This window comes from Platalea leucorodia (assembly GCF_965183815.1).
Source record: "Platalea leucorodia genome assembly, chromosome: 2".
Taxonomy (NCBI): Eukaryota; Metazoa; Chordata; class Aves; order Pelecaniformes; family Threskiornithidae; genus Platalea; species Platalea leucorodia.
Window position 1 is genome coordinate 125,037,600 of NC_138824.1, and position 72,089 is coordinate 125,109,688.

At 43.4% G+C, this 72,089-nt stretch overlaps 1 protein-coding gene across 1 annotated transcript; it reads right to left on the minus strand.

The window, feature by feature from the left end:
* Window positions 1-35,952: 35,952 nt before the first annotated feature.
* On the minus strand, window positions 35,953-43,608 carry ZBTB20 (zinc finger and BTB domain containing 20). The gene is made up of 2 exons (XM_082303721.1): window positions 42,006-43,608; window positions 35,953-37,456 (listed from the first exon to the last, which is right to left on the minus strand). The coding sequence occupies exons 1-2, from the start codon at window positions 43,591-43,593 to the stop codon at window positions 37,038-37,040; spliced, it is 2,007 nt and encodes a 668-aa protein (XP_082159847.1). The 5' UTR covers window positions 43,594-43,608; the 3' UTR covers window positions 35,953-37,037.
* Window positions 43,609-72,089: the final 28,481 nt, after the last annotated feature.

Below are 72,089 nucleotides of genomic sequence, written 5' to 3' on the forward strand. Positions count from 1 at the left end.
TGTGGGCCGACCGCAGTACAATATTTGGGTAATTAATGCCTTGCCTCAGCCTTCCTTGGGGTACTAAATATTTCCACAAAAGTTCTTGCTGTCTGTATGCTTCCCTCCGGATTCTAAAAGTATTTCAATGTGTTAGAGGGAAAGTTAAATCAGTTCAAGCACTTGCAACAATAAAGGCGTTTGCGATTAAGGAACTCCGTGCTTTGGTGCCTAGGACTGAAGGACGGCCTCGAGTCCTTTGCTGGTGTGGGTTTGTAATGACAGGGAAGGGGAGACATTACTTTGGAGATTTCACCATGAACTTTTAGAAACCACAGGAGTTGTAGTTGATAAAGATATCAAATATAAGAATGGTAGGTGCTAACCTGTTCTTGTGCATTGATCAGGCGGCAGGTAATAATCCATTTTAATCATTTTTTCTCTTTTGAAAAACCAGTACCAGGTAAGGTGCGTTAGCAGTTTGTTCTTTCTAGTTAAGGGTTGTGGATTTGTATTTTCTTTTCAGTTAAGAACTTCAAAACAGTGAAGTATTTGAGCAGTTTGTCGAAAGAGCATTTTAATATCTCTCAACGTACCAGTACTAAATTAGGGAACCTAAATGAAAAAAACAACCCTTTCATTTGAGTCTTTAAGTAGAAACTTCTCTATGCCTGTAGATATTTGATTAGTTTAAACAGTGTATTTCTGATCTGTAGGATTTTACTTGTAGCAAACAAGCAAATATTAATGAACCTTTGAGTTTTAGGGGCTTAGTAACAAATTCAAAGGATAGTAAGAACGTAGGAAAAAATATAACACAACTCAGTGTGGGACCTTACGGAAAGGGAAGACAATTTTTAAACCAGATCTTCAGCAGGCTGATGTTACACACTCACACTCACATACTAACAAGCACCAAGATGTATGGGTTCAGGTGATCTGGCCAGGACCACTTGTGTGCAACATGGAGGAGAAGGGACAGTGGCTAGCAGGACAGTGGCTATCAAGTCCTCACCATGCCTCTTGGGTTTCTCTTGACTGTCACTAACAAAATAAATTTTGGATGGATGCTGAGGGAGGGCTCCCTGAGGAGCTGGCTGGCTGCAGCCATGGGCTGGGCTGCTGGCTGATGTCTGAGCTTCCTTGCTTGGTCCATATATTTGACTTGTAAGACCAGACTCTATTTTTCTGTCAGGCCAACAGGAAAAGGAACAGTACATGCGATACGCTGCAGCCTTGTTGCCATCATTCTGGTGTTTGGATGCCGGGTCTTCTGCGGGTGAGTTGTCTGCGTTGCAGTCGTAGTGGCCTTTTGGCCACGATGTGACCAACTCCTCAGTGTGACCACGGGGAACAGTGTCCTTCATTACTAGTTCAGGCCTCCTGGTGCTTACAGACTTTTCCATTCATGCTGTGTTTGTACAAAATCTCTGTTACAGTGCTGACTCTCCTGTTGTTACGTAGGAGGCGAGACAGAAAAGGCTTGTCTGGCATCCTTCCCCAGGCTTCGATGGTGTCACCAGGTGAGGCAAGCTTACCTCACGTCGGCTGCCTTTCCTTGCCAAGATTTCCATCTCTCTGTGAATTGTGAGGTCAGGGCGATGCTGGTTTCAGTCCTGAGCTACTAATGCACTTGAACAAAAATTTAAGAGTGCCAGTGTCTCCTTTGGGATCACTCACATATTAAGCCAAATGGGTGCACAGGTCTTTTACTGGAATGGGACCCTGCTTACTTGCTCCTTCAGCGTGAGCGGCCATGGGCTTTGGCCGTGATCTGCTGAGGCCCATGTGGATCTTCCCACTTGCACAAACATGGCTGGGATTTTGATATCCCCTCACTGTTGTACTCCTTTTCTGCAATGAAGGCCGGGTGAAGGGCCAGGGAATGATGAGGGTCTGGGGGTAGCGGGTGAAGGAGGGGAAAGCAGAGAGGAAAGATAAATGAAGAAATGTGGTTTGGGTGGTGGGGCAAGAGGAGAAGGTGAAGAAGGATGTAGGTTGTGAGCTTGCCTCTTTAAAGGCATCAATCAAGCATGACAAGTGGAAAAGGAGCAAACAGGCGGGTAGATGAAGCTGTCAGGGGAGAGGCATCTTGAGGGGCTTGTGGTGATGTTCCTCAGGGGGACCAGCGTGGCCCAGAGGGGCATAGCAAGGGCTGGGGAGACGTGGCCAGAGGAGGGAGCTGGGGAGGACTGTGAGGAGACAGGGGACCTCCAACAGGGAAAAGAAGACACAAATGCATGGGGGTAGAGAGGGCTTGAGTGTTGAAAGAAGGCAGAATTTGGGGAAAAGAAGAGCGGAGATGGCACAAAGGGCAAGTATGAGAGGGAAGGGGCTGCAGAAACATCCATCTGACCTGTCCATCAAATTGCATATTCTTTTGAAATAGGTCATACCCACTTTTTCTGGAAGCACTTAGAGCTGGGACACCTGGTACACTTGGTATGGCAAAACACAGTCACTGAACCTCCTCTGAAAACATACCAGGCTGTGTCAGGGCCTGGGTGCAGGGAGGGAGAGGGGGACACCTCTATGCTAGGTTCAGGAGGGGCTCCTCCAAAGAGGGAAGATGCCATGCCACCATGCAGCAGCTGCTGAGCTGTTCCTGTTGCAGTCAGGAAGAGGTGCTGGTGCTTTGGTCCTGTCTGGGATGGGTCTGGATGTGGAGCTGGACTTTGCCACACCGGGTTGGCTGAAGGTGGAGGTTGCCCCTTGGACTGGAACGCAAGGTGCTTTGCTGCTGCCCTGTTGTTTTTTTTCTGGAAGAGAAACCTGCTGGCTCTCACCAGACCCCCAAACAGCACATGCATCATGTGGGCAACTGGGGAATTAAACGTCTGGCTTCAATGTGCATGTCAAACGAATAATCCCCGCTAAAGTTTGGCCATATAGGTCTATAGCTGTTTTGGCTAGAGGACACTTCAAGTGTAGACACAAAAGGAGAGGTGTTTCCTGGTGGCCTTTCCCAAAAAGTCCACTCAAAAGCATGTTCAGATAGTCATATTTTTTGGACACAATGCTTTCAGGATCAGGCCCTATAGGGTCCATGGCTTATAAACCACGTGTGTAGGGGACATACGTGTGCTTGCCATGCTTGGGTCCCTGCAGACGTCCTAACTCCTGGACACTCAAGAGAGAAGATGCAGAGGGCACCGAGGAGCGCAGCTGCTCTGCAGGGCCAGCCTCGCTGCCAGGAACTTAGAAGGATGCCAGCACCTAAATTCCTTTGGCATTTTTTCAAACATCACCCAGGGTTGGTGCAGGATGGTCTGGTAACATGTCTCTGTCTCACATATAATTGCAGGCTAGTGGCCTTATTAAAATACTTGGGTTTATGATCTGTTTTTCTCCTAAGCAGCTGTTTATATACTTTATTAATGGTGACTAATTAAGTCCCTTGGATAAAGTCCTTTGGAGGCTGTCCAAAGACAGAAACCCAAATAAGCCTGGGCACTGCAATGAAACACAGTCACTAAAATATCTTCCCAAAAGCCATGTAAGCAGATTGCAAATGGACCAAAGAAGGGTCTGATGAAAAAAGGTAGGTAGGAAGATATATGGATTCAGGTAGGCGTCATCAAAAAGCTAGGGGAAGAGGGGGAAGGAAACAGGATTAAAATGCCTTGAAGTTCCTTTTGAGCATGAGATCTTAAGCTCAGCAGCTTGTATTTATGGTCAGCTCAGGTCGCTAATGCAGTTCTGAGCCAAGGGGCAATCAGGAGACCCGCAGCCCTGAGCTGTCGCACCGCCGCGCTTGCAAAGGCCACAAAGCATCCTGAAAGCTGCGAGCAGCTGCGAAGTCAAGCTATTGACCTCATTGTGCTGGATGATAAATCCTCTCGGAGGCAGCCTGCTTGGCTTTAAAAGGCATTTGGGCAGGCAAGAGAAAAAAAATGAAGAGCAGGTGAAGTTTTGGTGCACTGTTGAGCTGGGGGAAGGAGGCGGTGAGCGGGGTGAGCGCCACGGCCCGCGTGTGCTGGCAGGGCCAAAGGACCCCCCCATCACGGCTGTGCCCGGCGGCCCCAATCCGACCCACGCTTTGCCCTGCCTGTCCTGCAGCTTGTGGGGCAGGATGGCAGGGGTGAACACATCAGTGGAGACGTAGGTTGAGAGGTGGAGCGAGGAAGAAATGTAATTTGACCAACGTTGGAGAGCTGGCAGCTGGCAAACCCGTCCTTCAAGGCGGCGGTTGCTTTCTGAAAGTTGCTGCAGCTGCTACGCTGGGAACCAGAAATGCATTTGCAGACACATGCAGCTGACTGCAGGTCAGGGACATGTTCATTTATGCTTCTTTCAGAGGATAGGTGAGACGGCTGATGCTTCCAGTTAGCTTTTAAAATAATCTCTTCAATGCCTGCTGGAGTGGGAATTGCAAGAGCTATCGCTTGTTAGCTTTCATGGCTTGGTGGCAGCATGGCCTGGCTGGTCCTGCCAAGGGGGCTGTGCTGGTGTGTGATCAGCAGCCTCATGCTCTGTGGTCCAGGCATGGTCCTAGGAGGGTGCTGGGTTATGATGGCTTTCCTGAGGGAAAAATTCAGGCAGGGAATGAGAAATCTTGGGGTTTGTCTGAAATGCTGGCATTCATCTGCAGTGGGGGCAAGTTTCTTTTATCACTCAGTGCTTCCCCCAGTGCTGCAGGCCTCCAAAATCATGCAAAAAAAAAAAGAAAAGGAGGGTTGTGCTGTTGTCGGGGGAAGTTGGGCTCCTGTTGTTTGTTTGTTTGTTTGTTTGTTTTCTTTCTTTCCTTTGATTGCTTTGTTTTTAGTCCCTTCCAGACAGCTGTCTCTGTCTCATTCATCAGGCTAATTGATGGTGGGCAGTGCGGCTATATGGAAAACAGAACTTGCCTGAATAGCTGGATTCTTCTTTGCTTGCTTATTTTAATGAAACAAGATGAAATAGATGGGATTGCGGTCAGTAATACTGCCAGTGCTGTTATCATGCACTTCTGCCTTGAGCAGAAAAGCCTGGCATGAAACCCCTGTGGTACACAGCCTGCAAATTTAAAACTGGCTAAACGCTTAGCCACGGTATTGGTGTGAGGGTCATCAGTGCTGTGCTATGAGGACAGTCCCTGGGCGAAAGAAGTGCTAAATTGTTGTTGCCTACAATTTGCTGGTGGCACAAGGGCTACCACCGAGGGGGGCGTGAGCTGAGTGCTTTTCTCCAGCCAGGTTTGAGTTTGAAGCCCATCAGTGGGACTAATGTGGGCAAGGAGACCCTTGTCTGCTGGTTCGTAGGCACAGAGGGCTTTGTCGGCACAGCTGAGTTTCCACATACACTAATTCCTTGGATTAATGATATTTATGCCTTCCCTCCCTCCTAATAGAATGACTTGGCCTGCAAGAGGTATTGCACAGTGCCTGTACGAGTGTCGCAGAGATGTCATCAATGATGATGATGATTACTAAAGGAAGCACCTCTGCCAAGGCCGTGAGGCACAGTTGGCCCCGTTTCACCAGGGCTGTGGGGAGTACCTCTGATGATACTCAAAAAGGTGTGCAATGATGGCAGTATTCATCTGGTCTGTCTCCATACAGTTGTGTAAGGGCATCCTCCTGTGTCTCCTGAAGGAAAGCACATTTTTTTGTTCCTTAGGTGAAATGATATTTTCAGCCTCCTATTGTGCTTCAGACTTGGCTTTCAGTGCACAGACCCACCAGTGAATGGGTCAGCCAAGGAAAACTGCAGGAAAGCGAGCTCTCGCCAAGCGAGGCGACGTTTCAAAAGCAGCTACCTCCTGCTTTCAAAGGGGACTGGGGCTCGGCTCTGAGGAGCTGCGGAGATGCTTTGCCTCCTTTGAAACGGAGCCATGTCAGAGACCCAGAACTGTCCCCACGGACCTGGCCTTAAAGCGTTTCATCAATCTGTCTGGGCCTCCGAAATCACAGAGCTACTGTTCACAACTGCTCTGCGTCCCGTGGGCATCCAATTGGGAACATTAGGACTGCAACCCTGCTGAAAAAAACAAGCTATTTTTAATGAAATTTGACTATAATTTAATTTATTATCAGCGCTTACCAAAAGTCACAGTTTTGATAAAAATTACTTGAACTTTGCACATTTTCACTGGAAACGGGGATTATTCATCTTGGTTTTGGCACAAGGAGGCATTTCTAGTTCTATGAGAAAGTGGTCTAAAAAACCTTTGAGGTTCCTGTCTTTCTTAAAAATTATGTTCCATTTTCCATTCTTCAAAATATGTAAATGTGAAGCTTTAAATATGCATTTCCGAAAATCCTGATTTGGGAGTTGTGCTGTAACCTGAGCACTGGGCCACAAATCTCCAGACACGGATCTTCCGTTTCTTTGTTAATGTTGTAAACAATTGTCCATTAATAGGAGTTTTTTTTCCTGTGGGGGCAATTTAGCCATTGACAGTTTTGCAGTTCGGAGAGGGGGGTACACGCAGATTTAGGCTGCTACTTCATCCCAGCAGGTAAGGGAAAACCCTGGCCATGGCCCAGCCCATCTATGATTATTATAGGCATGAACTAACTCAACAAGGCAGGGCTCACTAATATTTGTCACCTGTCTCTGACTAGCGTTGGACCTGTGAATGGTGGAGTGAAGAAACCATGCAGCCACGTGGCTCTTACCATACTGGGGGGGCCACTGGTGCACATCCAGCACCCCATGTTGGGCCAAGGAACCAGCCCAGACCCTGGCTGAACACACTCAAGTCCTGGCTGCTCTCCCTGGGGCGGCACCGTGCCAGCCCAGCTCTTGGCGGGCAGCTGGAGGATCTCCCCAGCCAGCAGAGTTTCGGTGGAGTGTTTCAAACCAAAACAAGTGTCTCCTGGCCAAAAGTTTCTGACCTTAGCAAATCTGAAGCAGGGTCTTGAACCCACCCTAATTCTGTACTTTTGTGTTCAACTGCATCTTCTGGTCCTCTCTGGGGCCTGAGGAGCAAGTCCCCAGGAGGGCTGAGCTGGGGCTCAGGGTGAGGAAACCTCTCTGAGCTGCGTGATGGTAGGAATGAACGTCCGCACGTGCGCACCCATGTGTGTATGTGTGAGATGTCCCCGTGTCCTTCTAAGCGCTTACTGAGGACATCCAGTGGCTCCCCAGAAGCCCATTTCTAGGCAATTTCCCAGCTTTCCCCACTCCCAGCTACCACAGGTGCAATTCTGAGGAGAGGCTCATGTCAGGATCCTCATTTCAGGCTTATCTTGTGTGTCTAAGCGTGCCAGCATATCTTACATCTTCGCCCCTGCCCCATCGAGAAGCCACAGGGGACCCTCCTCTCCCCCACAGACCAAAGGCGAGGGCACAGCTCGGGAGGCTTTATTTCTTCCTTGACTGGGGACAGGTTTCCTTTAGGAGCTTTTCCCTCATTGACTGAGTGTGTGACGCCTTGAAGGAGCGCTCCAGCCTATGGCGTTGGTGTAGGGACGCATTTTGAATCACCTCTATTCCCCGGCTCCTCCTTACTCCTTCACTGAGCTCCCATCCAAAATCTCCTCGTGGGACAGTTTACCCTTGACTGGGTCCATGGAGGGTGCTTTTGAGGGACACCAGGGGACCAGGCACCACGGCAGAGGAAGGGGCAGCATCAGCCTGAAGTACCAGCACGCAGAAGGGCGCCGATAATGAGCATTTCACGTCTTGCGCTACAAAAGCCACGTCAGTAGCGCAAGCAGTGCAATAAAAACGGGCTGATTTGGTGAAGAGGGAGGAAGGGGAGGCCGAGAGGGGAGAGCATGTGGATAGGAGGTCAGCCCTGTTGTTCCTGACCTTAGTTCTATCTTGGGCTCCCGCATTCCTCCCAGGTCTTTAAAAGCAGGTCCAGAGGTTGGGAAAGTGTTGGAGAAGCATGGAAAGGAGCTGTTTGGTGGAAATGAATGAAACTATGGTGGGGCTGGCTGAAAGGTAAGCTGGCGGGGGCCCCACGGGAGGGCTAGCTCTCCTTGCAGGGAGGGTGGGAAGGCAAGTAGCTACCATGCATCATGAATGACGGTTGGCAGTGAGGCCTCTCAACTAAGAGGTCACAGAGGACCAAGCCTGGGTTCTTGTCGTCTCAGCCCACCCCAAGGTGGCCACTGCCAGGGATGCACAGGGGACATCTCTGGGAAGGCTGTGGCTTGGGCCACCCATGGCCCAACAAACCGTGGTGTCCAGAGCTGATCCCTGCATGTTTGTCCTCCTGACTCTGCTGAGGGAAGCGTGAGGTGTTAGACGTGAGACAGATTGGCATTTTTGCTGATGGTGGCTGAGAAATAGGATTTGAGTTCCACGAAAACATCCCTTGGAGCTGTTCATGGAGTGGGTCATCCAACGTGGTTTCTCCCAGGTGGGAGAAGCCCTTCCTTTCTACCACTCATAGGTCAGAGGACTGTGGGGACAACTGTCCTTCATCCCATTATGGAAAATGAAGAGAACTGTTTTGCACACAGTGCATGCAGCTGAAAACAAATGGATAAAATGGTCCTAATTTTCACAAGGAGAAAGTTAAGATAGGGTACCTTGGTCTCGCCTTGGGGCTCTCAGCCTGCTCCAAGCAGAAAGCTGGTTATCCTGAAGTAAACCTAGCTGTTCGTAATATGTGACCTGGAAACAAAATTAGGGGCTTTTCTAGATGGTTTTGGTTAAGTGGGAGCAGTGGTTGGGCAGTGAGCAGGAGCTCAGTGTAGGTCTGCAGCTCCAGTTCTGGTTTGTACAATAATCCTAATTCTCAGGCTTAGCAACCTGAGCTTGGCAACGTCTGTGCTCTGGTTTTACATCACTTCTGCTGTAACTTGCAGGAATGTTTTCTCTATTTTTTTATGGCACTGGTTCAAGCGTGACCTGGGGGTGAGCCTGGTGGGGCTTGACTACTCAATGTTTTTAATGAAAGTCATCGAACTTAGGATATTGCAGCTCAATGGTACTGGAGGCAAAAGCGTAGTTAAGAGTGACATCCACTATGAGAACGGCAGGGCTGAAAGGACAAAGCTGAAGGGCAGGACTGCTTACATCTTCAGTAACTTTTAAAATCTCCTAGTTAACAAAATTTGCTCCATTTAAAAAGTTTGCTTTGAAAAGTTGCTTAAGCGTAGCACTGCCTGCTTCATTCAACAATGTCTCTGTTGCATGCAGTGCCTGGGGGATTTTGACCATTTCAACTTTTCTGCAGAAAAAATCCTTAGTGAACAGCACGAACCTGTATGAACCCTCAGCTGGTGTCCTTTGCTACTGGTCAGCACAGTAATTAGCAGCTTTTAGGGGCCGTCTTTTTAATGTGCTTGTTGTAATGACCGAGGAAACAAAATTTACTGAAACTCGAGGGCCGAGGACGAGGCCTTTTCAAGAAGGGGAACCCCAGGGGAAATGAGACCCTTCAGAGTGCACGCAGATCCCAAGACTCTTTCAGAGTCTGAACCAACAGGCAGAATGTGTTTCTGATATCTGGAGAGGGCTGAGCAAGTGACATGTCTTGCTTTCACAGACTTAGGGCAGAGTTGCTTAAAACTGGAAGAACGGGCAGTCACTCATTTTATCTCAGAGCGAAACCTGAAGACGCCAGTACCCCAGACTTCCAGGCATCTGGCCTCAACATCAGATACTGCTGATGTTCAGACTTGACCGTACGACGACGTGACAAAGTGTTGGGCTGACCTTGCAGACGGCTGCCAGCAGGACCCGCGCCACGCTGCAGCAGAGCTCAGAGGGGCCCGCAGGACGCTCGCCATCCGCCTTCCGTGCCCTCCAGAGAAAAAGAAACGCACAAAGACACCTGCCACGTTCTTTTGTCTTTTTTTTTTTTTTTTTTTTAATTATTCCTTCATATTCAAACTTCACAAACAGTGTGAACTTGTACAATACCTCAGAAAGTGAAACTTACAAAAAAAGTGCTGGTAACATTAAAAAAAAAAACAAAAAACAAACATCATTCTTAGCAACATCAATTACTCTTCCACACAAAACAGAAACCTTGTAAAATTTATTTCCGTATTTTTTTAAGGCGTAATACTTCCGTATAAAGTATATGCAAGAGATAAAACTTCACAGTATTCCAAAATGTCACAATAATAATAATAATAATATAGTATAATGAAGCGCTACAGTTAATTTTCTTTTTTTATTCTTTTTTTCCTGTTTTAAATAACAAATACAAGTCACAGGTAAATATACGTGAGAAAAATACGAGGCTAATATTAAATGGCAGGTAAGGATACTCTCACTGTAAGAAAAAACTGGCAGGATGTGTGTATTTATTCTATATTTTAAAGCACTTGATAGAAAAGGCGTATGCAAGGTATTTTTTTTTTTTTAACAATTTTCTATTTGCTTGTTTTTGATAACTGACATACCATTTACAGAGTATAATGAGAGAAAAAAAAGGAACTTAACCACTCAAAACTTTTGACCTGCTCTTCACATCGTCACAAACCATGTTTCTCGAGAGATGCCTGTACAGCGGTGGGTGGGTGGGTGGGGGTGTGTGTGCAGGCGGCAGCGCGCGCGCGCGGGTGTGCGGATGGGTGTAACGACACGTAAGACCACGGCAACACGCATCGGTACCGGCAGAGACCCGTCTGCTGCGGAGGATCTCCGCCATTCCGGGACCAAATCCTGGAGTCTCTGTGCCGGCAAGATGGCCCCCGCGGTCGGTGGCGGCGGCCGCCTGCAGAAAGACCCCAGGATTTAGGCCTGGGTGCAGGTTCCTACTCACTCAGCATCGATCGACTGTTGGGAATTTCTTTGTCCCCAAGAAGAAAATGTCCCCTTTTTTTTTTTTTACATCGGCACACACGAGTGCGTGCTCTCCCCCCCACCATTTAGCTCCCCTTCCTCCCCTCCATGCAAGAGAGCAAAGAGAGCGACCAAGAGCTTCCCGCCTGGGATCAAGCCAGCGCCGCGAGGAACGGGAACGTGGACGGGCGCTCCCCCTCCGCCGCGGGGCTGCGCGCTCAGGTGTGCGTGTGTAGCGTTTTGCAGCGAGGCCGGCGTCCCTGCGCGCGCGGAGCGCGGCGGCGCGCCGCCGGCCACACCCTCGCCCCCCGCGCGCTCCGTGTCGGTGCCAACGGCCCACGGGTAACAAAAAGACAGCAGATAGCATTAACACATCAGTAAGGTGCTCAAAGAAAAAAAGGCGGCTCCCACTCTTGGAATGGGAAGCCACGTAAGGTGCTTCAAAAAGGTTTTTTTTTTTCGTTTTTTTTTTTTTTTTTTTCTTTTTTTCAGTTTCAGACATTTTAAAAAAAGGACTGATTGAGCATGTGGTACGTGAGAGCAAGGCCGAGAGTTTTGAGACTTCTGACATCCTCCATAAACAAGAGCTTCCTCAGGGCAGGATGCATTTTTGTTTGTTTGCTTCTTTTTTTTGTTGTTGTTGTGGTGGATCAGTTAAGATGCAATTTTTTTTTTCATATAAAACAAAAAAAAAAGTAACAAACCAACCCAATGTGAGAATTAGCGTAAAAGTCAAACTGTGTTATTGGGCTGAGTTTTTGTTTTTGTCTCTTTTTTTTTTTTTTTTGCCCATTCATTCAGTTAGCACCGTTCCTTTTTATTCTGGTTACAACCCAATTCCTTCTGTAATTATTGACCGTACAGAAAGGACCAAGTAGTTGTTTTTATTTTTTGTGATCTGTTTCAAGAGCCCAACCGTAATTCCTCTGCTGCTGCTGTGGTTGTGTAGCATCTGGTTTCATGAGCTTAAGGAGAAAGGTTAGTCTGCTGATATTTAAGGTTGACGTGTGTGTTTGTATGCATACACATTGTTCTATACATACACACTGCATGGAGTACATTTGAACTGGAGATAAAGTGAACTGGGTTCAAACACATATGCACTATCTTCCCCTATGTATTTGAAACAGTCTGGAGCTTTGATTTGATTTTTTTTTTTTTTTTTTTAAAGTGCATTTAAAGCAAAATAACTGGCATTCACATACCCCATGGAAAACACGACAGCAGTGGAAAGCTTGACTATGCTAAACTCCTCGGACTTGACAACGCCAAAAGCAAATGGGGCAGTGACAGGCCTCGGTGTAGGCAGCTATTCTTGGGCAGCACCATTGGCAAGGAGGGAAGGCAGGAGGCGGTGGAAGGGAAATTGCTTTAGAGGTTGAATATTTGAACTGTTTTCAATTCCGACATAGCCGTGTCATTCTCAATACAGCTTCCTTTACGACGATTAATGACCTCTGTCTTACGGATGTACATGTCTGACTCTCCCTAGTTCTGTCTTTCATCGTGTGTGTGTCCCAAGTGCCAGCATCTATTAGGAATAAGGCACTGTTGAAATTACAGTTTTACAAAAGATGCAAAATAATCCAACCCTAACAATCCCAACTGCCCGCACTGCTCTCCTCCCCCTCCCTCCCTTTTTTTGGGGAAATATTGCATGTGATAAAGTTTATTCTTATGTTCTCTAAGTGTGTCAAAAGTAGGCCTTGGACAAATGTCGTAAGTCCATCAGCACCATAGATGGGTAGGAATACACCCTTTCTCTTGTATACACGTGCACACATGCAGATTGTTAACTGGGAGGGGGGAATAACTACGCCGTTCCCCTGCTGCTCCTCCCTGGCTCTAGAGCCCAGCCTAAAGAATAAATTTCCAGTCCCCCGTCCGCAACATTTTCATTTACTGGATCATTTATGGAAGTGATGAAGGGATTTTTCATTCCCATCACCCAGGCGCTACAGGTTTTACGGGTGGATTTCCGAATGGGTAAGCTCCTGGAAAGCCCGCGCGGAGCTTCCCGCTGCGCAGAGGAGCAGGACGCGTGGGCGCCCAGCCTCGCGCTCGCCTGCCAGACGGACACCGCTCGGGGGCTGCTTCGCGCTGATTCTTAAAATCAGAAAAGCCTCTACAGAGCAGCCGGCTCCTGCCTGGAGTCAGGACACTGACTGTGCAGGGGAAAAGCCTGCAGAGAAGCTGGGCGGCAGCTGGGTCCCTGTCTTTGCCCGCGAGCAGCTGTGGATTGCAAACTGCTTTTCCGTTATGCCAACGCGCTCTTTTCTCTCCACGGTTTTGACCTGGGAACAAGCCATGTTCCGGTAACTGGGTGGGGTTTATTGGCCCTAAAAATACTGCAGTCAGCCCACCGTAATATGCATTTGCTGTGGCAGCTGGTATAGCCTTCTCCCGCTAAAATGCTGAAAACGATCCATCAACTCCCTTCCCCGAGCCAGGACGCCACTGGCTCCTCTCACCCTTCACCAAAGGCTCGGGCTGCCTCGTAAAGCAGAGAATACAGTAGAAAGTAAGAAAAGCAAGCAGACAGTAGGGGTTATAGCAAAGAAAGCATGAGACCAGATGGTCTAGCATTTAAGCTCTAGGCTGGTCAGTTTAGCCACCATCGTTAAAATGGACTGAGATTAAAGGAGTCTAAACTGCTATGGACTGGGTTTTTAGAAGTGACACAAACCTTGGGCGGGAAATGAGTTGCCTTTTTTTCTTTTAGTGGTTTAAAAGTCATCTTGATAAGGCCACAAACTGCATTTGTCTTGTCAACGTAACTGCTTGCAAACGGCATGAATTGCGATCGAGTGAGTGCTTCGCTCAGCTAGGACAGGAATGGGAGAGAAGAGCCACCCCATGCCCACTACGACTGCTCTGTCGGAGAGGGGAGCATCTGAGGAGGTGGTGGTGGAGGGTGTCTCCTTGGGAAGACCTGCTACGCGTGGAAAGGGAAAGGAGCTGGTAGCATCTCTCCGCTCCCCTTGCCCTCACCACCACCTTACTGGTTTGCTGGACACCTATAGACAAGTAGCACTTCTGAAGAGCCTCCTCCTGCGTCTCTCACACGTGTAAGTTGGGGAAGGGGAGGAGGTTGGTATAATTACAAAAGGGGAAAAAGAAGGCACATGATTTTACTCAGTCCTGACTGAACCCACATTTTGAAAGCAAGGGCAGTTTAGGTGGAGGGCAAAAAAGTGCTCAGTGGAGCGGGTGCTCACCGAGAAGAAATCTCAGGGCAAAGGAAGAGGGAGAATAAAAAGGAAAGGCAGGAGAAATGAAGGCCACATTCAGCTTTCTGTCTGCTTGACAGTCTCAAGATTTGGCTGCATTATTGTCCAGGAAGGAAAAGAGTCTGGTTGGTCTCAAAATTAGCCCAGTTACATATCTCCAGTTTTTGTTATGGCTGTTGGTGTCTTCCTCCTTCCCTTTTCTCCGGTCCCATGAGTGCCTGGAGCACCGCTTTAGTCTTTTAAAGCCCGTTCTTCAAAAATCGAGAACATGGCACACCTCTTTGGTCGCCCTCAGCCTCTACTTCTCCTCAAATCCAGAACCAGTAGTGCTCCCTGCTGGTCACTCCCACTGTTGGGGTGCCAAAAAGGCTTGGTTAGCGACTGAAAACGCCAGCCACCCTCAGGGTTTCGGTTGGGTTGGTGAGTTGGTCACAAAAGCCACTGGCCGGATGAGGGGCAAACAAGGGGAGCTGTGGACTGAGAAACCGGGATGTCATTTACAGAGGTCACGATGAGCATCGCGGCTCTCAGTCACTTAACCCCTTGCGCATCGCCACGTCTAGGTGCCACGAGTTTTCTTTCTCCACCAGTGACTGTAAGCCTTTCTCATTCCCGTGGCAGATGGGAGAAGAAGTAGAGCTGACAGCCTGGCTTTGGGATTCCAGAACGCTGTTCTGCATTTTCCCCCCGAGTCTCTGCCTCAAAAATGCATTTAGTTTCTCTCTCCCCCTCCCACCATCCCTCCCCAAATTTGCTCAGGAAATCATAAGGCAGAGTAATGAGAAGCAGGATCACCAACAGCTCTATGAAGACACAGGGTGGTAAAATGCTTCCACACAAACTCACAGTCCAGTGTTTGTGACATTTCATAAATAACTTTTTTTTTTTTTTTAAAAAAGAATAACACAAGAACAATCCCTTTACTTACTCATCTGAAACAAAATAAACAGCAGTGGCTACAAACTTCTTCTTGTAACAATTACAAAAAAACTCCCAACAATACAATCCCCCAACTTTTAACACACGCCTTGAATGGTTTTTTTTTTATTTTAAACCTCAAAACTGCAGCATATCCTTAAGGGCAAACTTTTCAATTAGTTTTTTCTTTCTTTTCTTTTTTTTTTTTTTAAATAATGTGTTCACCAAAAAGAAAAAAAAATTCCACAAAACAGTCTTGTACCAAGAAAATGCATTCAAAAATAGAAAATACTACACAACAAAAATATGTACCCTTCCTTTCCAAAAGAGTCTTCACAAAAATGTAGAAAAATGCCAACCATTTTTTTCCTTTCCTGAACACTTAACTTTCAACCTAGGGCACAATTATTTATTGACTTATAATGTCTGTTTTTGCATAAAATATGGAAGATACAAACCAACTATCAGGACTGTGAAGTTACAAACAACACCTCATTATTCTCCCCACCCCACATTCCCTCCTTAGAAAACAAAACAGAGAAAGCCAATGTTTCCACAACTGATTGAAAGCCGTCAGGCTAGGAAAAACCATCAGCTGATATGGGGATTCGAAGATGCTGGCATAACAGGAAAATCATCTGCCTTTTAAAATGTATGCTCTTTGCATTTATCTCAAGGCGAGTCTCTGCCCCGCTGCACTCAAAGGACCAGGCACTATGGAGACAGGACACCGCCGGGCACAGAAAGATCCGGGAAGGATTTGGGGCGACGAGCCCCGGGACCGCACGCGGGTGCGTGCCCGGGTGCGCGCACGTGGCGTTCTACTCGCAAAAGCACTGTTGCCATTTTGAAAGACAGAGAGGATGTTTCCATATGCCTTAAAAGTGCAAGGGCCATTTCTGGATCATAGTAGTTAAATACGCAAAAGTTTTACTATGCTTAATAGTCAAGTCCATTTTTCTGGCAAAGGCAGGCTCTTCAACCAGAGTTAGATCATATCAGTTCACGGCTGGGAGTGGGTAACAGCTGAAAGCTGGTAGGCAAAAAGTGTCACACCAAGGTGCATCCAGAACTGATTTATTCAGTGGGAAAGTGTTTTGCCTACCTTGAACAACGTTCAAGGGGTATTATGCGATTAACACAGCCAAAAGACCAACCGTTTCGACAGCAATAAAATCTAGCAGTGGGGACTTAGGTACTATGGGGAAGGCAGCTGTATCTTGTATGCATGTGGCTAAATCCATCCTTTGTGTACCTCCTTTGACTTCATTGCAATTACATCTGCTTGCAACCAGGGATGAATTTGCCCCATGTGGTTCTGGATTTTATGACTGTTGGCCATTTAGGAGCCCGACCCTGCAAAACACTGTGCTAAAATACTCCAGATTGCAGAGCTAGGATCAAAGAGGCTTCTCTCTTCTTTTGTTTGAGATTGTTTGTTTGTTTTCTTTCTAGCATATCTTTTAGAGGATGCTTCCATAATAAGGAAGAAGAGGGGAGCTTTTTCTTAGCCTTTTCCACTGCGTGGCTGTGTGTTTTCCTTTTTTTCAAATGGCAAAATGTGTTTGTGTTTACTTCCAGTGCATTTTTTTCTCAAAAATTCAAAACAAAAAGGAAAAATTACTTTTCCCATCCTTCAAAAGGAAAACAAAAACAAAACAGACTGATAAAGTACAATACAATAAAAATCAGGCATTATAAAAGACAACATGATGTGCAACAGCAATACCAAAGAAACAAAAATAAAATATATATATATATATTAGGATACAAGTACGAATGAGCCAAGAAAGCTATCTAACCCCACTACCGGATGATTGGTAAGCATTGGTTAAGAAATAGGTAAGGCTATTCTGAGATTTCTAACTTAACACAGTTAACCACTGCTTCTCTCACACCTTCGCTTCCTAAATTTTTCACCTTTCACTCACTGGTCTTTTATGTCTTGAAACTGATTTTTTTTCCTTTTCGTATTTTTTGGTCTACAGTAGAATTACATGTTAATAACAACAGCAAAACAAAACTCAAGCTTGTTGTGAGAGTAAGTTGGTGCCACATCCGTGATGCAGAAGAAAGAAGACAGACAACAGAACAACCGCATTCAGTTTTTCACACACAAAGCGTATTCGAGGGCAACAGCACAGTTGACCAAAACAAGTTTGGAGGGGCAAGCAGCAGAAGCTGTAGGTTTACAACTACATCAGCAACCAGAGCAACCAGCAACCTTGACCGGTGTCCTTGAGGACAACAGTAGCTCGGTTGCCAGGTGGCTTTGCCATTCTCGTCCTCTGGAGCAACAGCTGACCTGCCATCTACTCACCACTAATTGCACTCCTGGTTCGATGGAAAACCAAAAGGAAAAGGAAAGGTAAAAGGCTCCTAGCTGGGGCCAAGGCTGTCTCTTGGTCACCTTGGCTGATGGGACAGATCACCAGCCAGTGGGATACTAGGATCAATGAGGGAGGGCACCTGGCTGGCAGGCCGTTTGGGAGCAGTCTTGAAGCGAATTCAGACTGTCTAAGGGGATGTGACAGATTGTTTAGCCTCCTCCATTAGGGAAAAAGTGATGAACACTGACAGGTTACTCTGGGATTGTTCTATTAGTATAAATTCTCTTAGTTCAGCAGGGATGAGAAAGCATACGCTCTCTATTGCTTTCGAATTGCCTTCGTCAACGTCAGCCTCACCAGCCACCAGAAATGCATTCCCTACAAACTTGGCTATAGCACTGTGACTGAAGCTCCACCGTGATTCCTAGCATTTTCTTTTTTCCGTGGAACTTCTAAAACATAACATTTTCTTCAAGGGTAAGCTCTAAAATTACCATAACGTTGAAAAAATCACTAGCATCTTATTGAACCGTAACTACGCCACATAGTCCCAGCAAAAACTCAAGCTGATCCTCAGTAGTGCTTGTTAATGTCGAGGAAAGGAACGTACAGAAACAAGATGATCGAACAGTACAGGGAAGTTCTGTTTTGGATCTAGCCCACTGGCCAAAGTGATTTTCATTCAAGAGAAAAGGTGCAACAATGAAGCAGGATGACAAATGGAGGAGAACTATGGAAGTTAGTGTTTCTCCATCTGGAGAAAAAAATAGGGCATTAAGTTATGCGGCATCTCTAGTCAGCAACATATGTTTTGGCTTCTTAAAATAAACCTCAAGTTATCCTTGGTTTCTCAGTCAAGCACTGTCTACATGGGGCTTTAGTACCATGCTGAAAAGAAAAAGTGTTTGTGCTATATTTAAATGCAGTTCCAGTTAAACTAGTTTCAAACTGACCATGTAAAAAGGAACAAGTTATTTAAAAGCCATTAAAACTATACAATCACACTTACGCCCAGGAACCGATCTGGTCGAGCACTGTAACTGAGTGGGAGCGCAGGCTGGAATGTGGCTTTTAAAAAATGGTTTGGTTCCTGTTTACACGGACTAGAAGAGTTTTGTTGAAACTGAGTCAGCTGGAATCAGGTTTAAACAGGCTGAATTCAAACCCAGGTTTGGAGCATGGCTCAAAGCCCACTTCTTCAGGTCGCAGTACTTTTTAAAAACTAGTGCAAATGGCATCTTATCACAGCATTGCAAGCATGCAGTGTTCCTCTCCTTGTCCAAATATGGTTGCCATCAGGTCACACCACAAGGGAGGAATATGCAGCAATCAGTCAGCCAGAACAGCTCAAACTACAGAAGTTCTTTATTTTACCACAGCAGGAAAGGCACTCTGGACACAGCAGGCTCAGTAAATCCTCAGCTTCACTTTTTTTCTGGAGCAGTCCACTACTCCTCTTTGACAATGCAAATCCACTCTGACAGTAGCAATATATGCAGCTGCCTTAAACAAGAAAACAAAACAAAAACTCACCTAAACAAAAAAGGGGAGTATTGGCTCATAACCTGAATTAACTTCAGCAGACAGACTTCATTTCTTCCCGTATCATGACTCTGTAGCCGTCACTACTCTTACAGAAGCAAATGCCACTTTACAAATTAAAGGTGCTCTCCTGCCACTGTATGATGCTGGCTCTCTAATGAACTGTGCTTTTGTTGGGCATCCACTGCCTCACTACTGGAAGATGACCTTCCAGTGCTTTTCACCTCATAGGATTCCTGCGGATGGCTCAGAAAGGGACTGCATGTTCTCCTGTCCTGCCTGCTTTCAAGGGAAGAGCCATTCAGTAGTTCATCTAACACTCCATCAGGGGATATCTCCAGTTCTTCTCTTCCAGTCCTTTCAAGCCAGGATGGATGAAACCTAAGAGTGGAAATCTCAGAGCTTGCCAGAAAAACACATCCTTAACCCCAAAGTCTCTCCTGGTTCCAGACAGACTTGTTCCTTCCCACCCAGGACCTGCCTCTTGTATATTATTCCTCCTCTAGTTCTCGATACTTTTTCAAATGAGGCAGCCCAACAGACTGACCAGCAGCTTTGCATTGTGCAGCTCTATGTAAGGTCTGTACTACCCACTCCTTGGTACTAAGGAAGCCAAAATGTCTTAGCTTCCAGTCTGAGGAGAAATTCAGGGCATGACCACCCAATTACCCGAGACCTCCCTTAGCAACTGGATGACTACCTCCTCTTTTTTGTCCATGAAACCTCTCTCTACATGAGACAGGCGGTCCCTCCACTGCAGGACCAAAGCAGATGCACTCATGTTTTACATTCATCTCCCAGTTGCTATACAGAGCATTTTTCATGATGCTGTTTTACCTTCTGGCTGAAGTTGTGATTATAGTCTTACTGAAGAGATTCAACACAAACTTTTGAGAGTTTCTAGACCACAAAGAGCTACAGCACAGATGGATCTTGCTGTACATTACTACTGTTTTCTTTTTTCTCATATTATGCTTGTTAAAAAGTTAATGACCAAGGCATAGGCCAACATGCATCTTGAATGTAAAAATACTTTCCAACTTAGGATTCCATTTGGTTCCAGCCAAAAGCCTTCATAATGCTTGACTATCTGTTCGAGGAGAGAAATCTGACTGAAGATCTTAAAATGCTAACAGCATCTTTGCCTAAGCAGGAATATTCCTTCTTGTACTGAATTCCACGTCACCCTTTCTTGTCCAAATGTTCCTCCTGCTCCCTCTGCCCCAAAGGCTTGACTGGAACACCTTTAATTGAGTGTTCAGGATGACTGTTTATTGCACTGTTCCCATAACAGCCTTGGAAAGAAGTGCTTTTTTTCAGTGACCTTCCCCTTTGGTAAGCCTGCTTTGTGGCTCCACTTCTTGAGCTGAGAGATCATGCTTATACTGAAGGGATGCTAATCACAGTTGAACCTCTCTGAAGAGATCCTATCTGACAATGCAAGTTTTGACATCTCAACTAGGAATTGGTATCTTCATGTTGAAGTCTTATGTTGCTTTTCATGCCGAGCAGTTCTCTTAACTCTCTCATAGCCCTAAAGAACACTCTCTAGGAAAAGGGGGGAAAAAGATCTGTAGCACCCTGAAACCTGTGATGCCTCTTCAGTTTCTATTATAGTGCTTTTTTTACCTTTTTTTTTTTTTTTAATTTTAACAGAAGCTATCCAATACAGCTATCTCAGTGTCTGACTAGTTGCTTAAAGTAAAGGTAACCCCAGTTCTCTTTCAACCTGGTCAGGTTTACGGTACATCCTCTTTTCTGTGCCTATCCCTTTCCTTCCCCCTTCCTGCTTAATTGGCCCCTTCCAATCCCACCACTTGTAAATACATTTCAGTAGTGCAATGCAGTGCAGTGCAGTCATACTTAGTGCAAAAATAAAAAGCCTTATCCAGACCAAAAAAGCACAAACTCCCTCCCCACCCCACCCAGCCCCCAAGAAATCAGCTCTCAGTAAAAGTATACGAATGCCCCAAAACAAAGGGGGATTTGCAGTCTCCCAGCCACACTTTCACATGCCTCATTTTCCCTCCTCCCACTCAACGTAGAGATCTCATTAGCAGATAGGACATTTATCGGAAACATAATTAGTCGAATGACAGAAATTGGAAAGGAGACCAGCCATTGTTTGGGGGCTGCAGAAAGAAGAGAGAACTAAGTGGATACAGCAAAAAGGTCAGTGGTGGTTTTACACAAAGTTGTCAGATGCAAACTTAGCAAGGGCACACCTTGCAAAGGGCATGTGTAAGTGTGGATAAAAAAAACCTAAAAAGCTTCCCTGTTCCCGATATACAGTCCTTATTTTAACAGTGCCCAAGCTAAGGTTCTGTAGTGCAATCAGCTCTTCAAAGTGGCAGCTCTCTGTGGCCACCCGAAAACAAATGGACAGATCAACACTAACTTTAGTTTTCTCCCTCTCACGCAGACACGCACGTGCATGGACAACTCCCTTCCCCCTCCTGCAAGTAACACGAGATACGTATGTAAAGGATTTTTTTCATAGCCCGTCTAGGGCTATGGTGGGAAAAGCAGGAATTTTAATGACAGGCATAGAAGCTCCTAAGTACCTCAAAATGAAAACACGTTAAGAAAAAAAAAAATAAAGCTCACTAATAACAAAGGCAAGCAGGTTACTAAATCCCAATCAGCCCATACCTCCCCTAGCCTCTCTATCTCTTTTAACAAAATAAAATATCTGCCAGGGCTTGTCGCTCATTAAGATATCACTGGGGAAAACACAAGACTTTGGGGTACTCACTGGTTTGGAGATTAATTTCAGTTTGGACAGCCACAAGAGCCTCCAGCTAACCCTCTCGTAACGACTAGGAAGGGGTGTGGGGAACCACTAAAACAGTGTAAGAGGCTGCAGCAGGGAAGGGGGAGCAAGCAAGGGAAACGTATGGAAAGAGGAACACATTAGGGCAATGCTGCTGCTGCTATACTAATCTCACTGTAATTGCTCCATATAGAGAGGAATATTGCATGCTGCTTCACGTAGGCTCAGGCACACGCTCCCTCACGCCTTCTGCCTCTTCTCCCACTCCCAGTCCCTCGTTGAAGACAGCGGCCCGCTCCAGCATGTAAACAAAAGCAAATACCAACAAATAAATCAAACGACAACTGAGAAGCAGGTTCCTCCTTTTTCTTTCTCTTGCAAAGACAGAACTGTGCCCTGGCCTCCAGGCGCACAGATACACTCTGCTTCATCCTAGTACAGAAAAGATGAAGAGCGTTTCACGTGCACAGAAATAAGTAAAGATCCTAAGAGAAAGAATCTAAGTAAGAGTGCAGGGATCCTGAATATCCACCTCCAAAACAGAAAAATGCCAGGCTGTAAGGACTGTTGCTGTTTATCTTTACCAATGAGCCTATCATAAAAAATAAAGAGAGCACAATGGAATGACTAGCCATGGCGAGGGCCCAGCACCTAAACCCAGTCCCTCTGGGTGCAGAGCTACAGTGGCGTGTCCCATGCCAGAGCATACATGAGACACAAACCGGATAATGCTTGCTAGCTCTTCTGTAAAGTCTATAAACATCAATTTAGCCAGTATAATCAGCAGCAATGAATCTTCTTGCTGTTCAGCTGTGTGTACTTTGAGGGTGTCCTACCTATTTGCTGAAATGCTAAGTTCATACTAGACTACATGGGTTCCCATCCATTCTCCTGCATACCCAATGCAGTAGCACTTTTTAAAAAAAAGTCCCCAGAAAAGCCTGATGTATAGTCTGAATTTGGGGTTATATAATCAGATATTACAAAGAAACAACTTTCATTTCACCCACACATATATGTGATCACCATTATAGAAAAGGTATGGCCAGAGCACTTCTGGGTAAAGCAGTCAGAAACCTAGAATCAAGTTAACTCCAAATATCCAAATACCCACATGCTTTTACATTGTTCTGGCAATCGAGAAGTGACACAGCAAGGGTGTAAATTAGGGAAAAGTGATTGCTGTGCATCATAGATCTACACTAGCTGTTGTGGCTCACTATTTAATTATTTAAGATAAACATGCCATTGCCAATCAAACCCAAAGAGGCTACATGCATGTGGAATGAAAGACTCAAGGTTATTTATGACTCTCTGGACAAAAAAAGTCCCCCGCCTTGTTCAAAGGGAAGCAGCTGTCCTGCCCTGTATAGTTCTTTTCAATTAAGCCTCCCAGCAAGAAGGAGAGACTATTTAATCACAGAGCCCTTAACAGAGGCAAAATCTGCCTGGTGGAGTGAAATCAAATCTCGGGTCAGTTTTAAAAAGAATAGAAACTTTGGGTAGAAACATGCTAAATTACGGAGAACAGTCCTGTGACATCTTAAAGGGTGTACATGACACTAGTTTTTAGGACTCTAGCTTTCTGTAGGACTACATATGCTTTCCCTGTCGGAGAAAACGCACTGAAGTCAACAAAAGAGCACGTGGGTCCCGCCTGCAGAATTTGGCCCACAGAGTATTGGTCCAATTGGTTTTCAGGATTAAGTACAGACCTCACTGATGCTGACAAGAAAGGGCACGCAGTCCATCCTGCCTGAACCGAGCAGCCTATTTATCTTCTGTTTGACAACAAAAGCTCATTATGGGTGGAGTTTATGGGAAACCACCAATTTTCTGCTTCATTTCATTTTAAGAATTTCTTTGAATCTGAACTTTGGAGCAAGGATCTAGGGGACTGAATACTCAGCACATATGAAACTGTGAATAAATTCCAGATTTAAAGGATCCCTATGAGTTTCACAGCAGTCCAAGCTACATCCTGGCATTAGGACAAAGGAAACCAGGCACCCCAAAAGACAATTAAACTTGTTGAAGATACTTGTGAACAAGTAGTTCTGACTCCAATAAATGAAAGAGCGACACCTCCTCCACCAATAAATAGGAACTATGAATTTTTAAACAGTTATTCATACATTAAAAAAAAGAGCAGCAGCAGATACTGGAGATTCAGTCTTTTCCTCTAAGTGGCATGGGTGAAGAGCAAGTCCCTTGTATGGAGTTCAAGCATTCCTCTCTCCTGGGAGGACCCCCAATCTTTGGTGCAAGCACCCCCAAGGCGGGGGACTCTCCTCTTATTCAACCTTGCAGCAAAGAGCTTTAAAATCCCTTTCTGTCCCTGCACAGTAGCATAGAGCAACATTCTCTTAGTACAAGGTTCTCCCTCTTGAGGTGACAGTGTTACCTACTTCAACTGTTGTGTTCCTCAAAAGCTGTATAACACAGAAAAGAAGTGCAAAAAGGAGCTGAATATAAACGCTGTCGACCACAGAAAAGTGAGACCATCCGTGGCTTGCATTAGCCCTGGAGGTCTACTTGGTCAACGAGGAGATGGAAAACAAAAGTAATAACGAAAACCATATACTAGAATAAAGCTAATATTTGGACAGTCTTCCCTTGATGTTTATATCGTCCAAGGAAAGTCTCCAATGCAAGAATCTATAAAACTGTAAAGCCGGTATCACCTTCTGTTTTCTCTCTCCTTAGAAAAGCAGAAAATACGCACATATGAAATGAGTTTCTTAGAACATCACAATTCTCAAGATTAGTATTTCTTCAGAGAATGAAAAAGAAAGGATACATGTTCAAAAAAAGCAAGATTTCTGGATTGACAAATGACTGACTGTCTTTTATGTAAAAGATATGTTAAAATAGTGTTCACCAGCTGATTATTTTGTTAGTTTCACTTTCCCTTAGGCAATTGTATCTGTACACACTGCGTTCTAAAAGTACAATCTCTAGTGTGGATAATCTACCTGTTTGGTACCATCCTGTTTGTAAAACCACTTCTTAGCCTAAAAATATAAACTGTAAACTGTATAAGATGCAAAATGAACTGAGGTGTTTAAAAAAGCGTTAGGAAAAATAAAAGGCAACAAAGAAGTTAAATCAAGAAACACATTAAACTAGTAATTACCCTAAATGAATTACTGAACCTTACAAAGGATTAGCAGGGGAAGCGTGGAATGGGTATGCAGCCATTTAAACGATCAGGCGTTCTCAGTGAAGTGAGAACGCTCTCTACGAAAATATGTATGATTCAGCATTCAGTCAAAGGAAAAGGCAAAGACCATGGTCAGAAAACGTGGACCACTGAATCAGCACTCTGTTGCAGCAGCTAACTGGAATTAATTTGGGAAATGGCACCTATTTGGCTTAATGGGACAAAGCCCATCCTTTATGTAATAGGGTAATCTAGTTTTGTTACCTGCGTAATTAATATTGAGAGGACAGTCTCTTCCTTCCCTTACAAATGGGCATACACAGACTAAAGAAAAGCCAGACTTAGAAATCACTGCTGGAAGACCGTAACTTTTAAACTGCAAGTAGAAAGAAAAAGAATGTGGTAGTGGCCTCCACGTAAGTGCAAATGGCAGATAACAGGAGCCTGTAAGGAATGCCGGCACTTGATGATTCCCATGCTTGAAGTTCTCGTTTTATTACCCCAAGACGTGGCATAGGTAACTCTTTCCCTCTCTTCCCACTCCAAAATCACTTTTAAGTTTATTGATTTGCAGTGACACAGATTTCCTCATTCTCAGAGAAAGCACAGTTTGTAATTGATGTGACCATCTCTCATTTCTTCCAGTCTTCACAGTTAGGAGAAATGAGATATAACAAATACCTCCTCCACAACCTTCATCCACTTGATTTTGCACATTTTCATTCAGGAGTGATATGTTATTGACCAAAGGAATGAAGGCCAGCTGAGATGTACCTGAATTAGAAAAGCAAACATAAATTCCCATGCTCTTGTAGGTTTGCAGTCTTACGAATTTGGATCTAGACTTGCTGCCTGGGCCATCTGTTGCAAGATAAGAATACAGAAAGGACGCCCCAGGCCATAAGGCTTGGGTGTCGATCAGCTTCCTCTGGGCTATTTGGATCTAGATGTTGACATATCCCCAGTGAGATTTTTTTCGGCAGTTCTGTGGTGACAATTAAAATTTAGTGGGACTGACCCAAAATTCAGAACCAACAGCAATATGGTGTGAAGATGATAAAGGCAACACTCACCTTGGAAAACTTCTGAACTGAAACTCAAACTTGCAGACGTTGTTTTCATTTGAAAAAGCAGGGATCAAGTGGATAAATAAAGATGCAACGGGAATATGTTAATCGTGGTGGATGGAGGTATTTTTAATCCAATTCCTGGCAAAATCCACTGGCCACATTTAGCATAACTGTACAGAGAATAATATTTCTTCTACCCCATGTTAGTGCAGAGGATAATTTTAGGAAATCTTAAAACTTTAAAGAAACAGAACTTGGAAAGAGTGAAAGACCACTTACGGCATCTTTCTCCAAGGCTAGGAATGGAAGAGGAAAGTCTGACATATACTTTTACCAATGAAATAACAGGACATCTTAGAACAGAGCTAATAGATAACCTTAATTATCTTGATTAATTGTTCTTCGGATATGAAAGAGTAGCAGGGAACAATCTCTAACTTTTTGTAGAGCCTAATACTGTTTTACCTTTTCTTAAAAAACATTACTTTCCTACATCTGGCTACGTAGAGAATTTAAAAAGCCTGAAAAAAATACTTGTAAAGACAATAAAGAAGCCAATAATGCAAAAAAGCACACTAGAACTGTAATAATGATTGTTAAATGCTTCAAATAGCTGCAGCAGTTGATTGGGTTGTGAATGATACATGTGAAAAATAATTTTTCTATGATCATAGGCAGATGCAAAAGTTAAATGATTATACTATGTATATATATTGATATAGAATTGCTATATATATTGTGTACTGTATGTTCTAGCTTTCAGAAATACTGTATTGTAGTGTACTGTACTTAACTAAGCAGATCTAAATAGCAACTTGTCATTTTCCACAAAGTCACTAGTACTGTTAACAAAAACCAAAAAGTCTATTTTCTCCAGTAAAAGAAATACATACTGTTACAGTCACAGACATTTTGACTATAGAGAGACAATGTACATTTAACCAAAGAAAAACCCCAAACCAAAATACAAACCTCACCCCAAAATCAACCAGCCAAAATTGTTGCATTTATCATCTTATTCAAAAGGGGAAGGGAAATGCCACCAATCTAAGAAGAGGAATAACATTTACTCAACTTCATATGAGTGAAAACCAAAGAAAAAAAATCCCCCCCCCCAAATCTCCAGTTACCCTTTCTGGGACAAGGAGAATCCCTCAATCGGGCAAAAGATTTAAAAGAATAAAATGCTACTTTTAGGGCCAACATGATACCAAAATAGGCAGCTGTAGCTAAAGGTACTTATTCATCCCATTAACTAAATGAGTGCAAAATGAGTTCTAGAAATCCTGCAGTTCTCATGGATTACATACTGAATACTCTCACTGACCAATTTATTCTCCTCCTGACAATCTATCGGTCTTCTAGACACACTAACCATGTTCCTGAAAAGATTTTGGCAAAGACCAAGGGAGAGAAAGTTAACTGTTAATTGTTAGTGACTGCATATTTGGAATGGATTACTCGGATTACTTGTAAAGATATTCATAGTCAACATGTTTCAGAGTACATGAGGTGGGGAAAGAGCTGTTTGATACGGTGCTTTGGATACTAGAGACTCCAGACCTGGCGTATTTTAGAGCCTATCAATACACTGCATTGCTAACTGTTTAAAGACTTGATGATTTTTTACTGTTTGTTTTTTTTTTTAAGGGGAGCAAACAGGCAAGTTGGATTATTTTGCTTAGATTTTATTCCTTTGTCAGGTGAACATGCTGAAATTCAATGGAGATGAGTGACTGAACTCAACAGTATCGTTCCAGAGCTGTCACTCCCCATGGATGCCCATCTCTGCTAGTGAAGCCTGCTGCCCTGGACTGTTTGATTTATTTTGTGGCTGAAAGACCACACAAGGCTGTGAGAGGCACACTTCAGCCTTCCCTTCAGAATGGGTACTCACAAAAATACACTGGACCAAATTTGGGTGTCAGGTTTTGAATGAGGGCAACCATCTTATTTGGGCAAACATCCAGTTAAGAGCATTTGGCCAACAGAATGTGTTTTATGAATGTATGTGTGAATACTGTGTAAGTAGCGTACTTATTTTTCATTAGATTCATATAGATTCATGCCAATGCTCCACAGTCAATGTTGTAACCGTTGTTTCACCTAAACCCTTTCCTGAACCATGCATGTCCACACACTCAATTAGCAACCTGTCTGTAAAGCCAGAAAGAGATAGCTAGCTAGCTACCTACACATGCACACATACACACGCGTACTCACGCGTACGTTTGCATGCACACACACACACACAGAGGCCGTATAATTTGGCTTTATTCAAAGATCCCATAGGTACCAACAGAGTAGGTGACAAATGAAACTAAAGGACTTCATGGGAAAGGTGAGAGGAAGAAAGTCGTGATGTATTTCAGGGCAGCTGGGTGAACGTAATGCTGCTTCCTGAATGTGAAGGTCCTCTCTAGTCTAAGAGTATATATGCAATATGGGGGTTGAACTTTTAGGGGACTTTATAAGGTTCAACAATGAACATGGCAACATCCAGGTGGCAAAAAGAAAAGGAGCAAAGTGAAATAGAAAGGGTGCCTAGTTAAATGTATAGATCGCAGAAAGATACCTGTGCCTTTTGTAGGAACAGGACACTGCAGAATCGGAGAGCTGAACACAACAATAAGTATCTAACCAAGCTCTGCACTTTCCTCAAGTGTCATAGGACTATGAACTTGGCAAAAAATCACCAACAAGTCAAGTGTATGAAGTGTGCACGCTGTGGAAGTCTGCAGTTCTGCCTGGAAAATACCTAAAGCAAGAAATGCTTTGCTCCACTGGTACCAGATTTTCCAGCAGGATAAGTCCCGGTGGGGACCTTATGAAAGCATATGGGCTACTGTAACACCTAAGCACTACCTGACATAGAGCATCCACGAGGGATGCTTGGGGTGAGGCTGCATGACCGTGCATGACATTTCACAGCACAAAGAGGGCTCAAGTGCTAATAAAGTTTGCATGAGGAGTGGAAACAAGAGTGTCCCTATGGGCTGCACTGGAGAGAAGTTCTCACACATGATGGGGTACCGGTGGTTCTTTTGTTTGTATAATGATATTGCTGCAGCAAAGGGATATTGTTAGAATACATTTTTCTTAAAAGAAATCACAGCTAAAACAATCAAAGGGCCTACATTTACTTCCAGTGACACTCATGCAATCCCAAAAGTGCCAATACAGGCTGCACTGATAGAAATTAAGAACAGAATTTGTCACTGGGAAGTAGCTTTTCACTAGATTTCTCTCTCATGAATTCCACTGGCATTGGCGAGGCTGCAGTCAGTAGTCAAATCACACAGCCTTACCCCTGTATTATTCATTTGGTTTAGGAAGAGGATTTGCCCTCCAGTGTTTAAGAGGGAGCTGATGCCAACCCAATCAAAAGGAGGAGATCACTTTGGAAGAGGACCAAACCTGGAGCTGTAACTGAAGGTAAGAAACAGCTGAGAAGCACCATCCAACATGAAGAGACCACTACGCCTCACTAATACTTCTTTACCTCTTCCCTACCCTCTCAGACAGGAAAACACAATATAACACATTTCGTATGAAGGGAATGTTTTAAATGAAGCTTTGCTACAGAGACAAAACATAAGTATGCTCCATACTGCTCTGATGTGTTTCTGTTTTAAGGCAGCAATTGTATATGAGGCTGTAGCGTATTCAAGGCTGTAGTGTATTTGCTTCCCGAAGAAATATCTTACTGCTCTTTGCTTTTTGAAAAATAGTTGAGGACAAATGCATAAATTGCGGGGTTAAAATACAGTGAACAGAGTGTTTGGAAGTCCTTCTTGGCCTGCTTACCTCAATGTTACACTCCTTTTCCTAGGGGAAACATTAAGAGTAAGTTTCCTTGGGCATATGCAGTTGTGCACAAAAATCTCAGTTCGCTGACTGCGGGGAAAGGAAGTCAGTTAGTGAAGGAGACTTAGTTCTGGTGGTAGAAACTGTGATCGTGTATAACATGAAGAATCATGTTACAGTAGCAGAGTTCTGCACATCTTGAGTTGGCCTCCTATTATTTTAAAAGCTTTTAATGAACAATTTTGGGGGAAACTGGCATTTAAAAACCATGACTAATTCTTCTCCTGATGTGACTTTGCGAGAATTATGTTTAGAATATGTTTGACTCCTTGTATTTTAAAATAAACCCAGAAACTCTTCAGTTGAGTTACCAATTGCAACGTGAACAGTGATGTAAAGCACATTGTGGGTCCAATTTACTTTTTTACCTTATTCACAGTAGATCAGTCAACTCTGCTTCTCCTACACTTGGACTCTCTCATAACGCCTGGGGATCAAGCACTACTGCAGAGGATAAAATGCAAAAAGAAGCCAGCGCCATTGCTAAATATGTAATGAAAAAAAATCTATTAATATTTAACTTTGTATTTTTTTCACTAAAAACATAATTTTTATACCAAAATTATCTAACAGTATCCTAGTAATTATAAACATTAATTCAGAGTGGTATTTGTCCAGATACTGGGAGACATACACAGGGAAACAATTCTTTCGTTCACCAAAATTTTGCATTTGTATAACTCTCCTGTTTTCATCTTAGTTACTCCTGATCTATAGCGGAAGGGGATCAGAAATAGAACTTTGAATGCATAGCATTTTCTCTGTTCCTAGAGGCACTAATCTAGTTGATTAGTTATCAGCACTGGGAATAATTAGATGGATATACACTATTACCTAACACATCTTGTTTCTCATTTACATATTTTCTTAGAAAAACGAAACAAAGATTCCCCCTTGTGCTTCACAACAATAGGTCTAAGAGAGGAAAGCATTCTTATTTTTCAGACAGGCTGTCTCTCTGTCAGTGTCTCCCTTGTGGACCAAATCTCTCTGTTCTACGCTAAAGAAAACAACCTGCCTTTTTCTTTTGTCTGAGTTAGTTTGAAGGATATGCACATACCTAAAATTCTCTCCAAATTTCCCAGCTTAGTCATCTGTCAGAATCTGGGGACTCCTTTGCTCCTGCTGAAATGAACTGGATCACTGAGTGGCTTTAAAGGAAGTTAGCTGAGACCTTATTACTTCTAGCAGGATAAATAAGAAGGTTAACGGCAGCAAGAACACTGATTTGGCATGGCCAGCAGAAGCCCCTGATGGACAGGAATCAGGCCACCTTCATACACTTGGCTGTCTTACTGGACATGCTGCAGAAACTTGGTACTTCCAGCATCTGTCCCTCCGCAAGGCCTTCCTACCTGATTTTCGTTTCTGTCAGCGGGACACTCAAGCGCTGGGAAAGGTTTTCATTGCATTTACAAACTCAAGACTCCAGATTTAACGTCTTATCTGTAGTTACTCTCATAAGCCTTTCTTCAGCAGAGTTGTGATCACTTAGGGGCCAGATCCTACTGAGTGACAAGCCTGCTGGGAGCCGAGGAGGCTCGAAACCTCTCAGGGCCAAGTTCTCATCACATTACACCTCCTTCATGAATTTTCACAGCCAGCATAAAAACAAATCAGGGAATGTGAAAAGCAGCTATTTTGCTTTAGGCTGATCAGATGCTGCTTCAGTTAGGCTACCTGCTGATTCATTTCTATCAGGTTTATTTCAATAGCTCAGAGAAGCTGGATGCTGAATTGAAAGGGTTGGATTACCAAGGTCTAGTTTTCCTTGACAGAACAGCCACCAGGTGCTAATTTGATATTATATTTCTTCTTGAGTGGCAAGTCATCTTCAGCAGCAAGAGTTGGAGCATTTCCTTAGCATAAGACCGTCAGAAGGGTCACAGATCTACAGTCCTAGGCATACTAAAGGTCTGGTTATGTTTGAAATCGTTTGGGTGCTTCTGATTTTGGATTGGACTCAGGATTCCTGCAAATAGTATGTTTTGTACCTTCTTCCTATGGGATTTGTTTTCATTACTACATGAGGCAGGACATGCTAGCATAATACTCGCTAAAGGCAAGAGATTTGTTCCTCCACCATGTGAACAATCCAGCGTTAATCGAGTAGCTCAAGGCTGACTGAAATCAATCAGTTCGGGGTTGGTAAGAAGTGAGGGGGCTGATGGTATGTGGGTTATTACTCAGCTCTCCTTTGGATGAAAAAGAAATTGAAAGAAGAAAAATGGGTGCCACTTGGCCTCTTTGATCTTAGAGCAAAGGGAAATCTCGTTCTTTTAGAAAGTCAATTCAATGCCACACTTCCCTACTAGCTTACTGTGAATTTGAGCTGGTTTTGAAGGTAACTAAGAGCATGGGGCAGAAGCGGGCCTAGTGGAAGCATGGCAGTCGCTGAGAAAGCGTCCCCAGAGCAGCTCCTGCAGAATACCTATACCTATTTCCCTTATGAGAGCCTATTAATAGGGGTTTGGTGAGAGGAGGGACCAGATTGAAATACCATATTACAGTTTCTAGACTGGTGTACGCTACTGGTGTGTTCCCATTATTTAAGAGTTGTATTTGCTAGTCCTCTGCAAGAGACCACTGTAGGAGAACCTCACCAATGCACGCACCCCAGACACGCACACGCGCACACTCGGTAGCTGTTCTCTCCTCCCTGACCTGCAGGCACCGGCGTTGCGGTCCTGCATTCCTTGTGGATTCAGATTTCCCAGAGAGAGGCAGACTTCAGCGGAATGGGCAAGAGAAGTTAAATTTTAGTTCTCTGATTTATGATTTCACGGAATGCAAGAACAAGGGTGTTTCAATGAACAGCAACAAAATTAACCTGAAAAGGAATAATTTTAACAAGGTGGTAATTAACCTGAGGAACTCACTTCCACAGGATAGCACTGGGGCCACCTAGTAATTAATAAGCTAGATGTTTAAAGGATAATGAGAATTATCTGCCACAATATATAATTTTTATATGGGATAAAAAGTTAAGGCCATAAATTATTATGTCTTTAGGTTATAAGCAGATAAGCTAATGAGGATTATAATAAATCTTCTCTCTTAGGCTTATTACTTTGTAATTATCCAACATGGTCTTTCATCTTCATCCAAATCATTTGTAACTGGCCACGTGTCAGAGACAGAATACTGGGCGAGGTGGACCGCAGGGCAGATCTGCTCTGGCCAATCCTACATTTTCAATTGACTTCATCAGCCTCAGCAGCGGTACGAGAAGGCACTTACCTCTCATTTACTCTAAGGCTTCCTTTATTGCACTTTTGCCTTGCAGAGAGGCCTTGATTTGTATGCTTGAATTTATGTCCTATTTATGCCCTTTTCCATTGCCAAAGCAATATAAAGAGAGCTTTAGGGAAAGCGAGAATCAGGCTCAAGGAATGCAGGATATTGCATGCTTCATCAGAGGGACGGTGCTACACTCTCCTCTTTCTCATCGAGATCATTTTATCAGGTGTTTTGAAGGAAGCCTTTCAAGCATACTGAGATGGATGAGCTCCAACACTCAACAGCAGTTTGTAGATCATTGCGACTCCTGGTTTACCACACATATTCTTTCTGCTAAGGAATATTGTAGCTATACATGAAGATACCTGTGACATTCAGAAATTGTAGTTGTTTCCAAGTAGTAAATAAATATTTCAATGGATGGGAGGAAGCATTATTAAAAAGAATTTAACATTTTAAAAGATAAAGGGGTCTATGTTTGAGCTCCTAAGTTCACAGAAGGGCACTTAAATAAGTGACCTGATGAGCGCTTTCAGCTACATTTGCAGTCATGCTGCAAGTTGCTCCATGTTTTACAAATTCAAGTCACTAATTTTTAAGCCTGGAAGTTCAACGCAATCAGTTTGTATTTCAGGCTGCCATCTGTGAAGACCTTGGCCTAAACTCTTTGACAAGTGATTTAGAATTCAATCTAGTATGCCTTAGCGTTACTTTAACAAGTTTGATTCTTTTTTTAATTGGCACCCTTCATTCATTCACAACTGATCTTTAATTCACTTCAAATTTATTAGGCCCCATAATAAATATGCATTTCAAAGATGATGCTTCTTTGATTTAGGGAAGGTTGATGATTGAGGAATTAAAATTTAGATAGGATTTTTCTCTCTAAACACCACAGTATTCAGATTATGGTGGATGTAAACCCTGATTCTTATTTCCTCTGTACTGGCATATCTCTTCTGGTATCAGAACCACATTCCAGAATATTCTACATCTTGACTATAGTTCACCAGATTTAACAATGGCAGATTAAACAGCTTTTCCCCAGACCTCAGATGACAAATGAGCAGCTACAGATTTTTAAGCTGGGTAAAATTCTTCATTAATTCCTCATATGGGAGAACTCTTCAATACTAACGATCTCAGAAAAAACTCCTTTCCTCAGAGAAAGGCCTTCAATCCTTTTGTATAGGTTCACCTTCCCCATTTTCCTCCACACCCTTGTCTCTAGAACCTTTATTTTCTGTACAGATTCAGTGTGTCCTTACATGGCAGATATTAATTCTCCCTCTCTGTGTCTGAGGCTTTGTCTTTTCACTTCTCCGTTTACAAGCCAGCATTGCTTCTACCAGTGTGGTGATGAGAACAATATTTGTTAACTAGCTTGTGCTCCTTCTCCAGCCCCCCTGAACAAATCGGTAACAAAAAAAGACGTTACCATATATGAGGGACTCATTTGCTCTGGCACTCGCCTCAAAGTCTCTTTATGCTGCCTACTGCAGCTGAGAATCAGGGCTTCAGCGTTTAGGATCTGCTGAACAATACCTTGCAGGGTACAGAAAGATTCTGAGACTGAACCACCTGTCAGTTTTTTTCCCCAAAATAAATCAGTAATGGAACGGGCGTAGAACACAGCAATGAGGTTACCTGTGCTGAATCACAGACATCCGATACAGAAGCCGCAGGTGTAAAGAACACACAAAATTGTATGTGGAGATCTATCAAGTCAACAGTTAGAAAGTTGTCCAGCATAAAAGAATGTCTCATGTGAAATGCTCAGTGTTCACAAGCAAAGTTTTGTAAACTTAAGAAAGCTTCATTTAAATATAGACACAAGTAAAAGCTAGACTAGCAATTTTTCTTTTTTTTTCTTTTTGCATATTTTTGTTAGGTGCTTCTTCTCTGCCTAAAATATAAAGTCCAGAGTGCAGCTGGTGCAAATCCTAGCTATGGATTTCAAGCAAGACAAAGATAGTGTCAGACACTGATCCAACTGAACTAAGGACCCACGTACTTTGGGAGTTGGCTTTGGGGGAAAAATTCTCACACAGATACACAGAAGACGACTAGGGAGAACACCAGCCCAAACACAATAAAACAAATTACAAAACACCAACATATATATGCAGATCAGGAATCAATCTTTCACACTGATCCTACATTCCTTGCATAGCTTTGCATATGCAGAGAATGCGGGATGTGGCCCTTCAGTTAGATGTTTTTGCAAATGAAGAAGGGAAGATTATTTGCAATGGTAACATTTTAAGTTATTTTGGCATCAGCACAAATTACCAGGGGCAGGATCAGATTCCCACACAAATATGGAAGCTCTCTAGCGAGCAAGGCAGGGATGAGAGAACAATACAGCAGATTAATTCTTGTCCAGTGACCAAAAAGAAGGGAAATCCTAGTTATTACACACTTCCAAAACTTTCATTACTTTTTCAAATAAGAAGAAAGAAAAGACTACAAACTCTATCATCCTCAAAACCAAGGAAACATTGCTAGAAAAATCTCTTTCTCGAAAGGAACCGCCCTTCAGCAGAAATAAATTCTGAGATGGAACCGAAAAAAGAAACAATAGGACCTTGGTAAGAGCCAAAAAAGAGAACCACGTAATTCAAAAACAAAGTAGCAGTTCAAATGATACTGCAGGATGCACAAACTCTAGCAGATAATCTCACAGATGACTTCACAGAGCCCCTCATCGACCCAGGTAATTCTTGATTCCATTAGAAAAGAGAGAGAGAGAGAGAGAGAATAATACTAGAAAAGAAAATTAAGAAACATCCTTCCTCTTTTTTAAAATAAAAATCAAGATCATCTCCCCTCCCCCCCTCTATCTGGAAGCAGGTTAGCTAACCTTAACAGTCTCAATTTAAAATAAAATATATATTTATATATATATTCATATATATAATAAAAGAGAAGATATTAGTGGCAGTGTACGCAAAACAAAAAAGAAAACAAAGAAAAATTACTTTTAACAATCTCACTTTTTTTGTTTTTTTTTACACAAATACTGTTGTAAATATATTAAAAAAATCAGCATTCTATCTGGTAAACGTCACTTTTGCCCCTCTATAAAATTTTGAATTAAAAAAGTCCCAAGAACTCTTTTTTTTTTTAATTATTATTCCCCTCCCCACCCACCCTCTATTCCTCTTTCTTCCACAAGAATAAATCCTGATGCAACTTTTTTTTTTTTTTTTTGCAAAGATTGTGGGAACTAACCCTTCTCTTGTACCTAGATCCATAGGTTGCAACCTCTGATATCTTTGATTTTCCTCTGTGTTTCTCTTTGCCTTCTGTGAAAGTCCCTCTTGATTGTGCTGAGGCCCTGGGCTCAGCGAAGACACTGAATAAATTACAAAAAAGCCACCGTTGCTCGTTGTCTGAATCTTCTTGGTTTCTGCTGTAAGGTGGTGGTGGTGGTATGGGAAAAGCAGCGGGGAGGGTGCGCCAGAGAGCGTGGGATGGAGCAGAATCCAGGTGAGGAACCTCTGATTCTTTTTCCTCACCCTGCAGGGACTCCACGCGACCCAAGCCACACTGCCTCGCGCTCCCCTCAGCCCTTTCGTGTGTTTGTGGATGCGTGTGTGTGTGAGAAAGCAGACACGTGGTGGAAACCAGCAGGGCCTTGTTTCCTCTGGTTGCTGCTCAACCAGAAGCAAAATATTCCACAGTTCTAACTGGATACTGTGAAGTCCAAAAGCGGTCAGCATTGTGAATTATGTCCATTGAAACACTGCGAGCGGTGTACTTATAACGACAGTAGGCCTTGTAGATTTGTAATATATTTTGTTTTGTTTCTTTTTTTTTTTTTGTAGTGCTCTTCACAAGTGAGAAAAAAGAATTTTTTTTTGTTTTTTATTTTTTCTGTCTGTTTTTTGATTTTTTTTGTGGTTTTTTTTGTTTGTTTGTTTTTTGTAGTAAAGAAGGGTTGTATTTAGAGGCCAGTAGCTAGAGATCCAACCAGTGGAGCTCATGAAGCACTACCTGGCCTTAAGGCCACCATCCAAGGGAGGTTGGGAAAATTATTATTCACCCAGCCTCCGGAAATGTAATGTACCAGCAGGCAAAAAACAGTTCTTCATGTAGTACAAAAACAACAAAACGAAACGAACCCAAAAAAAGGAGGAAAATAAAGGTAAAAATGAAACAAAAATCATTTCTTAAATTCTAGTGCCATAGCTTTTTTTGTTGTTTCTATTTTTTTGTTCATAACAAAGAGAGAGAGAGAGATTCTACTTATCCGTCTGACACATGCATCCTCATGTGGTCGTTGAAATGCTCGATTTGGTCAAACTTAGCCGGACAGACAGAGCAGACGTACGTGGTCCCCTCCGTGCAGGCCACCACCCCGGCAGGGACAGCCCTGGCGCCGGTGCCGGTGGCTCCAGGCGTGCCGTTGGTGGCACTGTGCAGAGCCACATGCCTCTCCAGCAGGGTCTTGTGGGAGAACTTCTTCTTGCAGATGTAGCACTCGTAGGACTTCTCCCCGCGGTGGAGGCGCATGTGCACATTAAGGGAGCTCTTCTGGGTGAAGCGCTTGTTGCAGATACTGCACTGGTACGCCCTCACGCCAGTGTGCGTCACCATGTGTTTGATTAGGTAATCCTTTAAAGAGAAGGAGCGCCAACAGATGCTGCATTGGTGGGGTTTCTCACCTGCCCATTACCAATGAGAGAGAGAGAGAGAAAGAAAAACAGACAAAAAAAGATAATAAAATTAAACCAGCTCGGTTGGTACAACTTGTTGCAAGAAACTAATGGCAAGTCTCATGGGGGTCTTTGGAGAGGTGCTCTGGCTAAGAAGGAGTAGTTCTGTTAATACGCGTGTTTTGATGCACAACATTTTTTGCAACCAGAGGTTTCAAAACGCTTTACAAAGGGGGCTGTAGGTATTCCCAATCCACAGACAGTAAAAAGGAGCTCAGGTGATTTCTTCAAGTTCACATAGTATGCACTGACAAAGACAGGACTGGACTTAAAAGGTCCTGGCGTCCACCCCCAGTTTCCATGGCACAGCCTCTCCTGCCTACGCTCCTGCCTTGCTCCTCACGCTCATTCCTAGACAGGTCTTAGTCCGGGTACTTTACCTCTCAGTGCCTCCATCTCCCTACCTGTACGCAATAAAAGCATGGACGAAGCTAGTGATTACTACAGAGCTGACCTGTAACACGCTTGTTTTTGTCAAATTCCTTTACATTTCTCAGAAGAGAAATGCTAGAGACGGCCAAAGGAATCCAACGCTTTATGAGAGGTTTACATTTGTTGCCCCTTTTTCTGGTCAAATCTCATAGCTGAAGCATGGGTAAGAGCAACTGAAAAGGGAATCTCAGTACGTAGACTTGCCTAGGCCAGCAGTACCATGCAAAGGGCAACCTAACGGATACACTTCCAGTGTAACAGACATGACATTTAAATGATTTGACTGCCAATTAAATAAAACACCTTATCAGGTGAACCAGAGATATAAAATACTTATGTCATCTACCACACTGCCTTGTGCGCCCAGGGCTGTTGTAAAACCGATTCTGGCAACTCGTACAAGTGAATTCTGATCATATCCAGACAAACCAGTGACTACAAGGATGAACTGAAAAAAATATTTAGCTGAGCACATACAATTGGTTTGTCCAGACAACTCTTAATTCCTCCTCCTGCTCAGAGTTCTTCGGGAGGCAATGCCACGGCCTCATGTTTCGTGGTATCAGGCCACATTTTCATGATATGTTGCTGTACTGATAATGTAGACAATACCCAACACCCTGAATGCCTCACCAAAAGCTGCTTTTTAATTTGTTTTCTGAATCACTTGTGGTATATTTCAGGTGTGTTAATCCATCATCCCCAAAGCTGTCAGGGAGAGAGATGGTACCATAGCTCTGTAACAATCAAAACGATCCTCTGTTTCGCTCACTGAAAAATGATTTTCCTTTGGTCATTCCGCAATTTCCCCTCTAGCAGAGATCCGTTTTTTTTTTCCCCAGACATCCTGCTTCCTCCTTTTTACAATCTGTCTGGCACTGTTTTAAATCCTGAAGAGTCAATCTTCAGGGACCAGCACACGCCTGTGGTAATATATCATTTACTCTTTGTATAGTGAGATTACAATATGCTACTTATATTCAATTTTAAGAGGGGATAATTAATATGGATTGGATGGGAAGGACCTACTTTTTTATCTCCCCTGAGTCTCTGTTTCTTTTTATTTCAGTCTGCACATATGACGGTGACATCTGTGAATGAATCCACATGCTGCTCTTCCTTGCACCAACGATGAGTTTGTCCCTACTTGGTGAAAGACACTTCGTCAAAACACATTAAGTCCTTACTTTCCTGCTGGCTTTGCCGAACACAGTAGCGTCTTGAGTGTAGACAGGCCAATATGCTTGACACGTATTAGGTGGAAAATGATAGCGTGTCAGTTATAATAATGTCTGATTAACTTACAAGAGACTGATTGTATTTACAATGCTCATTTTTGCCTTAGGCAATATATGTCCCAGAGTTTGTAATAAGTCGGTCTCCTCTGCTCCAGACCCTGTTAAGACTATGCTATAAAAACACCCTAATTTTTGCCTGCACATGTTTCTAAGATACACTGGGTTCTGGCTTTCTAATCTTAGCTTCAAAACCTTCCTGGGATTTCTTCTCTTCTAAGAATCTCAAAACTTTTTAGGTTTTCTTTTTTGTATGCAAATGTATGTGCTCCCTAAGTGGGCACTGTAGATTCTTCATTCCCACGATTCTTCATTTTGAAGTCAGAGAAAACTTTGCTCAGTGAATTAAATGTGCACTTTCCTCCTTTTGGTTCTTTATTTCATATTTGGCTGGTTTTAGACAGCAATGTGGAGCACTTATCGAATATCAATCACAGCATGATATGTAGGAGAAGGCAATGATGGCTTATAAGATGCACAGACACTGCATGCATTCTAGCACTGTATTTCCACAACATTGCACGTCTTGGGGAACAACACTGGGGGACACATGAAAGCCGGTCTGTAGGGAACACAGAAAAATATCCATCTCTAGTATGTTTGTGTCCATGTGAAAGAAGAAAGGGAGGCAGGTTTCCACTGCATGGAAAGCTACATCGAAGTGTAGTTTTCAGAAGCATAAAAACAGAGAGAGATTGGGAGGCCTTTAGGTTGTTGAATTCTGGTTTATGATTAGACTCCTCCATGGCTTCTCTTGTGAGCCCTCCAGACAGCAAGACTAATTCAAAGATTTGCTTCTCCCAAATCTTACCCTTTTTCCACGGATCTTTTCCAGAGCCACTTTGCCAGGCTTCTTTTAAGAGGGCTGAGGAAAGTCACCCTAACAGCGGGAACAGCTGTCTCCTCTCAGTTTTCCTAATGATCCTGTCCAGCACTAGACAAAGTAGCAGACATGTCTTCTCTGAGGCTGTACATATAAAAGCTATTTTCAGAAGGGTTTTCTGAAGCCCTGACCTCTGTTGGTTAAGGTGCAATTGTTCTCCCAGACACTCCAGGAGCCAGTTTGTTCCTAAATGAACTTTGAAATAATTTATCTACCCAGATCTCTCCTTGCCACCACAGTTCATTATTTTGGGCGTTCACAGACCCACACAAATAAAATATTAACTCATGATTGGAGATGCCTATCAATTTCCTTGGTTGACTTTATGTGTAGTAGCTAAGAATATTTTAGGTCAGGTTTTCTGATATTATTCTTTATCTGACTCCAAATACCAAATGCAGTGCACAGTTGCGGGTGGGAGAAATAAAGCACCTAATCTCAGCGAAGTGATCTGTGAAAAAGCCTTTCTAGCTTTTAGAACAAGGATGCAGGCAGATATATTTGACTGTGTTCTGAAGGGGATATTTTTCTGAATAACACAACACTATCAACATAGTATTTTAGCTACTCATCCACAACAGAAAGATGGAGAACATTAGCAGACACAAAGGGTAATCTTGGGATTCAGGATTCCTGATCCTCGCAATCATACATTTTGTACCAGTCCTGAGAAGTTGACCTTTTTGTATATGTACACGTCTGCCTTAGATGTCTAGAGGAATTTTTCATTTAAGTGATAATTATAGGTAAACAGAAGTTAAACGTTTACATACGCACATGGAAGTGAAATCTGTTGGATACAATAGGGAGGCAGGACTTGCATTCCTCCCATACCTTGGGCAATTTCTCCAGGTTCTACTCCATGTATCGCAAACCCAGCATTTATTTTAAGATCTGACGTTAACAAAACCACTGCTTGGTGAGAGAAATATTTACTCTTTCTCTAAACTAGAATTTCTTTCCAACGTCAGAATGAGCCAAGGGCTAAAGCAAGCACAATTTAGTCCTGAACCCAGGATAGCTTCTCCATGTAAGACACATATATCTCCTTGCTTTGAAGTCTCATAACTTGACAAAGCCAGAAAAGGCAGTATTGGCTCAGTAGTAAATATGGTTACCTGTATGTCTCAAAAGACCATACACTAAAGCAGTTGCATTTTTAAACAAAAAGGGTGTTGGTGTTGTGTTCTAGATATATTATTTTAAATTTTTCTCATTGAGCCCTATGTTTCTGTACTCACAGCCAGTGAAACATCTGACTTACAAAGAGACAGGGGATTACAGCAATCAGCTTCAGTGAAGTACAGAAAAACTTCCTGAAAAAACTCCAAATTTACTTTCTTATAGGAATATGTGAGATTTAGAAAATATGTGGCAGTGCGTGTAACACCCAAGCCTGGACCTACTGCTGCAGCTCCACCAGGAATGACCTTGCCCTAAACTCATGCCAGTCATCGTTACTTGAGCTTAAACCCCCGTAGCTGTAAAACTTAGAGGGGGATGCCCTTTCTTAGTAGATACAGTTTTTCTTTAATGACTTATTACAGTTTCCTCATGCCATTTCTACTTAATGTTGCCTGGTCAGCTTGCGGGAGACAACACATGCTTACCATTTCCTTGGATGGCTGCAGGACACATTTTACTCCAAGTAAAATGAGCTTGTTTCTGCACCACGCACAGTTAGGCCCCTATAAGGGACCTATACATTTCTGCAGGGGCTCAACTTCAATGCAGTAAGCTCGGAAAGTGTTCAGTGATACCAGCTCCCTGGATAACCTCTCCCTCCTGTTTGTGCTGGGGGCTGGCAGGTTGGGAAACAGAATCTAAGTCCATGTTTGTCAAGGACTTTCTCTGGCTTTGTGTATAAGCCAAAGGGACGTACTCTTACCTGTGTGTACAAACATGTGCTTGACGTAGTTCTGTTTGGCGGTGAAAGTCTTGTTACAGAGAGTGCACTCGTAAGGCTTTTTTTCGCCTTGCCCACCTGCTGTGCTGTGGCCCGCAGATGGGGCCAAGGGCTGTGGGGCTGGCAGCTGGGCAGTAAAGGTTGACAGGCCAGGCTGGGACACTGTCACAAACTGTGTCTGTTGGCCAGCTAAAGGCTGGGGCAGGCTGAAGAGAAAAGGCTTAGGGCCACTGCCAGCAGACTGTGTGGTGAAAAGGGCAGGCAGGTAGGTGTTGCCAGCTGTGCCAATGACCTGAGTGTTGCTGGTCAGAGTCAGTGGCATCCTCAGATTGCTGGTGAGGGTTTCTGTCTGGCGTAAGTAGATCTGTGTGGTTGGCAATGGTTGGGCAACAGTTGTGTTGACAGAAGGCTGCAAAGCCCCCTTTTCGGTGCCGTTATTGACTGTGAGCACTTTGCTGTCCATTTCAACGTCATTGCTTCTCTCTGGCGAGGAAGAGTTGGCATCTACATGCTGCTGCTGCTGCTGCGGCTGAGTGCCATCAGCAGGGACGTCATTTTGATCTGCTTGAGAAGGTTCTTGCTGCCCATCTCGGCCCAGACCAGCCATAAACTGCTGCTCCATGGAATCAGGCTCAGTGCCAATGGAGGAACTGACTCCCGAGTCAAAACTCTCCCCTTTGGGCTCACTCTCAGTGCCTTCTGCTTGATCAGTGTCCTCAGTGCATTCCTCTGACTCATTGCGCTCAAGGATCTGCACCCTCTGTTGGCCATAGTAGTCATAGTCATCCTCCATCTCCTGCTTAATATGGATGTTGCCCATCAGGGTTTGAATTCGGACAGGGCGTGGTTGCTTGCGGCAGTGTGTGGTCTCTGGAGTGGTGGAGAGGTACCGCTCCATCTGTTGCGACCGTTCGTGGATCCGGGTAATCCAGCTGGGGTCTTCCATGTGATGGTCCCTGGGGAGCCCCAGGGCTGTTTCATGGTGGCTGACCACAGCTCCACTGTAAAAGGAGCGCTCCCCACTGCCATTTTGCATGGAACAGGCATAGAGGGCCGAATAGATCCTGTCCACACTGTGCTGCGAATGGCTCTGCAGGTAGCCAGACTCTGTGTCGGTGCTCTGCCCCGAGGTGCCTGATTCGGGTGTTCCCCTGGGTGTCTCCTGGCCAGAATCCTGAATCACCGGGTAGACCTCTCCCACATTTTGTGAGACAATCCTTGTGCACTCATCAATCACAGTCTTGATCTGCAGGATGCTGGCAGCTGTGAGGATTTGGAGGGCCTCCGACTGTGAGACCCGCAGCACCCCGCTGTACATGAAGTCAATGAGCTTTTGCACAGACTGGACTGACACCACTGAGGGGATCTCGATGTCGCTGTAGCCCAGCAGCAGCTTGTCCTGGAAGAAGGGGCTGCCAGCCGCCAGCACACAACGGTGGGCGCGTAGCATGCTCCCGTGGATGCGGACCGTCACGTCACAGAAGTGGCCACGGTTGCGCTGCTCGTTGAGGGTCTCGAGCACAGAATTGCTGAAGTTGTGAAGGTTGATGCTATGAATGCGCTCTGTCATCCCCTTGCAACTGATGTTACCTGTAGCAAAGCAGGTGACAAAAAAAAAAAAAGAAAAGAAAAGAACAGATTGAGTCTTGTCTTCTGCAGAGCCACAGTCAGGGCACTGGCGAAGGTGACTGCCCACTGGGTAAACAAAACAGATTATACTGTAAAAACCACATACAAAGGCACCGATAAGAAGACATCATCTCTGTAAGGCTAGAAGTAAACTCTGCTACTCATTTGCAGAAGCTCAAGTCCTGAATTTTGGGACAAAAGCAGACAAAGACAGGTGTAGCTGGGCCTAAATTCCAACCACATTCCTGCGCCTTGGACTTCCTTTCCGTTTATCTGGCTTTAAAAAGCCTAGAGCCAGCCAATTGTGAACACTGAGCACATGGATTAAAGCTGGATTTTAGGCTGTTCTGATGTGGACCCATGCCAGAAAAGATCAGATTCTTACTTTAATGACCCTTTACACCAAGCTGTTAACACAAAGAATCTATATGAAAATGTGATTTCTATCTAGATTGGTATTTTAAGGAATTTGGATCCTGTGTTTTACACTACAGTTACTTGTATCAAAAAAACTGGCAGTCACTTTGCAAAATCCAAATCTGGTTCAAGATTTAGGCTGTAAATGTTCCTAAAATCCCCCACACAGTTTTGTCTGGGTTTGTGGTTTAGAACATTTGCTACCCAATAGTGACAAACAGTCCTCTGTAAGAACCTAAAGCAAAAAGTTAACATGAGCTGTCCCCTTCATTTTTAGCATATCCCAAGTTCTGACTGGCACCAGAATGCCATCATATAAAAACAAATGTTCTCCTGCTGTTATTTACTTGACAGAAACTGGAAAATTACAGACATTTACTCTAAGGAAGACTTTGTCTTAGTTTGGCTGAATAATCTAAATAGAGAACAGTTTGGAAAAGCACCTAACCAATTCGGGTACAGAGCTAACATATCCTTCAGAATTAACTTTCACAAGTGACTAAAAAGTAACTCCTTAATCTCTCGATCCACTTTTCCCTATCTCCATCTTGCTTGCTTTGGTTTTAATGCTTTTTTGTTTCCTTTCCTGTTCTTTACTCATTTTTTATCTATTTAGATTTTGATGGGCAGAAACTATAGTTTCACCTTTTAACTATGAAAACCCAACTGCCCCTTGAGTGATAAACAAATAAAACGTTATTAATAATTTTTTTCTCTCTTAGCATTTGTAGTACGTGCATCACCTTGGTTCCCAGGAAAGTATGCAGAATAAAGTAATGCAAAATCCCCACTAGTATTACAGGCATTTTGTCTTCAATATTCCTACCAAAGCTACGAGCCCTCTTGGCACAATTACTTGTTAATATGTGAGAATCCAAAAGTGAAATTTGGTAGAGAAGCATGAGTAAATGAAACTAGTTTATTGTCACTGTCTGTTTTAACAGAAATATACAGAGCAAATAAATGGCATTGAAAGCAGTTTCATATACATGCCTTTTTGCCCAGCAATGTCCCTCTGCTCCAGCCCAAAGGGTGCTTTACATCTCATGCACAGACAGCAGAACACTACTCACTGCAATTTGCAGGAAAACGTGGCGTCCTCCCTGCTCTGCCTTTTCCTTCTCATTTATCCACTCCTGACATCTCAAGCACCGTCTGTTCTGGTGGTTCAAAGAGAAACCACCCTGGACACAGGTGGTTATTTTAATTCTCTGAAGTAGCTGAATGATGAAAGGGAAGCACAAAGGTCAGGAACCAGAAATCCTGACGGGGCCAAGCTGCCTGAAGAAGTCTGATGTTAACAGATGTGTAAACCAGCCAGTATCAGAAGGGTGCTGATTTCCATGGGAGATGAGAGCTCTGGGGAGATGCTCGCATAGCAGAAACCAGGAGAAAACCACTAACAGTATCATGGAGGTTGTGAATTACATCTGTCTTGTTCATAAGCTCTGCCGGGAAACCTGAGTTTCCTCCTCTGATGAGACTGATCATAGGACTGGAAAAACATCTTAGAAAGTGGGAGATTTTCCTTCAAGGGCACTGCAACTATTATTACACAAAATAACGTACAGAAGAGATGTATTCCCTCCTCCTTCCAGACAGTCATTCTCCAGAGGCCTCCAGGGCAGTGCCAGATGCTTCCCTTCCCAGCATGTCAGATCACGCAAGGATTCAAAATGTATTTACATAAAAAGTCAGAATCCTTGATCTGAAAGGAAGAGAACTTGGTAAAAGCTTTGTACTGATGGGGAAACAGAATGGTGGAAAATTAATGATAAATAGATGACACCTCTTTTCAAGACCTCCTGTAGGCCATGGCAAGTGATTGCATAGCTACCCATTTATCTGCATCTCTCTCTGAGTGGTTGCCTATCAGTATGCCAGAAATCTTTCCATCGGTAAGTATTGATCACTACTCGGTTTGACCCGAGGGCTCCCTTTTCACGCAAACATGTCTTTAAGATGTGCTTCTGGAAAATGGAGTGACCTCTAGTTTATGTTCTACTTCGTGAAATGATAATAAGAAGAAATATGCAGCAGTCTGACTCAATAAATCAAAAAGTCCTGCCTTGCACATGCACAAGGTAGAATATTCCACGAATACCTGAGATGCTACAGACAGGTCTCTTGACTTGAGCAGGTGCAATGAAATCTACTTTGTTCCTACGCACCTTGGCAGAGAAAATATGAGTGGAACTCTGAAAAATGCATCCACAGGACAACTCCTTTCCAGAAAGGTGTGATATGCACCAAGAGACTGGATGACTTCTTGGGAAAGTGACTTCTGCCACTTACCCACAAAGCATGAACAGAAAGGAGGATTTAAAATTTAAAATTACAGGTTCATCTGTAATTTTCAGCAGCTTTTCTCAGGTCCTGACTGTGGGAAGCAAGAGTTGTGTAGCCACCATGTATTTGGTCATTAGCTAACTTGATGAAAACAGCCAGCTGGGGTTAATCACAGCTAAAGAAAAGAGGTTTGTCTGCATTTATGAGAGTGATGTGAATAGCTCTTCTATAGGAACTGATCTAGGATGCACCTTGAGGTGTAGGAACTGGTCTGAAAGTCAATTGAGTCACTTCATAAAAGGCATAGAGTACGTTTTGGTTGCTATTGGTATAACAGAGCTCTCCCTTAAAAAAATCCTCTCCTCATTTCTTTACTTCTTCAAACGAAATTGGAATATCTACCACTTCTTCAACTGAGAAACAACTGAAATTCGCTCCTTAAGGATAAAACAAGAGGGGTGGGTGGAAGAGACACATAAGAAATGGCACAAAAAGCTAATATAGATTTTGAGGATGTTTCTTCTAGGCCACTTCCCTTGACATTCAACACTGAAAACCATATCCAAAGTACAGGTAACCAAATAATTTGCAATAGTGTCGGAGACGCTCCTGCACAAAACACAGCAGTATAAAAGAGCAGCTTTAACAAATTCCAGAGATAGGTCTGCAGCAAAACCCGCTGTCCCATGCAGCTCCTCTCCCTCTCTGCAGGAAACTGTGTCCAGATCCAAGTTTTGTGGTTGGCCCTTACTGTATGCTGTTCTAAGCCGAAAGTCCAAAGGCAAAGCTCCCCATAAAAGGTGGACTTGCCAATGCAGGTTTGATTCTAAAGTAAATGCCACATTCTGACAAAGACTACTAGAGCCTTGGACAAGCCAGAAAGCGTGTCAGCTCTTCACAAGACCCAGCTACACACGCGCACACTCACCTACTCGTCACTGCACAGAATGTGTGGCTCAGGAAAAAGACTGCTGTCTCAGGCTCTTCTCAGGCCTGCCACTCTTTTAAACTCGAGACAGTGGGAACCTTTCTGTGAAATTCAAGTGGTCTTTGTTAAGTGCCCCCCCCCCCCCCCCCTTTTCTTCTCCAGTAAACATGATGGTAGAGATCCCAATGGACTTATTCTGAGAAACTCCTGTAAAATGGTTTTGTCCCCTTTCTGTGAAGCAAGTTCTGATTGGAGGGGTATTCACAAACCATATAGGAAAGAATGGGTGTGAAAATGCAAAGGCCATTCTTACCCAGATGGGCAATGAATAGGCGTTTGCCAGTTCAAAAAACAAAAAAAAAAAAAAAAGAAGGAAAAAGCAGAAAAAAAGAAAAGAAAAGAAGTCCAGACAACTGCACAGATTACGCACATTTGCAATCCTCCTGGGACGCAATTTGAAGCTGGCATGGCATAAAGGTGAAACATATTACTGTGCAACTTTGAAAAAAGCTCCGTTTGCCCATATGCAAATGTACCGATTAAACTGTCAGGCTATTCACAGAAACATGCATGGAATTCATCCTCAACTAGTAAGAAGGCCGCAAACGTGGATGGGAAAGGAAAAAACTTTTGTTGTGTAATACATGACTGAGTGCTTAGATTAGTGTTTCCCTGAATCTCATCCACCCCTCCCGCTGACTTTTATGCTATGGGCATTCAAAAGAAAGTAGATTTTACCATGACAATAACAATGACAACCTCTCCAAGTACAGTACGAAAGGAGAAGGCAATGGCAGAAGGAAACAGCAGGCAGTGGACTCCTGGAAGATGCTATAGAAAACGTGGAAGTGCAGCAGTGAGGTACGTCAAGCGTGGCTTGAAGGCGATTTTCTTTTTGCCAAAGCTATCATACATAGGCCTACATAAGGCTAGAAAGGTATGGCTCACAAAGGTGATTTTTTTGTTTGCCAAAAACATAAAAAATGATCCCAGCAAACAGATGATGTAGTAGAGCTACGAAGATGTACGGAATACTGAAAGTCTACAGCAGGCCACACACAAATGGCTATGTTGTACATTTCAAAATGTATTTAGTAAGGTTTTTTTTGTACAGCCACTAGATGTCCCTTTCTGCAAAGCCAATGCTTACAGCCTTAATGCTCATAACTGAAAGATATCACAGAATTTGATTTTCTCTAGTGTCCTTTAAAATCACAGTATCTCAAAGCTCATTGCACAGTAATGACTACCATTTCTAGAAACACTGCGATGATGAAACCACCACAGCTACTGTAACTCAGCAGTAGCTCAGTGCATAGCCTTCACCTGAAGCAAAACTGCCTAGGATGCTGGAATCCAAGCTCTTTTTGGAAACTTACTGTGTGGTCTTTCACAGGAATAACTAGCAGAGTGAACCCCAAAGGCTCTGTCTTGCGTTCAAACTTAGGAGGCAAAGAGAATAATCGTCTTATATCCTTGAGAACTGGTAGGCTTGCTGAGACAGATATAGATTGAAGTTTTGCCTCAATTTTCTGCAGTAGCATTTAGAAAATTGTTTGGCAATCCATCTCACTGCTACTTAGACAAGATTAACTAGAACTACCTTGATATTGTTGCCTAGTTTGTCTTCCTGACAAGCTTCTCAGGCCTCGGACTGAGAAGAATACACACTTTGAGAGACGGTAGAAAAGTTGGAGGCGTTATATCTCGTATAGAATATAGTATCTTTACATTCTTATCATCAAAGTGACAAGTGCCTCCCTAGGCAGGAGAACACCCTGGGCTAAGACAAAGATGTGGCAGTTAGGATTGGTAGGCTTTCTTCCTCCTCCTGGAGCCGTTTCTCTGTGCATCTCTAACCCAGCCACTGGTTCCTGGGAGCGCCACAAGCCTAAGGAACCTGCTGCTGCTGGAGACAAGCATTATCATCTGCTCCATACTCTCTTCCTCTACCACGCGTAATTCTGGAAATCTCTAATCCTTGGTCTCCACACCAAGCGTCGGATGACCACAGCCTCCTGGCTGTATCAAAAGGATGCATTAGGGTCTTCAGTTAGTCATCTAGCCTATTCCTTTTCCTTGTGGTGGGAACAATTTACCTACACTATCTCTTCAGAAACTTGTCTAACATGTTTGCAAAAAAGAACAATGTGAGGGACTTGCACTCCCTCCCCAGACAGACTGTCTATGTCTGCTATCTTTATAGCAAGAAATTTTTCCTAGTATCTGACTTTGAAACCAATTACTCATCCTTTCCTCCAGCAGACACAGAGAACTACTGACCGCTTTCCTCTTCATAACACTCTCTCATGTATTGGAAGGTGCCTCACTTTTCTTCTTTAGACCTATCTTTTCTAGAAAATACAAACTCAAGTCTCCCAATCACCCTCACTGGTTATATGTACTCTCCTCATTCTTCTCTTCTTCTGTCTTCTATCCACTTTGTCCTTCTTTCACTTAAAATGCAGTGCCCCAAAGTGGATAAAGTACTCTAGCTGAGTGAGGTGAATGAAACAGTTGCCTGAGACACTTCATATATGATACTCTTCAAAGACCTTACAGAATAAATAAAACCAAGCAAACAAAGCCCTGTTATCAAAACAAAACTCTACCGATTTTCCTTAAGAAAGGTATGTCTCAGGAAAGAATCCTTAATTTGGAGTGAAAATCTCAACTGTTGCATAAACATGACAGTTCAGTGGAAATACAGCATTTCCATCACAACATATGAAAGCTACTATAGCCCCACAATTTCCATAGGAAGTTTTCTCATTTCTATACATTAGTGTCTCCTGTTCCAAACTTAGCACCATAACCACGGGTGCTTCCTTCAGCTCCAATAACCTGATTTATCCCTAGTGACGAAGTTTTATTTTCTGTTGTTCTCAAGTTAGTTACGCTAAAATAAAACTGGATTAACAGAGAAAAAATTCATATCTAGTGTTTCCATACACAAAATTAGTCCTGCATCAGGTTCCAACCCTCTGGGACCAAATTTAGCGGAGCAACATTTTTTCCACTCAAGGAAGTGAGTTGAATTCAAATCCTGAAAACCTGGTAGTGGCTGACTTCTCAGTATATCTCCATGATGCTAGAGAGGCCGATTTAGCCAATCCTGCTCAGACTGATTCTCCTGAATACTTGGCCTCATTCTGAGCAGGGGCCTGCAAGAAGAAAAGCTTGTATGGAGTTTCAGGAACACGGAAGAACATTTGTATCCTCAGCAGGAGATCTGACCAGGAGCAGCCCTTGCTTTCTGTTGCTTTAAAGGTTTGCTGGAGTTTTCACCCAATCATCTGCTTGAACATCTTGAAAATCAGTAATTCCTTCTATAATATCTATCCAAAACAAACACCAGATGACACTACACGAATTGCCCTAACCCTACCAGATTGTTGTTAGAATCAAAATATGTAGCAGTCTACATTTAACAGGAAGTACTGTATTTTTACCAGCACAACATCTATTAATGTGTCAGTAATATACTCTATGGAAGAAAGAATCACTGCGTTCTGAAAGCTGTCAAACTTCTCTAAATTTCATAGTCTAATAACTACGTTTATTTGAAAGACAGAAATGCATGCACACACAAACACAACCTTATTCTCCAAGGAGCAAACATATCAAGTAGATGGCTAATAAGAAAGAGTTTGCTTAAACTTTGTTCAGGAGACAGGCTTTTTCTGCAGACTAGAGAATGTTCAGCAAATTTCCTATGGACAAGTTATTCAGTTAATTGCCCTGTCCTTTTTAGTGTCTGCCTAACGATGAGATAGCCATTTTACACATAACTGAAGACTAAACCATAGGTGTTCTGTACGTAAAATTGCTTCTATATCCAGTGCGCATAAATCCCCAATGTCAAGCACAAAAGCCTCTATTTCAGCCTACACGCCTGGGGAGCGGGCACTGAATCACCTTCCTATGCTTCGCCTGAAAGACCGCGGGAGGAGTCCGTCAGCACTAATCCTGTTTGCTCTACCATCCGCAGGTGGCAATGTCTGTGCCTCAGTTTGCTTCACGTGTAGAACAAGGACAGCATCACGCACCCAATTCTGCAGGACTGCCTGCCTTAATCTTAAGAAATTGTTTTGCATTCCTTAGATAAAGAACACTACAGAAAGATCAAGAATTAACTCCATAGGTCTCTTCAAATTCTGTTCTCCAGGCTGACAAAAATGACGCTTTCCTCTAACACTACTCCAGTGCCTTGATTCCTTTATACCTCTTTATGGTGAGCATCCTCCTTACAATTGTAAAACACCAGGTAAAAACTAGCTCCCATTCATAGCACTCTGGTGACCAAGGGCTTCGAAGTGTTACAGCACATTCAGCTATTTTTAAGTTAAAAAGTATTAAGTATTTTTTAGCCAGGGTATTTACTTTTCCCACTTTCACTCCAGTTTGTATTCTTGCTATTTTAGGAACTCCAAAGATACTTTAGAGTAAAGAAGGTATACTCAAAAGCCATTTTTATTCCCAGGCACATATTTGGGGTCCAGTCCAATATACCTCCACTGTAAACACTGGCACACATATATACACATTCTGTTTCTCTCAGTTCCTCTCTAAATCCCCCTGGCATAGACACGGACTACACCGATGGGGGATGCTTCTCCTGGAGGTATCTACACCACCTCCAAGCAACATATACCACGTTAACAGAAGAACCACCGAAGCTGTCATCACAGCTGCATTAACGAGGATTTCAACAGGCCATATCATCACAAGAGTGTTAATTCCTGTGCCCCAGCCAGCTGTAACCTATTTATATTAGCAAAAGATAGGATCACCAAAATAGCATTTTAATGCCCTTTTTTAAAACATAAAGGGAGAAAACTGTACAACTGCCCTCTTGTAACTGGAAACAGAGAAAACAACGTGGCCACATGATGGCACCATTTCCTAGGAAGAGAAAGGAGGCTGTGCTCATCCCTTCTTCAGCAGGGAACATTTTCATGTTCTACATGAACACTGTTTCAACCGCGCTCGCTTGTTCCCAGAGAGCTCACGCACGATCCTGCCAAGCCCCACCATGGCCCAACTGTTTCAACTGGCTGTAAGTTTAAGGCAGTTAGGCTCTTTAAAAATCTAGATGCATCTATTGCTAGTTTTCCTTCACAGTGCCAGGTGCCACGACTCAGAGGGCATGCCGCACTAGCGGACCCGCAGCAAGAGAGCCACTGGACAGGGAAGAGGTGAGATGGGCCTGCAACGCGGGTGAAGTTACGGTGTGAACACTCCCCATTCAAACAACGAATAGGGAGGTGCTTCTTGGAAAAAAAAGAATAAACTTTTTGGAAAATACAGGCAAACAAGGTGATTTATTTTGCTATTCTATGGTCCTGATTAAAAGCTTAGTGTAGTCATTAAGAATACCTTCACCTGCTTTAAGCGCTTTTGTTTAAATCCTAATAGTGTATTTCAGACTGAATACCCATAAGGAAGGTGAACAGGGATTGCTTTTGGTCATCTCACTTTGGTGGACTGTATAAACTTATATCCTTGCTGAGAAGCAATGTTTAGGGAGGAGAAGGGGCTGGGGTTGGAGGTGGGAGCTGAGTCTGGAGGAGGAATGAATTAGAAGGATAATAGGTGCAAATATATTAAAACATGTCTCCAAAAGAGACAATTGCTGTTCCATGAACTCTTTCACGTTTGCCCTGTATTGTTAGGTTTTTTCCCCAGGCAGAAAGACAAGGAGGAAAAGCTTATCAGTTTGAGTGTGGTTAAATACAGTAAGCCTGAAAGCCTGTGGGCTTTGGTTAAAAGGAAAATATAGATTAAAACCTCTTAAGATAATTACCTGTTTAGAAGGTTTCTATTCAAGCTAGAATCCTCTACAGGGAGTGTTTGTAGCAGCCTGTTAGGAAAAGGGTGCAGCCAGAAATGGCTGACTTTTGTGGGAGAACTGCCGCCTGTGGAAGAGCACTGCTTACACCCTCCGTGTTTCCAGAGAAGGGCCTTTCAATGTAGGAGATTTTGTTCTGGTCACAGAACCACTGGTTGATGGGAGAAACAAGGAATGGACGAAAAACTGCAAATGCCAGTCCTCAGGGCTGGGAAAAGGATTCTTTTCTCTCTTCCAGTGGCTGTGTCTCAGCCCTGAGTAGAGGAAAGCTATCACATGAAAAGGCTAGATTTTATTTGGTTATTTTTTTCCACTTTTCTTTTTTATCTGTTAGTGAAAGGGTAATTGCTAACTAGTACAACTGGGTGCTTTGGTGAATGTTTCAACCGAGAAATATTGTGAGACAGATATTCTTACTGTTTTGGACTGTGGCTTCTTTATTTTGAGTTTATGGGTTGAATGTTCAAGCTTGCTTTTAATTCAGATTTCAATACCAGTGTGAAACAGCACACGCTCACATCAACGACGCTGAAGGCCACAGGGAAAACTTCTGTCCTCAGTGAGACCTCTGCAGTCCCTGGGAGCAGACTTATTTCCAAGATCACCTACTTAGTTTTGATAGGAAGAGAGATGTATGGCAGAATGCTTTAACTTAATAAATGAAGGCAATAAACAAGAACATGGCATTCATGGGTGGCTTGATATCATCAGCTGGATCTGTAGCATTAAATGTACATTGTCAGTTCCAACGCTTCCCCCCCAGCCCAGGGAGAAGGTCCTGGAATTACATGAATACACAAGCACACAGACACCAACAGGTGATACTAATACAGTGCATGAGTTATTTCTCAGGTCTGCCTTCAGGCACATTCTACCCTCTACTTAGCCAAAACCATTAGAGATAGCATCTGGGAGTTTTATTTTGAATACAGGGAATATGCCCTGTTTTGAAACACTGCATAGGATCAAAGCACAAGGTATTTTTGTTAAAGTTGACATGGTTGCACACGCAGGCATGAAGCTGTGGGGAGAAGTCCCTTGCTCTGTTTTTATTTCCTCTATCATACCCCTTTTCACACAAAAATTGCTACTTTGTGGTTTTTTCTCTATCTGTGTAACATCAATAAATTACACGTTATCACTCCTATCATCTAGTTATAAAGAGCCTTTCAAGATTTTTAATAGATGCACAATATTGCTACACTTACATTTTCACTGGTTAAGAACTCAAAAATAGCTGTTGCGAGATTACTCTTAATTTATACTACTTCTCTCTTGTGGGCTTTCAAAAAGAAGCATTTCACCACATGTCACAGATTGATACCGAGTATATATTGCGCATCCCAGCCGGGCAGAGATCCTTTCAGTGTTTAACACAACAAAGCTGGGATGAGTAGGGGTTCTAGGATTTGTTTATCCTTTTTTCATAGGCGCAGTTAATTCCTCAGGGAGCTATTTGTGCTGACAGATTAAGTAGAGTTCTTGAATTCTCTTTGTATTCCAGTTCCTGAGCGGTAGATACATAAGACTAGATCTCATGTTATTTTAGCCCTGTAAATGACTCCATGGACAATGAAAACAGTCACAGAAAACATAAATGAAGAGATGGCGCAACGGCATTCCCTCTAGAAACAATAATAATTGGCGTCCTCGGGAACCCAAACGCACAGTGCCAGCCAGAACACGCCGCTGTGGTCTGCCGTGCACCCAGCCGCGAGGCAAACACCCTGATGCAAATGAAAGAGTTCAGCGGCACTCCGATGGCTTACAACTGACTTTCACCTATGGAGTCGATCAAACACCACATTTCTTGTGGAAATACAACGATTTTCCCCCACAACATCCCCTAGCACGCTTTATAAACATTACTTGGCGGTATTAAACAGTACCTTGGTTTTATGTTTCAGGTTCTCTCCCAGTACCACGTTAAGGCTTCACTTCAAAAACGTTTTGAATGAAAGAGCTCCCTTTGTTCAGCTGAGAACAATACAAGAATTGTTTTGGTTTTCTCTCATTCGAACACTGCTCTGGCCCTACCTTGTTCTAAAGTTATTGAGCGGGATCACAGCACAGAGACTACATGGCTACTCTACAATAGGTAAACAAGAGAAAAGAGGAGAAAGGGACTATGGAAGCTTAGATGAAAAGAGCAAAAAGCTCCAATGCTAGACAGACCACAGTAGGGAAAAGGAACAGAAGGTGACCGAGTCTATTTTTACATCTGTAACTTTGGAGCTGCATAGTTGCAACAAACCAGGCAGCTAATGCACCAGTTCAACGTTTCTCAAAGCGTGGAAGGTGTCTCCCTATAGCACGCAAAGGACTAACCAAGAGAGATGTAAGCATTGATTTCTGCAGGGTTTTAACAACACGCAGTAGGACAAAAGAAGACGTAGATGTAACTGCTTTAGTTTCCTTCAAGTAAGAGTCACCTGTCAAACACTGGAAAATCTTTGATGTTTGACTCTGCTACCTGCAGTGTCCCTCTGCAGATGATATTAGGGAAATGGTACATTTGGTTTAGTCTTCTCACACGATTAGGACAGAGGAGATGATAGCAGTAGCATGCGTGGTTAAGACGTGAAATAACAATGATTGGCATGATTATGTTTGACATCCTCCAAGCAGATCATATAAAGTGGCAGTTCTGGTATGTACAACTTGAGGAAGAATAACTATTAAAAGGAAAAAAAGAAGAGGAAGTTAGTCAGAAGGAGTCTGAAAGGAAAAGATAAGGAATTAAAATCTGTAAGATCAGCAGGGAGGTGGCCTTAATAATACTTTATTAGAGTCCGTATGCATATCCAAGGACAACAACAAAAAAATAAGGAAGTAGAAAACACTTCAATGGTTAAATAACAAGGTATAAGAGTTCATTAAAGCTGAAAATGTATCCTTCCAAACATGGAAATCATGCCCAAGTGACACTAATAGAACTGAGCATAAACTGTAGCAGGCTAGATGTAAAACAAAGATTAGGTAGGGTGAAGAGGAAATTTAAAGAAAAAAACACTAAACGTATAAAGACAAATACTGTAATAAAACATTATTTAAACGCATCAGACAGAGAAAGCTTACAGGGCAATGACCAGTACCCAAGAAGTGCTGTAGGTTATGTGGATTGATAGATTAAGTAGGCAAGTAGTAGACTCAGTGGGTTAGCTAGACTACTGATCTATGAAAGCAGGAAAGGTAATCAAAGAGGTTACAGAAAATGTGCAGTGGAATTGACATTATTGCTTTAATTTTCAGAATGGAGGATGATGGAAGAAGGTAAACTAGCTCAAGGGGGAGAAGAGGAAAGCACTCTTCTGGAGACTGTTTTAAAAACCACATGCAAAACCAACCAACCAACCAAATCCCAAACAACAAAAGAGTACCAGAACATCTTAATATATTGAACAGTGATAGCTGTATAGTATTCATCAGTCACTCATTTAATGAGTGAAGCAGTTGAAACACTCATGCAATATATAAAGGAAGGATGTACTAGAAGACTCACAACTTAAAGAATGGTAATAAAAATCTGTGGGGGGCAGACTCTGAAGACAGGAACAGGTAAACTCAGAAACAGACTGCAGGTGTCTTACTGGACGGGTTACAGTATGTCTCAGCGGCTGCAGCACGACTTACAAACAGAAATACCACAGTATTATCAACTCAAGTCACCTCAAAATCTTAAGAATGGAAGCTATGGAATTGTAAAGAGCAATAAGACTTTTTATCCTTTTTCCTGGTACTTAGAAAGAATAGATACACTGGGGACATATCTTCAAATTCTCCCCTGAAATCATGAAAGCTAGAAACTTGAACGGCTGTTTTAAACCAAAGCTGAAATTATGCATGTTATCACTGAGAGTTCTCTAAATGGAGAGCAGTAAGAAAAGCACTGAATACCACAAGAACTGACAACCTAGCATCAAGCCAATATTACAGGGTCATCAAATAAGAGAATCAACATTTAGGATAATTAGACAAATTTTCAAAAGCATCTATGTGTTATAAATGTAAGTGATTTATGCATCAGTGAAACTTAGGCTCCAAAGTCACACAGTTGCTTCTGAAAACATACTCACTGACTTCATAACTGAAGTACCATATGCTATTAGTCATTTCTCATGAGAAGAAAAGCCCGAGAGACCAACCTGACAAAACTCACTTAGTGTACTGATTAGGAATATAGAGACCGGTTCCTATCAGTAGTACAACATTTTACACTGCCAATTCTTCAGTGTATTGTGATGGCTTTTTCAACACAGGCAGGGTGAGCTCAGCTTATAGATTTACATACCTGTACTTTTACTTACTGCTGTCTCTACCCAATTCAAGCAACACGTATCTGCTTCTATGAAAACACGAGTCACTCCTGGCTGATATTTCTTTGATAATCTTACAAACAGAAATATAAGCCTACAGGACACAGAAACCACTGAAGACTGTTAAAAAGAGAAGCATTTACTAAACAAAATTTCAAATGTTCTGCAAGACGAAAGTATAATTAAGTGCTGTGACATCAGTATTTCAGAACTATGGATGTCCTTGCTTTCAGCTTAGCTTGCTACAGAAAAGGCCTGTATCATTATTATTGTATCATCTAAAATAGATACCTAAGCATACATAATTTCTTAGGTCATCAAAAACAACCTAAAAATATTCAGCATTAGCTAACACATACCATACACAGATTAGCAAAAATACAGATGAAATTACTATTGACATACTGCCTGCCTCTGAAAACAAGCAAGCTGGTACAGTCAGGGCCCCCCTCCTCCCCTCTGATAGCGGAGATCATTTGAAAGCTCCAGAGCGGTTCCTAGGGAATCATAGCCACAAATTTCCAGAGGCAGAGGGAAGACCATAAGGACACGTAACCGTTCTCTTCCTGCCACAGAACCTCAAAGACAAACACAGGAAACCTAAAACATAAGGATGAGGCCAAACCACCTTCAGATCCATCTAGCCTCTGTATTAGCCCCAGGCAAATCAAACTTGTTGATTCATGGGAAGGGAATGGTGGGTCCCTCTAGCTGCTCAAGAAAATGAAAACCCAGAGTTTCCACATCCACTCTCAATGCTCCGTGGAGTTCAGGAACCTTGTGAGGTTCCCTCTCTGCTTTCCCCCATTATGCTGGAAGGCTATCAAGCTACAAAGATCAGAACTTAGGAGGAGAAAAAGAAAACAGACTGCCTCAAAGCTCCCATCCTGTGAAAGCTAAAAAATGCTGGAATTGGACCAAGTCAGCCACGTCACTTGAGCATGTATGGACAAAGAGTTCAGATGTGGTCCATCACTGACAGTGTTTATAAAGTGCATTCTATTTAATGCATAAACACTCCCCGGTCCCTTGCTAAAACATAACTTTAGAAAGTCCTCCCCCATCTCAATGTCTTGCCAATGATTGTTTCATGGATTTTTCAAAAATTATCCATGCCTCACTTTCCTTCTCAACTTTCATTCTCTACCAGAATCTCAGGTCTCTGCAAGAATTCTGTGTTCTCTAAAATCATAAAAATTGCTTCAGCAGTTTTTCCAATGATTGTCCAACCTGCCCCTCAGTCCCATGGAAACTCTTTGCAAAGATGTTGCTTTTCTCTTGTCTGGAACAAATTCCTTCACAGATGGACCATCCAATGTCTAAGAATAACTCTTTTAGCTATCAATAGAGACAAAGAGATTCAGTTGCACTGTTCCCGTGGGATTCCTTTGAGTTTGGACACATCTGTTAAGATGCATACATCAGAGCTTGAATGAAGTTTTTGAGAACTCGTGAAAGTTTCTGCCAAAATGATCTTATCTCTTGGCACTTGCAAAACATATATAGTTATAGAAGCTTTCTGAAGGGCTTCTGAAGTAAGTGGCCTATACAGACTAAATCAGTTTAAATACAGCCAAGTCCTGATGACTTCCTTCCCTCTCAGCAAAATCTTTAGAAGCTTCACCTGAGGCAGTTCAGCCTTCAAACTAGGACCCTACCAACTTCAGGCATTCTCTATCCGTAAGCAAGAAAGTATGTGAAAAACTGCAAATAGCACCAATCTCATATGCCTTCCTTTGCTGCTTTGTAACCTTTCCAGAACCTGTGCCTCCATGCTTGCCCTTGCAGCTTTTTGCACAAACACCTTTCTTCTGGGTAAGCAGCTACATCTGTTTGTGACAACTGAGTAGCTACAGGTATAACTCATTTGGAGCTCTATCAGCTCACTCTATGACTTAATTCCAAATCAATTCAAAGTGGTGCTTTTGACCTGCCAAGCCCTACACGAAAACAGTTACCTCGGGAAGCACCTCTTCTTCTAACTTGTTTCTCCAATTGCATTGCATGAGCTAGCATTTCCCAAGACTGAAAGAGACGGCAACTGGACACAACGCATCCTAGGTTCTGGATTTTGCTTCAAGGATTCATCTGCGTGGGAAATATATCATATTCAAATCCAGAAATCTAGGACCCAGTCCTACAAAGGTCAGAAGTAATGCAATTTCATTGGGAATAAGTGGCACAGAAACAGCATGCAGAATGTACTACACTATAGAACTAAGCCCTAAATTAAGTTGTGCGTCACATATGACTTTACCCAGATTTTTTTGCTAAGTACTCATTTCAGTAAGACTGGTATTCAGACTATTGCTTAGGCTTTCTTCACCTCTGCCTTTTACAGCTGAGGAGCAGATGGCTATCGTAGAGTTTTTATTTCCTAAGCTTGGAAAAAGTATTTTGATCTGAATCATTCCAAAAGCACCCTGAGTTTTTAAAGTAGATTGGCTTCTGAATATTTCTCATAATAAATATGTGGTGTTGTTTTCTGCCAAGCACTAGTGACTGTGCATGCAAAATGGTCAGTGAAGATTTCAAACTGATTTGAATAGGTGGCCCATAAAATCCAAGTCTTTTTTTCCAGATACATGAACGAGGGCTTATGGAACCATCTGTACATCAGTGCATTTTTCCAAGAACTGATATACCCTACCATGCTGACTCTTTCTGGGCGTTTCTGGTATTTTCAACGAAAATTCCTCTCAAACTTCCTGTCTAATCTAGTTTTAAAGTATTTTTAAATTATTTACCATCCGCTAGAAAACTCCCCACCAGAATGAAGAATGCCCTTTGAAAATGAAATACCGTCTGCCTAATTGTGGGGGTAGAGGCAGTATGGTGGTCTGGGCAAGGGAGGAGAAGCAATGTTGTAGTGTCTAGAAGGTAGAGAGAAGGACAGAAAGTGCTGCTGGCCCAGAGAAGTAAAGCACCACCACAGGTCCAAAAGTCGAGAGGAAAAAAAGATGTGACAATGTAGCTGTGAGAGGAGGCGAAGAGGAGGGCAAAGTGAGGGATTCTAGGGTGAGGGGAAAGAATCAGTCCAAAAGGCAGGGCAGGCAAAAGGTAAGGAGAAGGAGTTTGTAATGACAGGGAAGCCCATTTTTAAATGTTGTGAGCCACAAATATTAATTTCTTGGGTCAATGAATGTATTCCAGCACTACGGATTGAGGCAATATTAAAAAAAAAAATACCACATAACATGGGAGATAGCTATCGTAAATATGCAGTAAATATTCATCATGCCTTGTTTTTAGTTCATGTGAGAAATTGGCATTGTTATTTTGCAAGGGCATGCCAACCACTAATTATATGCATACCACCCTGAAAAAATACAGCCTGATAAAGGTTATAACCCATCATAAACAATGGGAGTTTTTCCATTGGTTTCAAAGCACATGGAATCAACTCACAGCGATCAACACCACAAGACGTCTTACCATTGCTTGAATTTTTGCAGGACTAACTGTATTTTAGGAACTAAATTTCAACAATTCCTGAGATAGGACAATATTAATGCTGAGATTATTATTAAACTTCTTTTCTGAAAAAAACAATTTCAGTGTGAAAGGAGCATCTAACCTGGATTTGCAGTTTATTCATATTGGTATTGTGAATTTAGTAGGAAGGGAAGGTGATTTGGGGACATTAAAAACTTTGGGGTCTCAAAGACCCTGTTTGTCCACAGAACAGGTAGAGCATGAAGAGCTGCAGGCTCCACCTCCCCCTACTGCCCTCTGCCAATATTCCTCACCGCTGAACTTGGCCACCTCAGAAAGCAAAAGCAGGATTTCATTCTCCAAGTTCTCTACAATCCCTGCTGGCCTCTGTCCTAAGGTCGCTTTCATGGCTTTCCATTTGTACTGTCAAAAAACATCAATGTGAGGTTTCAGATCCCATTTACTAATGAACTCTTTCATCTTTGTGAATGGGACAAAGAGATTCTTTGTTTGAAAATAAAGATTATTTTTTCTTGTTGTTCTGTTCATTTTTTGCATCTGTTCACAAGCTTTTTGTTTTCAGAAAACATTACAAGACAAAACTGTACCCCAGTTTTAACAAAGAGCCTGACATCTCCAATTTGAAGAGAATTCTTGTATATACTAAATTGCGTGCTGCCTGCTGCTCAATTGTTTCATGTCTCTTTCTTCTCCCCAAATCACCAGGTGAGATTTAGGAAAGTCTCCCCAATGTTTACCAGCTCTATTAAAATCAAGATCTCTAGAAGAAGCTCATAACGAATGAAGTCAGAAGCCAACAGGAATGAATTGCAGCTAAAGTGATTTTGATAGTGATGATCCCTATAACCCGGCTGCTTCCAAGCTTGGCCCTGAGGCAGGATTTTTAAATTAAAAAAAGAAAAGGATATACATACTTTTTAATCTGATTTTTTATTGTCATGCCCTGATTTTTTTTTATAGGCCTTTGCAAAGTCTGGTTGGCTTCTGAGCTCTTGAAACCTGGTGCCATCATCTTTCTTTCTCGTTTTTTCCCCCTTGTAAATTTTACAACATCCTAAAACCACCGGAGAAGAGGCAAACTATATATTCTAAAACTAGTGAATGATGAGGTTCACGTCACCCTGTACACTCTTGCCCAAGACACTTCCAGGCAGGGACCACTGTGAAATGACAATGTTTTGAAGAGCTAACAGGGTAAGTTCTGACTTTCCAAAATCCAGTTTTAATCATTCCCTCCCTTATTTTTGTATTTTTTGGCAAAATGGAACAGAACATTTTTAAAAGGCCAGTTAACCCATGCTGAGTAATACGAAAGTGAATGCACTCAAAACAAGGGCCTTAAACTGGTACAACCACACAGGTCTATAAAGATTTTCCAGACTCTCACAGACCAATCCTCTCCACAAAACACTGCCCCTTTCTTCACGGAAATCCTTTACAACCCTGGGTGTCAGAGCCAGCCACTTGTTTTCTCCCATTGCAATACAGCGCAGGCTGAAAATCCCCATCGGTAGATATGCTTGGGTAACAAGAAGCATGTGATTACCTGGAGAGGAACAGCTACAGCTCTAGTTGGAAAGAGACATGCTTGAGGGGGTCTTCCCTTTTTAATTTGTAAGAAGCAGCAACATGACCCAATAACATGCTCTCAGCTTCCTCTGGCTGACTGCATTGTCACGACCTTAACATAAAACTCTCTGTTTCATTGGTAATTCCCAAAGAAGGGAAAAGGTAAGCCCTGAGGAAGTCCTGCTTGCACCATTATGGAAAGAGCATCCAACTGGAAAACCTGGTTGGCAGTAAGGAGCATGTTTTCAAGAACCCCGGCGCAACCCAGCAGCATGTTGGTGTACTCACAATCAGATGACCCTGTGTGTGCGTGCAGGTTTGTTGGTGAATGTGGTGAGTGGATGAGGGCCGGGCTCAGAGACGGAACAGCTTCAAGGTTCAGGCAGGGAAGGCCCGGCTTGGCGCTGCATGCACCCGTCTGAGTAATCTCATTCTCCTCAGACGCCTTCTGGTTTTCAGCTGTCTTGGGTTTCTTCCTGAAAATAAACAAAGAGACCTTTGAAGGGACTGACTGCATATTTGGGAAAAGGCATTTTTAGAATCTGTTAAAGATAACTTTCTTCCCCCACCACCGCCCCCCTCTCTCCTCTCTTTTCCCTTAACAGGGAAGGAGGCAGAGAAGACTTTCCTCCATGCTTCTTGTTTGGAAACAAGCTGCTCCTTGTTTTGACTCTGATGCAATGGCCCTGAGACTGTTACAGCAAATAGGCCAAGCACGAAGCTCCTCATTCTGCCCCTACTGATGACATATAAAATGAAACTCGTCCCAGTGGTTTAGACAGTCGGAGCTCCATTTGACAAATATTAACCAAGGCTGTAGCATTCCGAATAGAAAGTTATACAGAAATGTAATGGAATTGTCTGAAAAGCAAACAAATATGCAAGTTTCCAGTTCAAAATGAATCAGCGCAGAGACTCGTTTTGTAGGCAGAAGCACTGAAGTAATTTTGAGATGCAGAGGTCATCTAAGTAAAGCATGAAGATTTGGAGCCTGAAACAACAGGCTATGAGCACAGTGCAGGTGGGCTCTCAACGCCTCCCTCCATCCAGGACCTCCAAGCATTTTGTAAACACAAGGAGTTAAGCCTCAGAGGCACATTAAGAAGTTAATTAATCACCTTTGTTTCACAGATGGAGAAACTGAGGCACAAAGAGTCACCCAGCCCGCTCGGGCTGCAGCCTCCAGCTGGGGACACGGCTGCCCTGACCCAGCACATGGCTGTGGTGCCCGGGTAAACCCCCGGCAGCTCCCGCTGTGCGCTGGGGGGGCCGCAGCCACGCTTGCGAGAGAGCAGCAGGAGCCGGGGAGGCCGAAGCCGTCCAAATAAACCGCCGTTATCTCCTGCATGAGGCAGGAGCAGCGTTGGGCCAGCCTGGGAGCAGGCCCTCCCTGAGGCGGCACCTCGCACCAGCGGACGACCATGGTTTTGGGGCGGCGTCTGGCCCGAGCAAGGGTCGTCCCAGAGCACGGAGGTGTCGCTGGAGCCAAGGCGGCCCTGCCCTGCGTCCGCCCAGGCCCCACACGCACGGTCCTGGCTCCCCGTCGGCTGGCAAAGCCCCTCTCGACAGGGACGGACTCTCCTCCTGAAGGGCCAAGGCGGGAGCCCCTTCTCCCCACACGCCCTGCTCTCCCGCATCGCACCTAGGACGGCGTGCGGCTGATGCGCCAGAACATGATTTTTGAGGGCTGGGCTGGCCTCTCCATTATTAAACAACTCGCTCTTGAGGCACAAAAGCCCCGTTCCCGCGGGGGAGAGGAGGAGCAGAGCCCCCGGCCCCGGCCGCTTACATAAAGGCGTTACATAAGGGCGGCAGCCCCGGCCGGGGGCAGGGCCGGGACCCGGCGCCATTTCCCGGCGGCCGCCGTCGGGGGGCAGCAGCCGCCTGGGCCCGGCCCGCCCCGGCCGCCCACCCCGGGCCGCGGTGCCTCCTCAGCCGCAACGAGAGAGCTCCGGGAGAGGAGGGAAGAAAAATTGTAATTATAATTAAAAAAAAAGAAAAAAAAAAGAGTTAAACGGGCCAAAAAGACATAACACACCACCCCCCCCCCCCCCCCCCGGAAAGGCCCCTCAGGAGGTGCTGGGCCGCTGGCACCTGCCTTGGGCTGCCTGGCCCTGGGCCGGCCAAAAGGCAGAAAATGGTGCTGGGTCCCAGACGGACAGGGTTTCGGGGTGCTGCAGGGGAGCTGAGCTCTGCAGGTGAACCACGGCCAGCGCCGATAACCCCGCAGCTGCGGGAGCTCTGATGCCTTTTGGATTACCGGGGCTAAAAATCCCCACGCCACGGGACGGGCAGATGGTACTGCTGCTGTATCCTCCATATATATAATCAATATGCTCAAAATATACCGGGCTAAAGTCTAATCTGATCCAAATCAATAGGAGATGACTAAATGGACCTTACTTAAAGTTGTAGAGGTATAGCAAAAGGCTGAACTGATTTACTCCATTTTAAATGGAAGGAAAATCAAACCATTTAAAAGCCTATTTTTTTCCTGAAGAGTAAACAGAACATCTCATCACTCCAAGCTCAGGCATCCTTCCGTCTGTTCTCCGTTCTGTCACCAGGATCCATCTCTTGCTACGCGGATGAGGATGCATGAGACGCAGAGCTTGTACACGGGCACGTATATTTTAAAGTATACGGACTGCATATGCTTTGTTCGTAACAGTCTGTGTCGGTCCTTGGCGTACGAACTCTGGCACACCTTCACACGCCTCATTTCCAGATCCCATGACTTTCCCACGTGCAGCCAGCACACACTGGGGGCTGCGGGGAATCTGTCTACAAACCAGTGTTTTTTGACGGCATTGCTACCCAAGAAGCTTTCAGATAGCATGGCTTTTGGTCCAGGCAGCAAAGGATGTATGTAGGTTAGACTATAGGGTTAGACTCTGGATGCGCAGGGTAATGAAGTCCCTTGTGCCTGGAAGCTGAACTGCCGTACTTAAGGTCTGTTTTCTGCTCAGAGTTAACCTAAGTTACACGCTCGGAGTACAGCCTCTGACTCCAGCTCTATCCACACACAAAGCCGCCTCCCCTCGGCAGGACGCTGTTGTTATTTGCAGCGTAGGGGCTCAGTCTGAGTAAACACGACTTGTCGGCCGCTAGCACAGCCACAGTTGTTTTGTTAGACCAAGCACTGACTGATGCTTCATCGTGTGGCTGATCCCGCGTGTGCCTCCCAGGCCTTCAAAACTCCTTAGACAGACAGATTAAAAAATACTTTAGCAACAGGTGGTGACACCAGTGAGGCTGTGCACAGCACCCCTTGCTTCTTCCTTTCCAAACCTGTTTATTTTCTACTTCGCTCTTAAGGCCAACACTACGTTATCAAGATGCTCTTGCGTTACCTCTTCTCCACATCAGAGTCCTGCAGCTTGGTGACTTGTGCTCACTAGGATGGGAAGAGAAGCAATGGTGCTGACTGGCACTAGAGGCGATACCTCTCCACAGCAGTCCTCCGTTTCTCTTATCCTGTTTAGACATGCCCTGCATCTCAGTACCACCTGAAAGGAATGCAGGCTTCCACATGAGGAAGGCTGAGTAAGGGAAACAGCCAAGTCAGCTAAGGATCTAAAGAAAACCCTGGGGACACTGTGATCAAAACTACCTATGAAGAAACCCGAACAAGGTTCTTCTCCAGCCTGCAATGCCAGACTGCTGTTGCTAGCAAAGGACAACGGGCAAAGCCAGAAAAATCCTCCTATTGCTGTAAGTATATTGCCATCCTTTTGTTCTACCTTATCGCCCGTATAAAAAGCTCCTATTGCTGTGATCTTCACCTATATATTCTAATTAAATATTCTTACATTCACTTACATAGTCTACTTCTATTGCTACCTTATTGCTATAGCCTTCACGGGGAGAGTTGTTAAGCGCTGGCTCAGGCTGACAAGCCAGGTTGTGGCATCTCCATCCTTGGAGATTTTCAAAACTTAATTGAACAAGGCCCCGAGTAACCTAATCCAACTTGGAAGTCAGCCCTGCTCTGAGCAGGGAATTGGACTAGAGACCTCCAGAGGACCCTCCCAACCTAATTTTTTTTCTGATTGCACACTTCTTCTGTGAACACGTCCATCAGCAAGCTCTCTAATATATCTCCATGTTCCAGAAGGCAAAATGGCACACTAACTGTGGAAGAGTATGACTTGCCTTAGCTATGTGAAAAACCCTGAAAGCACAGGGGCAGGAGTGAGAATGAAACAATAAATATTGTTTGTGGAACCTTCCCAAATTATACCTATTTATGTACCATCCCTGGACTCCATTGATTGACAGTGCTGTGTCATTATTTCAGTTGTGAGGGTCAGTCTACCTTGCTACTTTAGTTCATGGGATTATGTCCTTCTCTACAGACTAATCCTGGAAACAAGAAGTTTGCTATTTACTTGTTGCTAAGGGCAATAAAAATTGCAACTTATTTGGAATAGGGTTGGGAATATGCCCTTGGAGCAAGGGGCTCCGCTCTGATCTCCAGTTATGTCTGAGCTCCTTCTCCACATACATCTGTGGTGTATTACACATCCTTCCAAATACTGCACTCATTCTTAAAATTATCAGAGGGACATCATCATCTTTGCTTCTTGTGAAGGACAGCAGAAGGCCAATAGAGCAAAGAGATGGCACTTCTGTATACGGACCTGATGCACAGACTCCCAGAAGCTGGGGACAGAAAAGATGTTGACCTTTCTAAGCTTATCTAAGTTTTGAGGATCACTGCAGAATCCGTATTTACTACTGATTTATAAGAGATTTATCCAGTCTGTTTCTAAACATCCTACCTACTCCGTCTTTTAAATTTTATATCCTATGTCCAGGTATTTTCTTTTGTATGTATTCACTTTCGGCATGCCCTTATATTTATTGTGTTACTTCTCGTTATGTCCATTTACGCCACTTAAAAGATGTTGTCTCCTTTCTTGATTGTGTACTCTCTGGTACCTGATATCAGGCTAGCTGCATCCACTGCCATCCCTGAACTGAACTGTGCCTATCAGCACTTCCCAGCTCATGTGTAAGACAAGACCTACAGTCACTGCCATCTTTTTATTTCTGTTTTCTGAAACTCCTCTGTCACTATCCTCATTGCAGTGAGGCATTCCCTCCTTTCCATGTACCTTAACGCTACACTACCATACAAAAAGGTCTCAGACGGTGGACAACTCGCAATGCTGCAGCTACTGCAATGATCTGGGCACTGACTATAAAGCAGAATAGGCTCCTTTCTGTTTAATTTGAAGGCAGAACAGAGAATATTTTGGATGTCCTAACCTCAGAGCTATCTAGAAACTAATTACTATTAAAACCCCTGCTACACTTCCCCCTTCTTGCTGCCACTCATGCATTCATCCTTCTCTCCCCCAACCCTCCGCCTGCTCTCCACACATGATTTCTTTGCGTGTATCTCCCTTGCAACCGTTACTTGAGTTTGGAATGAATTTCCCCTCAATGAATTAACATGTTCTTACCGCTGGGCCACCAAATCAAGTCTCTGTCAAAAACAGGCAATGTATGTTGTTGTACTTCTCACACAGCAGCTATAACTAACACTTGAACCTTCCCTTACACAGGGAACAGCTCTCCGTCCTGTGGAGACACCGGGTTAGCGATGAACAAATTAGCTCAGGTATAGGAACCAGCGTAGCTGTGCAGAACCCACAGTAGCATCCCGGCTCTCAGGGGAAGCTATGATAATGTGACTGTATGAGAATAATACTACATAATGAACAATAATGAGGCAGTTTGCAGCCTCTGAATACAGGGAGGGCTGGGTCACCAACCAGACCTTTGTTCATCGCATACTAAACAGCGCGGAGGGAACACGCCACAGGGTTGCTGATGTTGTTACAAGTGCTGCTGCTGGCTGAGTCTGCCCACCCATGTTCCAGGCATTATTTCTCCTCCTCCCAGATACGGACGGCATCACCTTCTAGGAAGTGCCCTCAGGTCAGAGATGCCTGTAGTGCTCAAGCACTGCACTGCTGTACAGTTTGACTATAGCCTTAGTAATTCGCAGAGGCTGTATAATAAAAATAATAATAATAAAAAAAAAAAACCTGGCTTTTGAGATCCTAAAAATTAAGAGTGTGAAAATAGTTCACGTTTGATTTGAAGCGATATTTTTCCCGAGTGTTCTGCTGCACATTCTTCCTCTGCCTGTGTGCGACTAACACAGCTCCTGATATCAGTGCTTATCACTGCCAGTGTTGTGTCTCTTCCAGACATGACATTGACAATACATATTTAGAAACTGACAAAGTGAAAGAGAGAGAGATGAGTACAATCATTGAATATATATAAAAAAAAAGCCCAAAAGAACAGCAAAAAACACTGAAATCTGCCCAGAGACCTCACCTCAAAATTCAGGGCACACTGAATGCCAGAGCTGAGGGTGAAGATTCCTGAGACAAGCTCGCTTTAAACCACCTGAGCCATCCCAGTTTTCCTGCCAGAAGTGTTGCTTCAGTAGTTAAAAGTCCTGCACAGGCTGACTGCCTGAATATTCACACAGCTTCTCTGATGATTTTGCAGCCACATTGATCTTCATGCTGTTACAGCTACATGACTGGCAGTTTGTTTAAAATTTCTGATTGCAAGTTTGTGTCATACAATGGAAAACACAAACTCCTGAAAACATCACCATAAAATGTAATACGAAAGAGAAATCCCAGCAGAACACTGCAGAGCAAGAATGGGAGGCACAGAGAACTGACAAGAGAGGCCCAATGTTCTAGTGCAATAAAAGCCTGGAAAATTTAATCAACACAGAAAAGTAAAATAACCTCCAAAATCCCTTACAGGAGACTGATTAACATAATTAAGTTAAACTCAAAGATTAAGTTAAACTAAGATTGAAATTTGCTGGGTCTGTTTCAGACCTGAAGTGGGGCTTATATGCCCCAAAATTCATCCTTTTTTTCCATCTAAACCACAAGTTTCATGAAAGTTAGGCCCTGCCTACAGAACTTGCCTGACTTACAACCTCAGAGCATCTCGGCTACACCAACGCTGCGACAATACTGGCAAGCACTGAGAATTGATCATAACATATCAAAACTATGAGCTCTACGGGGGGGAGAAAGTGCAAATAACACAACTGATAATTTCAGAGCATAATAAAAACACAACACAAAGTCAAAATTCTCTCGGGCAACTTTGCCTATGTAATCCAGCCAAATCTACCAAATTGTAATGGCCTTAAATCATAAATGACTCAAGGCGCAGAAAGAACAGTGTAAACCTTTAAGGAGCTGCAGTAAATTCAATCTGTATTGCATGAAACACCAATGAGAGGAAAGGTGTCTCACTAAAAAGTAATAAGAATAAAAAAGAAGATAAACACTCCGAAGACAAACATGGATGAACCAACTAGAACAGCACGAACTAGAGCAGTAAGCAGGGAAAACCTGCCAAACTAAAAGATACAAGTAGATCAAACCAGCCGTTGCTGAACTATGCTGTGAGGCTACGACTTAAATATTTAACAGTTTTTTATTGACATATTTTTGCCCACATATTTCCTTGCAAATTTCAAAAGCAAAACTTAGCTTACCCTCATCAGTAATGCTCACAGGTGCTGCAGTTTGTTTTTTTTTTTTTTTTTTTTAAAGATGTCTTTTTTTGCTGAAACAAGAAGTCTTTTATAAGAGATAAAAAATACTTACAGTGGTTTCCAAATGGTATCACTCTTCAGGTAAATTACTCCAAGCCTTGGACCTAGTGCAGACGTTCATTGGGGCAGGGAACAGAGAGAGGCTGTGTCTGTACCAGAAAGAACCAAAAGGAAAGGTCAGGGGGAAATAATAATTATTTACTGAGAGCAAGAAAACTTGCTGCAACGCTAACTGGCATTCTGTGCTGTCAGTACAGCTGGCTGCAGCCTGGTAGGGCCAGATTCTTCCCACTTCGATCCTCCAGCCCTGGCTACAGATGACAACAGTATCAGTCCCCAGTTCCCCCAGTCTGCCCATGCAACCTATTCTGGTGAAGTGAGGAGGAGAGGGAGGATTAGCCAGCAAAGCGCTATCAGTAGGATTCATTCTGAGAAGTTGCTCACTCTAATGGCATGAGCACGGAGCAGTGATGGAGAGCTAGCACAAACTTGGCACTCAAGTGCATCTCATCAGAACAACAAGGCTAGTCCTGTTCAGAGCAGCAACAAACACTTCCTCAGGACCGAAAGGCAGGAAAAGGAAGGCAAAATCCTCCTTGGCTTCTTTTGCTGTCTTTATATCGCAAAAATGATGGCTCGTATCAAAGCAGAAACCCCACTTATCTCCCATCAGCCAGCGGGTCTACTGCAGTGAGACCAGTGAAATAACTTATTGTCAGCCTTGCAGGAAAGATTCAGCTCGGCAGCAGTTTTATGTCTGAAATCTCCTGAGCTAAAGAGGGAGTTGGACTCAATGGACTAATACAGAAAGGGATCCAAAGAAAAACCTCAGCTCCAATATTTATTAGAGGGTGATTTCACCACCGAGACCTAAGTTTTTGGGAGTATTTACATTTTTGGGGGACTTGAATCCCTCTCTAGACTAACAGAACTCCTCCTTTGGTAACTTCTTATGATCTTTGGGTGGCTCGTTGTGGATGTTGGAAGTATGTCTGAAGTTAACATCCAGGGACAGAATTAAATCCTGCTCACTTCACTTATGCAAAGAACTCCTGGGACATCAGCATATTCAGTCCTACCCACAGTGAAGCCAATGGTGCTATTTCCATGAATAAATGATTTTGCCTACTCTGATCAGACAAGAAAAGCAAATATTTGCTTTATCAAAGAAATCAAGAAGGTGAACAAAAAAATGATAAGAGATGTAATTGTTATTTCACAGGTAGTTAATGTCACTGTGCAAGTTGGAATTTATGTCTGTAAATGCAACACAATAAAAAAACCCCACTGTTCGTGCAGCAGGAACACTGGAATGAACGCCAGCAGACACAATGAAGGATTTTAGATGACACTGTAATAATGTACTTCACAAAATATACATTCGGCTTTATGTTCAATTTATACATTTTGTAATGATGACATTTATTGGTGACTGGGATATATGCTACACATTGATTTCAACAGGCTACACGAAATCTGGCAGCTACACTTCATAGGGGCTCAAGCAAACATTTTCTTTGATTCCAGTTTTTGTGGGTTCTCCCCTCTTGAAGTCTGCTTTGAATTGCAGATTGAGTAAATTTAAACACAAAAAAATAATCCTCAACTCAGCCTGAACCTCTGAGTTTCACCAGGGCTTGGAAGAAGAACCATATACCAGCATCAGGTTAGCTCAAAAGAATTACATAAAACAGTGACACCTTTGACCATTACCAAGGGCTGAATTTCAAAGGTGCAATAATGCCCAAGGATTCTGTAGATTTAAGTCCTTGCTAACGCTCAGCATGACTTACTTTCAAGCTCTCCTTCCCACTTCCATATACGCCCCACCTGTTCTGTTAATGCTGACCTTGCTTCTTATACCCACTTTGAACACATCAATCTGCCTTTTATCTGGCTATTGCTCATCTTTTTGAGGCATAAATCCTGTGTGCCTTGAAGAGTGCCCAGTACTTCAGTTACCACGCATTTCTAACTTGTACTAGAAGCATAAAAA

Bases quoted from the DNA above. Each gene is read 5' to 3' on its own strand.
- ZBTB20 (XM_082303721.1), bottom strand. From the start codon at position 43,593: ATGACAGAGCGCATTCATAGCATCAACCTTCACAACTTCAGCAATTCT. The intron at 37,457-42,005 runs GTAAGAGTACGT...GGTAATGGGCAG, and splicing joins GCACATGTTTGTACACACAG to GTGAGAAACCCCACCAATGC.